Here is a 72,089-nt window from a genome sequence, read left to right as displayed (position 1 = left end):
CTGTCAGTCGAGGTGTCATCCTGTTCTAAAATTGCCGTGATCTCCATCAGACAACTAGAAATGATGGAACCAGATGTTATGTTATGTCCGCTTTTTCTCCCTTCCACCTCAATCTATACCCATTCTGTCTATGGGGTTCAATATTAGCAATGTTACCCTGTTCACATACATAGACATTATTCCAGAAAGTTAATTCGGTAGTCAAACAGTTATGATCACTTAACATAATGTCAATCACCTTAGGCATTGGGCATAACGAAGCAAGGGTTGAAGACATGCAAATAAAATCAATAATTATTTATCTTTATTACTAATTGGGTGAATTGTTGGAAGAGGGTGTTATGAAACTGATACTTCAGAGGTGAGAATAGCATCATTACTCGCCAATCATGATATTACTGCAAATTTTTAGACTGTGTGGAAGCGAGCAATCGAGACCCATATGTAGTTCAAAGTAGTCAGACACAATGGGAGTCTTTCATAGTGGATGATGTTGGGTAAGGCACCTTTCCTTCTTGGGTCACTGTAGCTCACGGGAGCATCAGAAAGAAGCCACACATGCGAAGATCACCGCTTCAAGGAAGAAGAGGTCTCAGGTGAAGCTACAGTGACCCAAGAAGAAAAGGTGCCTTACCCACCATCATCCCCTATGAAAGACTCCCATTGTGTTGGACACATGGACATAAAGTAAGAAACAGACCGGCCAATAAACAACTCAACAACGTGTCCACCAAAGAATATACACTGCCCTGAGGAAGACCTTGGCAGGTGTTTGGTGACCGCGGTGCACCATGCTGGGAAATTTGAGAGTTCTGCAATCAATGCCCAAATTATTCCAACCGCAGCAAAATATGCCCAGTACTTCCAACCGTTGTGCTCCATGGCGAAAGCTTTCAGACCACAGCACTCTAAAGCTGATGGCTTTCCGACTGCCACAGTTGGATTAAGCCTGCATGCATCATAATGTGGCACAGACTAGTTGGTGGCCTTGGCAGTTGGAATTAGACAGTGGCAACGGAGGGCAGACAGTCTGTCCGGTATCGGAATGAGACCCTAAATGTTTTTCTTGCTTGTTTGATTGTAGGTGCACAAGAGAACAGAGATCACCTGCAGAACTTCCAAACAGGAGGCCTGTGAAGTCACACATCCGTCCTCCAATCTCTACCACTTGTGCAGCTTAATGCAACTGCCAACTAAGAACTTTAAGATGGCCCCAAAGAAAGATGCTTCCTACAAAGTGGTCAGTGAGATGAAGCAGCTTGCCCACCAGTGGCATGTCACCCCAAACCTTTTTTGGACCACCATGTCTTGCCCCTGCTGTACCAGCCTCTGGGAAGAAGCTGAGAGAAGTACTCCCACATCAACAGCAGCACCCCAACCTAAGCTGAGGACCTTGTCTGTCAGTGAGGCGGCCACTACAACCCTAGGAGATCCATCGAGCAGTGACACTGAATTGTATTTGTCTGTTTCGCAAAGAAGTACCCAATCGCTTCAGGAAAGAGAGTAAAGTGGACAGCAGCCAGCAATAGTACATCTTCCTGATGTTGGAGCAGAACGGGAGGTTGAGCTTCCTTCCCAACAAGAACCTCCTGTTTTAGAATCATTGGCTGCCAGATCTCCAGCAAGGAAAAGGAAGGGTACTACTCCACCATCTTCTCAAAGCACCACTTCTGATGATGTTGATAGGGACATGGAGGTCACCCAGGCAGAGTCTAGGAGATGCCAGGAGATTCAAAGGAAAAGAAAAGTTCCTGTAAGCCTTAGAATTATGGAAGGGGATGTTGAGGAGGCTGATGATGACAAAGAAGTCATTGTGGACAGCGACACAGAGGAGTTTGATATTGCTATTCAACCTACTTCAAGGGATGTGGCACAGGTAGCACCTTCAGCTCCCATATCTGCAAAGCCCCAGCATAGACCTGCACTAGTAATCACTACCTCAGTAGAAATATGCACTGCAGAGAAACACACCCACCTACCTCAAGCTCTACTTCGGGCTTTGAAATTGGCGCAGTAAAAAAAAGCACTTCTCTCCTGTTTTGGGACTTTTTTACTGTTAGCAAAGACGGGGAGCACATTGAAGTATGCCCCATTTGCCACACAAATGTTCATCAAGGTAAGCATGGTACACATAATGGTACAGGAGTGCAAACAACCCATATGAAAAAACACCACACAATCAAGTGGGAGAATCACTTAAGAAAATTGCTGAACATGGTTGTGTTGGTGAAGGTGAGGAGGAGAGCGGGGGAACATCAGCTACAAGTGCAATCACGGTGGGAGGTGATGATGATGAGGAAGAAAATGGTGACATCCTCATGGAAAACAGCCCTGTGCCCAGCAGTAGACCCGCAGAATCACCTGCCTCAGCAAATTCACATTGCCACAAGACTCGTAGTCAGCTGGAGAAGACAGTGACTGCCCCACTACGACACCCACTGCGTCTACCACCACCTACTTCTCAAAGGTTGCCCAAATCAGTGGCTCCAGAAAAGAAGAAAAAATCCAGGCTATTACTGATATGTTCAGGCAGGAGGGGCCGCAACTACCCAACGGCACGTTAGCGCTGGACCTACTACCTTTTTTGTTTTGTGGAAGAAGTGGGATTCTTAGAATTTGAGGCAGCCACCTGCCTGAAATGGAAGGTTCCAAATTGAACCTATTTTTCCAGAGTTGCTGTTCCAGGTCTGCATCACAATGTGCTGCAATTTGTAGGACAAGCTTTGCAGCAAAGTGTTGTTCACACTATCCACCTGGCGACAGATATGTGGACCAGTTGTAAGGCAACTGATTACATGTGCATCGCTGTACACTGGATCTTTTTAGTGGGGATAAAGCAAAAGATATCTACAGGTCTTGGCCCTGATAAAGTTTCAAGAGCGCTATGCGGCATGTAACAGTGGCTATGTTCGTCCTGGAAAAATCACATACAGCTGTAAACATCTTGGACAAATTTAACAGCTAGCTGTATGGAGGGCTGTGACAGAGAGGTCTCAGAGTTGAATTTGTTGTCATGGACAATGGCAGTAACATAGTCGAGTGGATTCATTTATTTAGATGGTTATGCATCTTGTTTGGGGACCTGACAAGGCTCCCTTTCTTTCTCATTTCTAAAAATGCATGGATGGAGTGTGCATGAAGGTGGTACGCCTTAAAGCATTTGAGCATTAATAAACAGCTTACAGAACAATACTGAGTACAGCCTTCCATCTTTGGTTTGCATAATATTATATTTCCATCCACAGAAAAGACTGCACCAACACAAAGAATTTCGCAAAAAGTTCAAAACATGACCAAAAAAATTAGAGAAGAACTGGAGGTTGGTTCCGTAAACGAATTACATCATGGAGAACACCATCTTGGCACATTTATGGGATGTACACTATGAATTATATTTGTTAGATGTTAAGAGTGGGAAAACAAAGAATATGTTGTGATGTTATTTTATTTATTTTTGCAGGGGCTCTACGCTGAATCATGGTTTAAGGTACGCTAAGCATTTCAGTAGAAATTTGACACCACCGGGGGTTTCTCTTTTGGAGGGATCTTTATGGTATACATGGAGGTGATTTTAATGTCCACGGGACATACACAGGAGATGTACTGCAAAGGTGATGTTAGATTTCTAGAGATTTAGTGGTTTTAAAGTGGATTATTGTTAGGATGTGGTTCTTTTGGGGCTACAAATATTGATTTAGGAAGGCTGTCACCTCTAGAATGATGTAAGGATAAGTGGCACTGCGCTAATTAAAGTGTTAGGGTATTACCTACTGGCGGTCGCCAGTAGGTATATATGGTTAGGATTTTTTCTCTATGGGACTTTTGAAAATTCTATGTCTAATAACTTTGGCGTTTGTGGACGGAATCAACTGAAATTTTCAGGAAAATGGCACATTTTGTTTCTGAGCAGCCCCTGCAAATTAGGGGGGGTTTTGTCAAGGAGGGGCCGAGAAAAAAATGGGGTCCCAAAACACGTTTTTCCCATTCATTTTTCCATAGGGTGTTTGGCCTCACTTTTAGCTCGAACGGCTGAATGGATTTGCACGAAACTTGGCAAAATTGTAGGAACTGTTAGCCCGATGTGCCTTTGCTAGGTCTCAATATATGTGCTCCAGTGGATTTTGAGAAATTAACGTTTTAAAAAACAGATATATCTGTGACAGCGTCCCGGGTAGCGCTCCGGTTCGCGTACTTTTCGCGTAACGGAACTTTGCGAAGCGAAGCTGATTGGCTCTCCGGTGTCTGTCAACATTCTAAACAGTCCGGAGTGGCCGCCATCTTGTCTCTCGGTAGGATCGAGAGACAAGAGGAGGCCAAAACAAAGGGGCAAATGACCATAAGGGGGCATAGTAGATCCTCCCTGACCCCCTAGGTTTGATGTGGAGGCTTTAAAAGGGCCCCGCGGGGCAAAAAAAAAAAAGTTTTTTTTGCGTGGGGTGCGCCCGGTACGCCCACCGGAAAGCAGTCCAGGGAGCGTACTATAAGGAAACAAGAATGATAGACTTTTTAAATATTGTATGTTTATTGATTGTTCGTTTTGTTGTTTTTTTTTTTTGTTTTTTTTTATTTACGTAGCAACATGTAGGTACCAATGCAGAGTCTAAAAATAAATAAACGCTGTCTCCTTTGTAGATATCTTGCAAGTTGTTTCAGAAGTTATTGTGGTATATGGAATTCATACCATAGTCTGTCTGGAAAGCCGAAACAATATGGAGGCAGGAGATGATAAAGAGATGTTAAATACACATTGGAGATAATATAGTTGGAGAAAGGAAGTAACTATGAGCAAACTTACTATGTAACACAAACAAGTTGTACAGTATATTTTAAGTCTCACTTTATATTATATATATTTTGGTACTATTTCATAATTTACATATAAAAAGGAATAATGTCTCAAACAATTTTTAATTTTAAAATTTAAATTTATTGTTCAGATTTTTCAAAATCTAAAAGAATTTGTAACATCAATTCATCAGGTATGTCCTCCTTTTCATTCCATGATTCATATTCTTCTACACATTCAATTAATTCTTCGCCTAATGTGTCATCCAAAAAGTCATTTTCATCCTTTTCTTCATTTGGATTGTTTTCAATATTTATTTGAAAGGAAATATTATTTTCTTTCTGTTGTGCTTCCATTTTCTTGCTTTAAATTGCATAAAAAATAAAAATATCAGTAGAGATAGGTTACTGTTGGGTTAAAGTTCAGGCAGGTACTTGTGAGTTTTTAACAGTGAAGTTATCTTTGGGCACTGTATGGATTCAGGCAGGAAGTAGAACTATTAAAAAGTGCCTGTGATGAAGACTAAGTAAATCCATAATTATAACAGAGAAGCCTTTCTCAATCTCTAACTCTTACAGCGGGACAGTATATAACTATCTGAAAACGTTTTCACAAATTATCATAACATAGTTCTCATTTCAAATTTTTAAAATAACTTCTTACCTTTCAAAAACAAGTTTAAGTTGTCAATGAAAATGTTCTTGCAATGTACTTCAGGAAGCAGTAGTCAAAATGGCTGTGTTTTTCTCTCTTTCTTTATATATATTCAGGTAATAATCAATCAAATGTTAGGTTAAAAAAGTAGAAAATGAAAATAACATTTTAATTGGTTGTCAATTCCAACACTTCCGATGTGTTTTGTGAAGTAATTTACCTCAGGGAATTTAGAGAGGTCTACATGCTAAATGGCTAAATAGAATTCCAACCAAATTTGTGAAAATGCTAGGGATTGGTATGTAGTATGCGCTAATGTATATTTGGTGAAAGTGTCTCCAGTGTTTTTTCTGTAAATTACTTTCCCACCTTTTTTGAGCGAGTGCTTGTCAGTGCGTGTCCCGGTACGCGAACCTGCAGCGTTACGGGACTCCTCCATTTTGTGTTTCGGTAGAATTGAGATACAAGATGGAGGGTAAATAATGTTCAGAATGGGTAGAAGGGGGCACGGTAGACATATCCTGACCCCCTAGGTTTTTTGAGGGTGGCTGAGGAGGCTCATATATGTCGGAAAAAAAATTTGAATTTTTCGCGCGGTTAGCTGCCGGTACGCGAACCGGGTAGCGAACCGGGAAGCGAACATAAGTGAAAATTAGTGAAAAAAGGTACATTCGAAATTTTAAAAGAGTAATTAAAGTTAAGGTAGCTCTGAAAAGAGCTTTTGGGTTCTGTGTAAGTTCTAGGTACTTATAAGTAGGTACCAATACACAGTCTTAAATTTTGTATGAAAACTCTGTTCCCCTCATCTGAGAAGTGCACGCCATCTCCTCTGTAGATATCTTGCATGTAGTAACGCAAGTTATTGTTGTAGATGCAGCCTATTCCATGGTCTCTCATGTAAGCTGAAACAGACTTATTTACATGCTTCCTCGATTTCTCAATTTGTGGACAAAATTGATTGGACCACCTCCATTTTTGTCTTTGGCATATATTGGAATATACCAAGGCAGTTTGAGGAAAAAGTGCCATCAATTGCTCAAAGGTGTCCTTTAAGAGCATTTCCAGACCTACCCCAGTCAAAGTGCCCAAATCATTTCCTCCACAGTGCACTATTATGAGGTCAGGGTTTGGCATATGTAAAAAGGTTTTCACCAATGGTATCAATTGGTGACATTTCAATCCTCTTTGGCCAATCCATTTGATTTCCACATTTTGTAAATTGAGGTTGTGTAAATTTCTGTTATCAGCATACCTGTGAGCCCAGTGGATGTAGCTATGTCCTAGAATCCAGACAGAAAACATGGCGAGAGGAGGTTCTGTTGCAATGAGATGAAGTGTGGGAATGAAATGGCAGTTGAAACAGTGGAGTTTGTAAAGAAAAAAAACTGTGGAGTTTGAGTGCTAATGATTCATTAGCAGTGATTGGTAGATTTCCATTGCTGAAAACAGAAAGTTAGGGTGCATGGATGTGTTCTTTGAAAGATGTAATTTGAATGGTTAATAAAAAATGAAAGATTGCAGTGGATTAGCAGGTGTACTGAGAGTTCAGAGTTAATTTGAAACATTGTTGTGTGAACTTGTAAACATGAGAGGTCTGGCAGGAGGTAGTTGCTATGGAAAAGGGCAGAAAGGGCAGAGGGGGGAAGGGTGTTGATTTGAAAAAAAGTGAGGGAAGAGTTTTGATTGGCTGACATGAGAGATATGTGTGATGAATATCAGCATTTCAGTGCCTTTGTTAGTTCCAGCCTCTGGAGTGCATACCTTTTGTTCTGCTAAAGAAAAATTGGTGTGTTTCTGAGACTGTTTTGAAATTCAAAAAGCATTTGTTAAGTTGAGATATCGTTTCTTTATTTTAGATAGAGACTAGTATGCTTTTTTGAGAAAATAAGAAAGCCAGCTGTGCATTTAAAATGATGTTTTGAGTCAAGTGTTTGCATTATGTTTTCAAAGAAGATTTTGCATTCTTTTACCAATTTTAATTGCAGATAATGTAAAGTATTAGTACTGACAAGGTGTGGTTGTACATAGGAGCCGTGCTGTGTTTTCAAATTATGATCAGAAAATCGTTTTTAAGGAAAAGGAATGCTTTTAAATATTATGAGAATTTATTTACTTGCGATGTGACTCCTGCAATGCGTCGCTTTTGCGGAACAGATGCATGATGCATCTGTGTTGTTTTTGCCCCATGGTGCTCAACAGTGTACATGTTAAAAGTGATGCATAAGTGGTGCAAGGGCCTTGTAAATACACCCCTATGTGTGCTTGGCCATTTCAAGACACTTCCCCCTGGTTCAAGGGCCTTGTAAATACGTCCCCATGTGTGTTTGGTCATTTGTAGTCACTTTCCCCATGGTGCAAGGTCCTTGTAAATACGCCCCCATGTGTGCTTGGCAAATTTTGATTTTGATTGTTTGAGTTACATAGCCATGTTAAAAGTGATGGAAAAAAGGTGCAAGGACCTTAAAAAAACGTTTTCATGTGTATTAGGGCATTTTAAGTCAGTTCCCCATGAATGTAGGTATATAATTGTTTTACATAAAAGGTTTAAAAACGTTTTTTGAAATCAATTAGGTTTCTTGATATGTACTGCTAGTGTTTCATAGGTTGTTTGGGGCATATTTACAAGGCCTTTGAGTCCCTTTGATGTAATGTTTCCAATTTTAATTTAAGACATTTCCCCTGGAGCAAGGTCCTTGTAAATACGCTCCCATGTGTGCTTGGGTAATTTAAGTATTGATAGGGTGTGCTTCTACATAGGACGTAGACTACATCTGCACAATGAGATAACTAAGCTGAAGAAATACAAGTGATGTGATTGTTAAATGTGCAAAAATATTTGCACGTTTTTCAATTATATCACTTGTGTTTCCTAACATTACGAATCACATTGTGCAGATGATGTTTAGGCGTGTTCAGGGAGATAGAGGAGGTCTGGCCTTTGTTCAAGAGTGCAGTGGACATGATTCACTTCATTGGTAGGCCTGTACATGTATTATCACCTCTGTACTCTTCAACAAGCCTTAATTTCATCTGCAACCCTGAGTAGGCCTCACCTCAAACAAACTTCTAGATAGTCCACACCTCATCGTCATCCTGAATCAATCATTTAAAGTGTTAGGGGCAGATTTATGATGGCTGTGCGCCTATTTTGTGCTGCTGTTGCGTCACTTTTATAATGCAGCTTTCCCCTCACACCGCGCTGTTTGCGGTCTCAGCGCCCCATCAAAGTCTTTAAATCCTTCCTGGGAACCCAGCACTTCAGGACCTCGCCGGACCCGCTTTGCGGGTCCCGCAGCGCCCCCTGACATAGGCGATAGCAGACCAGACCATCAGGGGCACTTTGCTGGCAACCGGCAGGGCTGCGAGCATCAGCAGGGACTCCAAGGACCAGGAGTCCCTGCGTGCCCTTGGGACCAGCTGGGCTGCTCTCCCTGCCGGCCCCGCCCGCCCGCTCCTGATCTAAAACCGGCAGCACCTGGGACTGAGTGCTTTCCCCTTCACACCGCGCTGTTTGCGGTCTCAGCGCCCCATCAAAGTCTTTAAATCCTTCCTGGGAACCCAGCACTTCAGGACCTCCCCGGACCCGCTTCGCGGGTCCCGCAGCGCCCCCTGACATAGGCGATAGCAGACCAGACCATCAGGGGCACTTTGCTGGCAACCGGCAGGGCTGCGAGCATCAGCAGGGACTCCAAGGACCAGGAGTCCCTGCGCGCGCTTGGGACCAGCTGGGCTGCTCTCCCTGCCGGCCCCGCCCACCCGCTCCTGATCTAAAACCGGCAGCACCTGGGAATGAGTGCTTTCCCCTTCACACCGCGCTGTTTGGGGTCTCAGCACCCCATCAAAGTCTTTAAATCCTTCCTGGGAACCCAGCACTTCAGGACCTCGCCGGACCCGCTTCGCGGGTCCCGCAGCGCCCCCTGACATAGGCGATAGCAGACCAGACCATCAGGGGCACTTTGCTGGCAACCGGCAGGGCTTTGAGCATCAGCAGGGACTCCAAGGACCAGGAGTCCCTGCACGCCCTTGGGACCAGCTGGGCTGCTCTCCCTGCCGGCCCCGCCCGCCCGCTCCTGATCTAAAACCGGCAGCACCCGGGACTGAGTGCTTTCCCCTTCACACCGCGCTGTTTGCGGTCTCAGCGCCCCATCAAAGTCTTTAAATCCTTACTGGGAACCCAGCACTTCAGGACCTCGCCGGACCCGCTTCACGGGTCCCGCAGCGCCCCCTGACATAGGCGATAGCAGACCAGACCATCAGGGGCACTTTGCTGGCAACCGGCAGGGCTGCGAGCATCAGCAGGGACTCCAAGGACCAGGAGTCCCTGCGCGCCCTTGGGACCAGCTGGGCTGCTCTCCCTGCCGGCCCCGCCCACCCGCTCGACTTCCTTCCAGTGATTTATTTAAAGAAGGCGCAGACCCCGCTGCGCGGGAGCGAGCAGGAGGGCGTCGGGAGAAGCCCGGGACAAGGGCGGGACCATCTAAGGCCATCAGAGGCCAGAAGAGGCCGGGACAGGCCACCCCCCTTGGCCTTGCAACTAAACGAGGTAACCAACCTGTGTTAAGAAATTCCCGGTCCCTGTAGGTGACCGCTGCTATATACTCTATGTCTACTAAGGGGGGGCCGGAAAATTTCTACTCTGACAAGGGACATGGCTAAGGAGACGATGGTTCATTACCTAATTAAGACAACTCCACCTACTGCCCAACAATCTATTAGATCAGAATGTGAACGATTGTCTACTGATTGTTCCAATACTGTTTTCACTCCCTCACAGTCAGCTGCCGTATCACCAAACCTATCATTTCTGGAGGAACTCAATAGCCTATACAATTCCAAGTATGCTGCTGTGAAGTCTACATCGGAGCACATTAATGCATCCTTTTGTCCTACAGTCACCACAAGTCCCCAGTCCAGTACTTTATCTCCACCCTATGGAAATCTTCTGGGTACTTCCTTCTGCCCACCTGATACAGGTAGCATGAACCCCATAATGTCTCTCCAGGACCCCTCTGGTAAAAGAAAACGACCAGTGGACAAAGACACAGGCACCGAAGTAAAGCAGAAAAAACTGCATGCATCCTCAACTTCACCAACCTTGTTGGCCCAGCTACAAACTATGATTAACTCCGTGATACACCCTTTAATAGAAAGAATGAACAATCTTGGGGATAGGATCGGGGCATTAGAGGAAATGACCAAGACAAATTTGCTACTCCTAAAAAGTATGGCTAGCACCAATCATTTACACCCATCACGTGATACCGTACCCCCTTTAACAGCTCCCCAAAGTAATATTCATTACCATCAACTTGGTCAGGCAGTCCCAGCCATGCTAACTCTACTCATTGAGAAAGTCCCAGCCAAATTAATAACGACACATAGTTGTTCCCTTGAAACGGGGCCGAATAAAGTAACCATTCCTCCCAAAGGGCCACTTCCCTATACAGGGAACATTCCACGAAAATCTGATCACATTCATTTACCACCGGAGGCTGCCCCGTTTGTGTGTGTCCTTTCTGGTGTGCCTGAGCTCACAAACGGAAAAACTGAAAGTCAACAGGAGTTAAGAAATAAGGCACTGTTTTGGTTAACATAGAATAGACCCCTGCCCCCTGACATCGACTGCAGAATATATTGTGTTAGAAGGGTGGGATGGCTAGGTCCGCTTCGAAAGGAGAGACCTGGCGATCTGGTGCTGATATGGTTTAAAAAAAGCAATGTTGTCCCATACCTACAGTCTTGGAAACCACAGATAGGAGATGGATCTATACACACCTGGGGACTATCTGATTTTTATCCCAGAGAATCACTTCACTGCCACACAAGATTAATGAAGAGACTAACTTTTGGGTGGGTTGAAACGGCGCCGGGATGACGGGTATTCACATCTGGACTGACCTGATATACTATTGATTTGGTATCCGACCTCTTTTAAAGACTTTATGCTATAATGTTATTCACTGTGATATGAATTGAAATGTAACGGTGTATATATTTTGCAATGCGCTTTTATGATTTTATATCTAAAAAAATCGAATGAAGCTATTTTCATTTCATTAATGCAGCAGTGATTTACAAGATGTACCATGTTGCAAGATAGCAGCCGCGGGTCGTGGAGGGAGTTACGGTGGGGCAGGGAGGCGGGGAGGGGGAGGGGCAGGGTGGAGGGACCTAAACACTGGCATATGGATTATTGCAGGTAAGTACACAATTTAATGTGCGTCAAGTTTCATGTGGGCTTTTTGTTGCACGGTGGGCAGTCATTTGCATGAAAGCCCTGTAAAACTATCACAGTAAAATTAAGAAGATTTCACTGAATCATCTTTATGGCATTGCTGAATCAAATCCTTACTGTTATTGATTTACTGTTTGGTAATAGTGGTTAATACATTTTTTTTTATATTTTACCACAGATTCAACTGCAGAATATTTAAAAATTAGACAATGCAGTCGAAGGATAGAATCCGAAAGGCTACGAAACGTCAAAGACAGCAGATTACTAAATGCTTGCAGCAGTCCTCTACATTAAAATCTCGTCAACGCACGAAGAAAGCTCCGGGTAAGAGAACAAAATCATTCCTTAGAAACATTTGTAGAAACAAAAGTATAACTATAGAACAAGTTTTAGTCCTGAAAAAGAGAGCCAATTTAAATGGAAAGGAAAGGCCCGTCAAAAAAGTTTCTGCTAGAGCAGGAGATAACTCTGTGCATGGCAGTAGAAGGGAAAATACATTCAGGGACATTCGTAGGCGAATGTTCCGCAACAGGGTAATTGTCAATTTGCTAAAACAATTTAAGAAAGGCCAACAGAAAGTGGCATTTTATAAGAAAAAGAAAAATGTAGAGAAAACTATTGATCAGGCTTTCGAAATTAAGCGAAAGTGATTTATTTTGGCAATTAATAGAATTAGGAAACTAAACAAGGTAATTTATGTTTTCAAATCAAATAGTAGATGGAAGAGAGTAGTTAATCGAAGTAATTTTTGTGAAGTTTTCTCAGGAGAATGGATGCATAGTTCAAATAGTGAGGCATTTTTTAATGAGGAGAGTTATTTTCAGGACAATGATTTGGTGCATGCAGTTGACAGCAGTGGTCGAGCATATGAGGTAAAAGATGGTCGTCCGGTTGAAAAAGAAAAACTTGTGTCTGTAAATGCAGAAGAGGTGTTAAGTGATGAGGTTTTAGGGAGATGCCCTAAGGGACCAGTGTACACCTGGAAGTGTAGTTCTATTTGCAGTGAGCGACAGGATTCCATCAATTTGCTTTGTGATTTTGTACGGACATTTAATAAGAAAAGTTTAAAACAAAAAATAAAGTTGTTGCAAGAATTAGATCCTTGCAGAGTGAGACAAGTGACAGGTTTTCATGGTCATTCACTGGCTTGTCTTTCCAGGAGAGTATGCCAGAGTGTTTTTTTATCATTTCAGGATGCTAGCAGTGCATCATAATAAAGTGAGGAAATTAGTTAGAATGTTGTATTATGCTAAGAGTCCAGCAATTATGCTTAAACAATTAAGCAGTGCTCTTTTGCATGGTTCTGAAGTAGATGTGAAGAATATTTGTCAAGAAATTGAGTTCTGTTACTTTGCTGGTAAAGAGAACAATGTTGAAATTGACCCACTAGAAGAAGGTAATGTGGAAGAGAGTGTACAGATTTTCAGTACACATAAGTTTCACAAGGAAATTTCCACGTTTATGGTGAAATCAAGTGAGAGGCCTAATTTCACTTGTGTGTGTTGTCGACGGACTTATTATAAGAATCAGACTAAGTTAGTGGATTTATATGCAAAAAGTGATATGGAAAACAATAGTGAATGGAAGGATTTTGCCACATACTTGATGGTAGAAAATTGTTTTGATTTGGGGGCGGACCAACGTATGTGTACTTATTATTATAACAAATTAAACCAAAACCAGATGCCTGCTAGAGCAGTTTATAATAATCTGGAATTGGTTGACATTCCTTCTGAATTGAAGGATTTAAATACTTATGAATCTATTTTGATTCAAAGTGTCCATCCCTTACAGGCTATTGTACGAATAGAGCCAAAGACAGGGAAATTGCCTCCATCAGATTTACAGAGAGGATTAAAGGGAAGAGTTATTTATTTGCCTTTAGATTTGAAGAAAAACATTAATACAATTGGAGTAGAGAAAGTGGAAGAGGAACCTCTGGTTATCATAGTTAATGGGGTTCCGACAAAGAGTAAGAAAATCTGGCAAGATTTAGTGGATGTTAGGAAAGTCAAAAAGGCAACATTGTATTTGATAAAAAACAATGAGTACTACAAGAATGTATGTGTAGCAGAAGAGGAAGTAAGTGAAGAAGAAGACAGCAAATTGTGTGCTGGACAAATTGAGAAAGTAGAAGCCTCTAAAAATGAAGAAATATATGAACATTATAGTGTTCATCCTTTGCATTCCAAGGAAGTCATGGGGAATGCTATTGAGTTGTTTCAAATGAAACAAGCCAAAGGGAGTCCCATTAGTGTTTGGGAGGAAAGTTTGGAAGCTCGATGTTTCCCACAGTTATTTCCCACAGGTCGAGGAGGACGATATGATGAGCGACCTGTTCAAATTCCTGCTTCAGAATACCGGACTTTACGATTGTTATGCAGAAGATCCTAGGTTTCGTCAATGCATTCCCTATTGGTTTCATCTACTGTTTGAAAGTGATCTATCTGGATTGTCTTATGCAGTGAACCACATCTTGAAAAGTGGTGTACAACTGCAAAAGATCTCGGCAAGGGACTTTATGGATAAAGTCAATGTGCAAGACAGTATTTTGGATTCTCACCTGATTAATCTCATGGCTTGTCAGCGTGGTACTAATGAGTATTGGTACCGCCGTCATGGTGACTTAAAATGTATGCTGAGGAACTTAGGAACTCCCACATGGTTCCTCACTCTCAGATGTGCTGAGTATGGCTGGGAAGACTTACTTGAATTTCTACGAGAGGCAAATGGAAACATTGAAAATATCGAATTCAAGACACCCGGAGAACTGTGCTCTTTGGATCCAGTGAATGTATGCAGATACTTCAATCATAGATTTGAAGCTATGATGTCTTTCATCACGAACAAGAAAAATCCACCTCTTGGAGAGGTGTTGGATTTCTTCTGGAGAAAGGAGTATCAAGCAAGAGGTGCTCCTCATATACATATGCTGCTATGGATCAAAGATGCATTCAAATTTGGAACAGATCCGGATGACTTAGTGATGAGTTTCATAGAACAGTATGCTACATGTGCTGTTCCAAAGACAAACGAAGATAAAAGTCTAAGAGAACAAGTTTTACGGTTTCAAAGCCATCGTTGTGGAAAGTACTGTCGTCGTAAATTCAGAAACAAGGACAAGTACTACATCAAATGTCGTTTTGCATTTCCACGGTCGGTGATATCTAAAGGAAGAGTGAACAATTTGATGTCTTCGCTGCGACATAATGTGACGAGGAAATCACCCAAAAACACATACAATTTGAAAAGAAACGAAGAGTCAAAGTACATTAACGACTACAATGCAGTGATTTTGTCCATGTGGAATGCTAACATGGATATACAGTTTGTGGCTGACAACTGTATGGCTGTGGCTCGGTATGTGACGTCTTACATCACCAAAAAAGAAAAGACAGTACTGAAGGATATGTGGGAGGATATTTCCCATGAAAAGAGCCTCAGTAAGAAGTTGTACAGTTTCAGTCTGAAGATGTTGTTGCATCGAGAAATCGGAGCTTACGAATGTTCTGATCGGTTATCTTCAGCAAGTCTCTATGCCAAATCTAGGAGTATCATTTGGGTGAGTCTTGGTCTTGCTGCAACGCGTAATTGAGTTCTGAAACCTGTACGGGAAATTGAGTATTTGGCGGAGAAGGAGCCTAGCAGTACAGATATTTTGAAGACCAACATGTTGGATACATATTATCCAAATAGAAGCAGTCACCTGGAGAATGTTTGTCTGTATGATGTTCTACAAAATTACATTTTCAAGAGGAACATCAAAGAAGATATTGATAAAGGAGTGTATGCTGTAATTGGAAGTGAGGGATGTCTGGTCAAGCAAAGAAAATGTCATTTGGTAAATCATCGAAAATTGAATTGCGAATCTCCAGAAAGAAAAGAGTTTTTCTATTTAGCTCTTTTGCAACTTTTCAAGCCTTGGCGTGCAAAAGAGGAACTGTTGGAGATTTCCTCTGTTACGAAGACTCTTTCAATGCAGCCAAGGAGTCCATAGAATGCCCTGTTTTTCCAAAATATCTAGAAATGTTGAATGCAGAAATCGAGCAGGAAGCAACAATTGCAGCTGAGATTGCTAGAGACAGTTCTCAGGACAGCCAGAGTTCTGTTTCATTGAGTCAGGATCCACTAGGAGAACCAGTTATCTAAAATGAAGCTGCCACTGCTATGATTGAAGTGGAAAGAGCCATGGCACATGCTCAGAAGGATGCGGTTACCTTAGAAGATTTGGAAAGACAACTCAACGTTGAGCAGAGGAAAATATATGACGAAGTTACCAACCAAATTGATCATGGATTAAGTCATGAGAAGAAAGAGTGCTCATGTACGTCGTTGAAGCCTGTCCGACTGTACGTGAGTGGAGAAGCAGGAACTGGAAAAAGTTTCCTCATTAAAGCAATTTCATGTTATCTGCAGAAAAGGACTGAGTCATCGCTGTCTTGTGTTGTCACCGCTCCAACTGGACTGGCAGCACATAACATTAAAGGGATTACTTTGCATCGGCTACTGATGCTGCCAGGGGAGCATGATAACAAATTACAATACCACAAGTTATCTGGGGATGTTTGTTGTGAAGTATCTAGAGTCCTGAAGAAGATGAAACTTCTTATCATTGACGAAGTAAGCATGGTTTCCAATGTCATGCTTGCCTTTGTGCATTTGAGAATGCATGAAGTTCTTAAAACAGAGTATGATGTGTTATTCGGTGGCAAACACATCATTGTTTTCGGTGATCTTCTGCAGCTGACACCAGTGAAAGGACAACCAGTGTTTAAACTGCTTATGCATGAAGATACCAGGAAGTGCCTAGGGAGCATTGGCAACGTTAACATATGGTTAAACTTCAATTATGCTGAGCTGCGAGAAAATATGCGTCAGGCAAAGGACGAAGATTACAAGAATATTCTACAAGATGTTAGAATCGGGAAAGTTACTGAGCGTGGGAAAGAAGCTTTACATGCACGATTATTGTCAAATTTGTATCCAGAAGAAGACGTTCTGCCAGAGGATATTTTTCAGAAAATTACTGAGAAAAAACCTGGAATATGTTTGATGCCAACTCTTGCAGAATGTTCCATCTTCAACAACAAAATGTTGAATTTAGAAAACCAAGAGATTGTGAAACTGGAAGCTATTGACAGAATAGAGCATTTGGGAGCAACAATTATTTTGTCTTAGAATTTGAAATCTAAATTGGATTCATTAGAGAAGACTATATCTAAAACTGCGGGTTTTGAAAAGACTCTGAATGTGTGCTTAAATTGCCGTATCATTTTGAGAAGGAATTTACATGTTGAAAGTGGTTTGGTAAATGGATTAATGGGTAATGTTGTTGATTTTGAGAAATACAGAAGTAGAGATGGAATTGAATTTTTAAAAATTAAATCTGATGGTATTGACGAAGTACAGCTAATTGGTCGTTGCACAGCTAGGTTTTTGCTTGTAAAAGACTTATATGTTCGCCGTAAGCAGTTTCCTGTTTGCTTGGCATATGCGGTGACAGTTCATAAATCGCAAGGTTTAAGTGTAGACACTGCTTTAGTGAATATTGGCAGTTCTGTGTTCAAAGAGGGTATGGCTTATGTAGCATTGTCACGAGTCAGAACTTTATCGGGATTGTACTTGATTGACTGTGATGTCACAAACATTTGTGCGGATCTAGATAGTGTTAAGGAATACAATAGGTTAAGAAGAGAGTATGCGCCACATTTGCCTCAATATCCTTTGTTTGAGAAACTTGTGGTAGGCCGGAAATGAAGAAATATCAGTAATAGTAGGGAGGTTGTAGCAAAAAGACCAAAAGTCGATGAACCAAAAATTGTAAGCAGAAATAAAATGAATTCTGTTGAAGATGTTGTTGGTTTTCAATTTGAAAATAGTTCTGGTGTCAACTGCTATGCTAATGTAGTGGTTAATGTTCTCTTTTCACTAGAGACTTTAAAAGAACAGATTGTGATCAATTCGGAACAAAGTTTATGCTGTTTGTTGAATTCTGTGTTAGAGAAATGTAGCGCTGATAGAACAAGAGTAGAAAGTGTGTCTGAAATTCGTTATCTGTTAGACGAATGTTCAGGTCAAACAGAATTCTCTCAAAATATTCAGCAGGATTGTCAGGAGTTTTTAATGTATATGCCTGATGTATTGCAAGATGAAGGTGTAGATGTAGATTATCTGTTTGGCCTTTCTTATCAATGGCAGCATGATTGCGAGAACTGTAGGCTATCAAGTACTACTAGTGTAGACTCAGAAAGATTTATATATTTAACTTTGCCTGACAGTAAATCAGTATCCTTCAATAAGCTAGTAAAGGCAGCCGATCAAAACATGGAGTGTAGCCAATGTAAGTCTGCAATGCTGTCCACGTTAATTATACGAAGTTATGGCCAGTATGTCATTTTAATGTTCCAACGATGTAGGCCTGATGGAACTAAATTGACAACTTTAATTAATAATTTTGTGGCTTCGCAGTTGTCAATATCAGGAAGGACTTTTGTAACTACAGCATTTATATATCATGACGGCCCTTCAACTACTTCAGGACATTACACAGCTTATTTAAAATCTGGAAACGGCTGGTCATTCTGCAATGATTCTGTTTTAACTTTCAAACAAAGATTGCCTTTCCACCTTCAAAATTCTTACCTGGTGTTCTTACAACCAAAATTTTAGGAAAGGAATCTTGGGATTTGTTCTGAGGAATTTCAAGAGGTTCTATTGGCTCCTACTCTATATGGCCTTGTGGATAAGTGTAGTACAGAGCGAAAACTGTTTGTGTTTATAAGCTAATTCAAGCAGCAGATCAAAACAAGGAGTACAGGAAATGTAAGTCTGCAATGCTGTCCATATTATTTATGGAAACTTATGGGTGAAATGTCATTTTACAATTTCAACTACATAAAATGGATGAAAAAATGTTGTTAAGTCTAATTAATAATGTTTTGGCTACACAGTCATCGATTTCAGGAAGAACATTTGCAACTGTAGCTATTTTATATCAAGATGGTCCTTTGACAACATCAGGATATTACACAGCTTATTTGAAATAAAAAAAAGGCTAGTCTTTCAGCAAACATTACCAATTGAGTATGAAGCAATGTTGCCTTTTGACTTGTTTTCTGAAGTGAGAATTTAGGGTAGGTAACTGGACTATAATGATTCTAGGTGTTGCTGTAATTTAGTGTACTGTTTTAAATTGCTTTGTATGTCTAATTTTTCTTAAAACGATGGAGTTTATCTTTCAGATAGTGGCGGGCAGAAAATAGTAACAGCACAACAGAGTATAAGCTGTTCATAGGACATCCTTTGAGTCATAGAAAGTAAGTTACTTTTGAGGAGTTCTTATTTCTGATTGATTATATTTTAAGGGTTTTTTAAACACAATCATTTTGATTGTGTTTTTTTTACCCCGCTGTTATATGATGAATACCTTCAACTCACTGTTTTCAGTGAAATTTGATATATTCTGAGAACAGCAAAAATAAACCATTAAATATGTATAATTAATTTTGTACTTTGAATTGTGATTTATTTATTTATTTATTTATTTATTTTTAAAGTTTTATATAGCGCGAACAAGATATTTGCAGATATCAGAGCGCTTTACAGAAACAGTAGGTAGGATAAACAAGACTCTTAAATCAATATGAGATTCCGTAGACAGTGAGTTGCCAAAATAGGGTATCAATCATACAGGAGTATACAAAGTAAAAACAATCAAGAAACAATAGTATGGAAGCAGTACAATGTCTAAACGGATAAGATTATAGCACCCCAGAGGGTGAGTAAACACAATGTTGAAAGCAAAGTAGTAGTCAGTAGTGGGTGCGTTGCAGGTTATTGAGGCACTCAGTCCTAGTGTACAACCCAATAAACAAGTTGGAAATCAATAGTATAGCATCCGTGCAATGAATTAGATCCAGAAGCAGACAGAAAATGGACTGACATAGATAAGTATTCAGACAGCCGATAATGTGGGAGCCAAATACTGTCATTGTTCCAATATCAATAGTTTTCAGGTGTATTTAGCCATAAGGATGGCCTTCACCTCTTTCTTGAAGAGTATAGTGGACGGGATAAGCCTGGTTTCTGGCGGGAGTGCATTCCAGATCCTAGGTGCCATTCCAGAGAAGGAGCATTTGTATGTTTTTTCCTTCCGGAATCTCCGTGGTTTCAGGAGGAGAGTGTTTGTGCTTCTGTTGGATCTTGAGCCTCCTGATATGGTCAGCTTTTGAGAGAGGTAGTTGGGTGCCTTGTGGTGTACGGCCGAGTGTGTCATACAGGCAATTTTCAACTGAATTCTGGCTTCAATAGGCAGCCAGTTCAGGGCTTTTAAGTCAGGGGAAATATGTGAGTGTTTTCTTGAGCCAGTGATGAGTCTCGCGGCTGCGTTCAGGGAGGCTCTTAGGGGAGCCGTTGTTGTCAGGGGGAGCCCGCTGAGAGCCACAATTCTGTAGTCTATGCGAGGAATGACTAAGGCTTGTACCACAGTTCGGAAGTCATTGGGTGGTAGGAAGGGTTTGAGTTTTCTCAGCGTGTTGATTTGGAAGTTGGCTCCTTTAGTTGCTATGCTGATATGCTGCTGCATGTCGAGATTGCAGTCCAGTGTGATGCCAAGGGATTTCGCTGAGTCCACGATGGTGGGTTGGACATTGAGTGTGGTTAGATGATTGAGCCAGGTTTGGGTGATGGCCTTTTTCGCAGGAGGAGAGATCAGAAGGAACTCAGTTTTCAGAGCATTTAGTTTGAGGTGATTGTCGGCCAGCCAAGCTTGGGTGTTTCTTAGTGTGGCATTCAACAGTTTGATGTCTTCAGGGGATTGAAGCTTGAGGTAGAGCTGAGTGTCATCGGCGTACATATGGAAATGTAACTTAGAAGATTGAAGCAAGGTGGTGAGTGGTTCCATGACGAGGTTGAACAATGTGGGGGATAGGGAGGAACCTTGCGGGACGCCCAGTGTTACTGGCACAGGCGAGGACAGTGCGTTGTTGATTTTGAACCTCTGAGAACGGTTGTGCAGAAAGGACGTGAACCATTTGAGAACCGTCCCGGATATGCCCATTCTGGTATTTAGGAGCTCCAGTAGATTCTCGTGTTTGACCGTGTCAAATGCTGAAGAGAGGTCAAGAAGGATGAGGAGGCAAGACTCATTATGATCAAGGATTTGGAGGGCATCATCTATTATGTGTGTCATGGCCGTTTCCGTGCTATGCTTTGCTCTGAATCCGGATTGGTGAGAGTTGAGGAGGTCAAACTGCTCAATGTGTTTTGTCAGTTGGAGTTGTACGCATTTTAATTTATAATATGTATTCCTCTTGTCTCATGCTCCCTCTTTTTTTACTACCTTCTATTAATTTAAAATTTGTTGTTCTTTCTTACACAGATTAAAAGTATAAAAATTACACTTGACTAAATTAACGACAGACAATTATAAGGTAAGTGTTTAGTACTCTTCACATTACATCTCTATCAAATTTAACTTTTATTAGTTCCACTGCTTCATTTCTTTAACCTTCAGTTTCCTGCCTTTGCTACTTCCCTCATTTCTTTTTCTATTACATACTTACACTACTCTTTCCACTCCTTTTCTCAGTCCCTCTTTCAACAGTAACTGTGTGTTACTCCCTCTATTTGTCTTTCTTTTAACATTACTCTCTGTTTACTTACTCTTCTTTTTTTTAAAACATTTTTTTTTTAGATCGCTTCCGGTACGCGTACCGGCGCGCGAACCGGGAAGCGAATCAAAAGAAATAGAGGTTGCTAGAGTGCTAAACATTCAAACCATTTTTCATAAAGGGAAGGTAGTTCTGAAAAGAACTTTTTTTAATTATTTTTGTTGTTTAATATTTTTTTTGTTTTTTTGGGGGGGGAAACAAAAATGATTCATTAGAAAGGGCTCAACAGGAGCAACAAAAAAAAATATATATATTTTCTGGGACGTTTTGTACATTGATGATGTTCAAAAGCTCTATTGATTAGAGTTACACTCCTCTCTCCACAGGAAATGAATTTTCCGCAAGTTAAACAGGTTAATTTCATTTGGCCAAAGTTCTTTTGTAGATTTGGGACCGTTTCCCTTGCCTCTGATCCCGTCACTGCCACTTCATTGGTGGATGTACTGGCAGGTCGGGGGTTATCCAGCAAATCACGTATTTGGGCAGCACTGTAATTTATCGGGTGCCACCTCTCCATATGGCGATGCATGGTATAATTACCATAACTGTACTTTTTTTTCGGTTCCTCTGGACAGTTCATCATGGCAGATCAGGCAGGTAACGTACGGGCATTTACCTTTTTTTGATGTGGGGGAAATGAAAAAATTGCCAAATAAAATTTTCTTTTATTTGGGACCTCCTTGGCTGTTCTTTTAAAAACCTCCTTGTCCCTTGCTCCTCTTCCTCTTCTTCCTCTTCTTCCTCCTCTTGTTGGAGGATGACCTGAGGAGGTGGTCCTCTCTTCCTTGGAGTTGGTGGTGGTGCTGGGGGTCCACCAGCTGCAGCTACTACAGATGCCATGACTGAACAAGCAGAAACAGGTCTTTCTCTCATAAAAATGAAAGTCAGAGTGAGGAAAAAGGTGGGACTTTCATCATTTGGGAAAAAAAATGTTCTAAACCAATGAAAAGTGTTAATTTTAAGTCATATGACCAAGCCTTCCATCATTAGGAAACTAAAAGTAAAATGAACCATTGAAAAGTTTTATAAACTAGTCACATGACCTGTTATGCTTACGTTAGGCGCTCCGCGCCTCGGATCGTTTCCGGGGTGCTGCGTTTCGCGCCTTGGTTAGCGTTCCGGAGCGCTTCCGGGTGCGCTAACGCGGCGCGTCATAAGACGCATTACACAGTAATGTGATACGTCGCGCTTATGGGACGCGTCACGATGTTGCTTTCTAACGCGGCACTTGCGCTTACGGAACGTTTACCGGTTTGCGGACCGGGTCGCGGAACAAATTGAAGCACATTTTACAGCTTTTGATATTTGCTATTAAAAAACCATTGAAATTCACTGAAAAAACCATAGGTTATAGACCATATATAGTTAGGAATTAGCATTTACAAAACCTTGAAAATTCACTGAAAAAACCATAGGTTATAGACCATATATAGTTAGGAATTAGCATTTACAAAACCTTATTTTACTCACACAAAACCATTGAAATTCGCATATATAGTTAGTTGCACTAACTATATATCGCGCACCCGCAATCCACTGCTGATCATGTCACATATTACATCATTCATGACATGGTCAGTGACATCACTGATGACATCACTGATGACATCTCAAATGACATCACTGATGACATCACTGATGACAACATCCAGTGACTGTATGTTTCTGTAAAGTTAAAATATGTCTTACATATTGAAGAATGAGTGGATGTATAAGTGTCTGGATGAAGGATTTAGTAGGTGCATGACTGACTGTATGAGTGAGTGATTAAATGTGTCTCACTAAGTGCATGGGTTAGTGACTAAACTGTCTTAATTTGTGCATCATTATGTCTGTTGATCAGTAAACTGCTGCATGTGTTGATCAGTAGCTATATGAGTAACTATATGGGTTATTGATTGGTTGCCCAAGTATTTGTATGGGAAACTGAGTGTGTGTGTATGGGGGGCTGGGAAGTGTATGACTCTGTGCATAGATGTGTGAGCAGTTGATTCACTAGATGTATGGGTTCAAATGTGCATGTGGAAACAGCTGCATGGGCGGTTGACTGTGTGCATGAGTGTATTGGTGAGTGAATGGATATCTCAGTGCTACATGTCAAAGTAAGTACATATGTAAAACACAGTTCATGTGAGAGTTGACATATATAAATAACTGAGCATAAGAGCCAGTGAATGTGAGAGTGGCTGTATGAATCATTGTGAACTTGTATCAGAGATTGTATAAGAGAGTAAATATGTTTTAGAATATGTTTGAATTAGGAAGGTGTGTATAACTGTATAGTTGAGGAAATGGAGGAGTGATTGATTCTTTTCATGACTGACTAGATGTGTGAGTAACTCCATGGATGAGTGACAATCTGTGAGTGTCTGTTTACACTGATTGTATCTAAGGTTATATTAGAGTCTGAAGAGGTTCATCGTATTATCACATGAATGATATTATCAGTGATGTGATCAGTAATGTCAAATGAGATGTCATCAGTGATGTCATCAGTGATGTAATCAGTGATGTCATCAGTAATGTCATCAGTGATGTCACTGACCATGTCATCAATGATGTAATATGTGACATCATCAGCAGTGGATTGCGGGTGCGCGATATGTAGTTATTGCAACTAACTATATATGCAAATTTTTATGGTTTTGTGCGAGTAAATTAAGGTTTTTAAATGCTAATTCCTAACTATATATGGTCTATAACCTATGGTTTTTTCAGTGAATTTCAATGGTTTTTTAATAGCAAATATGAAAAGCTGTAAAATGTCAAGTACGTGGTAGGTAAAAACATTTTCGTATTTATGCACGCTGATGTGCTTAGAACGCTGCCCCCCCCTCCTCTTTTCTTTTAGGAGTATTCTCTCTTTGCAGATAGTGAAGGGTAGGTAACGTAAGCCTTTGCCCCCCGTTGTAACCCGTCGTGCCTGCTTCCCTCTACATTTGATTGATTGTTATCCAAGCATTTACTGTTTTAGAATTGGGTGCTCTCATGCTGACGCCAGCTTCAATCTGAAACATCCAGAAACACTGTAGACTACCAATTCAATCAGTTCTGGTGGAGCCCCAACGTGACCCGGTAGAGAAGAACTTGCCCTCCCCTCTTTGACTGATTGTTCTTGTTGCCTGTCCCTTCTCTTGTCATTTAACAGAACTTTTTGGACTGCTGAAAGGGGTTGTATTCCGACCGCTGGTTGGTGGAGACATTTTGACTATATTCTGGACCTGCGTTGTCGCGTAATGCGTCATATGACGCGCCGCGTTAGCGCACCCGGAAGTGCTCCGGTGCGCAAGGCGCAGCTTCCCGGAAACGATCCAGAGCGCGGCGCGCAGCGCGTAACGTAAGCATAACAGGTCATGTGACTTGTTCATAAAACTTTTCATTGGTTCATTTTACTTTTGTTATTCTAATGATGAAAGGCTTGGTTATATGACCTAAAAATAACGCTTTTCATTGGTTTCGAACATTTTTTTTTCCCAAATGATGAAAGCCCCACTTTTTTTTTCTCACTCTGACTTGTAAAGCAAAGGACCCAGATGCATTTACAGTTTATCACTAACAATGTTCCAGGCTAATGTATTTTCCCGGGAAATTTACAACTGTCCTGCAAGTGAAATATTCCTATTTCGAGAAAAAGGGCGTTAAAATTTTTTTAAGGTGTTTACTGTTTTTGTTGCGATGTATATATTTATAAGTTATTAAAGTGTTATAATCCTACTATTTTGTTGGAGTGCTATATATTTTTAATGTGACACATAATTGTGAAGACTTTGATGTACAAAAAGGCATCCCTGGAATCTTCCGATTCAGGCTCGGTCCCACACACCCTCACAGTGAGAATCCCCTCCCCAATCACAATACAGGATGGTTATCAGATAGTAGGAACGCGTGTGGTGTGACGGATCTCATCGGGTGGGGGCCTTGATCTACTGTAACTCCTTTGAAGAGGGGTGATTCTTTACAGTTGAGGCCATAAACTACATCCGCAGGGCTACGTGATAGCCTGGGACCGGCCTGGACAATCAGACACAAAGGAAGAGGAATGTCAGAGGGTGCGGTAGTGAATAGGGTGAAAGGGTGGTGTCGGGCGGGCACAGGGTGTGATTCTCAGGGAAGAGCAGCGCAGATGGGGGGAGGTTTATGGCCCATGCATAAGACAGAGTTCGGGGGTGACCAGTGCGTGGGGGAGATGCTTGCGAGGGTGGGGAGCCATGCTGAGGATCGGGACCGTGCAGAGAGTGGGTCTGATCAAGGCATCTAAAATGGCTGCCGTGCACGACAAAAGTGTGGCATTGGAAAAAAACCAAGATGGCGCAGACAATGTTTATCAATACGAATTAATTTATAACAATTATTTTTAACAATATATTTACTCACAGTGTCAAAATGGCGGTCGACACTTCCTGATTTCCTTCGAATCGAACGTTAACAGACGTCACGATCGGCGGCGTGCAGAGAGTGGGTCTGGTCAAGGCATCTAAAATGGCTGCCGTGCACGACAAAAGTGTGGCAGTGGAAAAAAAGCAAGATGGCGCAGACAATGTTTATCACTACGGATTAATTTATAACAATTATTTTTAACAATATATTTACTCGCAGTGTCAAAATGGCAGTCAACACTTCCTGATTTCCTTCGAATCGAACGTTAACAGACGTCACGCAGCAAAAAAAAAAAAAAACGCTCACGCGCTGCCGCTGGAAGACAAGTATCAACATATATGAGCCTCCTCAGCAACCCTCAGAAAACATAGGGGGTCAGGATACGTCTCCCGTACCCCCTTATACCCATTTCTCACATTGGTTTTCCTCCATCTTGTAATTTGATTAAATCGAAACACGAAATGGTGAATTCCCGTTTCGCGTCCCCGTTCACTACCCGGTACGCGAACCGGAAAGCGCTTCTACCGCAAAAAATCAATATTTTTTTATTTGCCCCACGGGACCCTTTAATAACCCCAACATCATTCCCAGGGGGTCAAGAAGGGTCTACCTTGCCCCCTTTCATTGAATTCCCCCTTCGTTTTTCTCCTCTTCTTGTCTCTTGATCCTATCGAGAGACAAGATGACGGCCGCTCCGGACTGTTTAGAATGTTGACAGACACCGGAGAGCCAATCAGCTTCGCTGCGCAAAGCTCCGTTACGCGAAAAGTACGAGAACTGGTGCGCTATCCAGGACGCTGTCACAGATATATCTGTTTTTTTAAACGTTATTTCTCAAAATCCACTGGAACACATATATTGAGACCCAGCAAAGGCACATCGGGCTAACAGTCCCTACAATTTTTCCAAGTTTCGTGCAAATCCATTCAGCCGTTCGAGCTAAAAGTGAGGCCAAACGCCCTATGGAAAAATGAATGGGAAAAACGCGTTTTGGGACTCCCCTTTTTTCTCGGCCCCCCCTTGACGAAACCCCCCCAAATTTTCAGGGGCTGATCAGAAACAAAATGTGCTATTTTCCTGAAATTTCAGCCGATTCTGTCCACAAACGCCAAAGTTATTAGACATAGAATTTTCAAAAGTTACATAGAGAAAAAATCCTAACTATATATACCTACTGGCGACCGCCAGTAGGTAATATATATATATATATATATATATATATATATATATATATATATATATATATATATATATATTTATTCACCGAAAAAAACATAGGTTTCAGGTCATATATAGTTAGGAATTAGCATTTAAAAAACCATTGAAATTGCTCCTACATAGCAATCCACTGCTGTTGATGTCACATATTACATCATTCATGACATGGTCAGTGACATCACTGATGACATCACTGATGACATCTCAAATGACATCACTGATGACATCACTGATGACCTCATCCAGTGACTGTGTGTTTCTGTAAAGTTTAAATATGTTTTACATATTGAAGAATGAGTGGATGTATAAGTGTCTGGATAAAATATTTAGTAGGTACATGACTGAATGTATGAGTGAGTGATTAAATGTGTCTTACTGAATGCATGGGTTAGTGACTAAACTGTCTGAATGTGTGCATCAGTATGTCTGTTGTTGTGTAAGCTACTGCATGTGTTGATCAGTAGCTATATGAGTCACTATATGTGTTATTGATTGGTTGCCCGAGTATTTGTATGGGAGACTAAGTGTGTGTGTGGGTAGATGGCATATATAAATGACTATACATAAGAGCCACTAGGTGGCTGTATGGATCATTGTGCACTTGTATCAGTAATTTTATAACAAAGTAACTATGTGTTAGTATATGTTTGAATAAGTAAGGTGTTGTGTGTATAACTGTATAGTTGAGGAAATGAAAGTGTGATTGATTCTTTGCATGACTGACTAGATGTGTGAGTAACTCCATGGATGAGTTGCTGAGTGTGATTGTCTGTTTAGGTGTTTGAGTGCAGATGATAGTGTTGTATTGATGAGTGACTGTATGTATGAGTGATTCTATGGGTAAATGATTGGATGTGTGTATACACCTAGCAATCAGTGTGTGCGTATGTAGTAATTGGTATTGGTGTGTCAATGGTTTCAAGAATGGTAGTCTGGGTGCAGAACGGGAATATCAACGGAAAAATATTGTGTGACATAAATATCCCCGCAGAAATATAGAAAAGAAGATATATCGATAACAAAAATATAGTTTGACCAGAATATCGACTGACAGGTAAGTAATACCGATAACAATAATATAGTTGTCTGAACTGGGGTGGCAGAGTGGGCTAAAGAACGGTGATGGATTAAACCCAGATCTTTTCACTGGGTGTGAGTGTTTGATTAATTCAGATGCTCCGTCCATTACCACTCCCTTTTGTACCGCTTTTTGCCGCCATAAGTGGGCAGGGTATGTTCAGACTCGAGTCCCTTGCTCACTTTGCCACTGGATTCAAGCAAGCCAGGCTGAAGACAGCTGGAATGCCAGAAACTGGTCCTCAGAAGCTTGTTTCCGGTCCAGGGAAGACATGGCTTGGCAGTTCGGGCTGGACTGTTCCCTTGAGGCACAGGGTCAGACTGATTTGCATATAGCCATGTCTGAACTGGGGTGGCAGAGTGGGCTAAAGAACGGCGATGGATTAAACCCAGATCTTTTGACTGGGTGTGAGTGTTTGATTGGTTCAGACGTTCCGTCCATTACCACCCCCTTTTGTACCGCTTTTGGCCACCATAAGTGTGGCAGGGTATGCTCAGACGTGAGTCCCTTGCTCACTTTGCCACTGGATTCAAGCAAGCCGGGCTGAAGACGGCTGGAATGCCAGAAACCGGTCCTAATGAAGCTAGTTTTCGGTCCAGGGACGACATGGCTTGGCAGTTCGGGCTGGACTGTTCCCATGAAGCACAGGGTCAGACTGATTTGCATATAGCCATGTCTGAACTGGGGTGGCAGAGTGGGCTAAAGAACGATGATGGATTAAACCCAGGTCTTTTGACTGGGTGTGAGTGTTCGATTTGTTCAGATGCTCCGTCCATTACCACCCCCTTTTGTACCGCTTTATGCCACCATAGGTGTGGCAGGGTATGCTCAGACGTAAGTCCCTTGCTCACTTTGCCACTGGATTCAAGCAAGCCGGGCTAAAGAAGGCTGGAATGCCAGAAACCGGTCCTCGGAAGCTTGTTTCCGTTCCAGGGAAGACATGGCTTGGCAGTTCGGGTTGGACTGTTCCCATGAGGCACAGGGTCAGACTGATTTGCGTATAGCCATGTCTGAACTAGGGTGGCAGAGTGGGCTATAGAACGGTGATGGATTAAACCCAGATCTTTTGACTGGGTGTGAGTGTTTGATCGGTTCAGATGCTCCCTCCATTACCACCCCCTTTTGTACCACTTTTGGCCGCCATAAGTGTGGCAGGGTATGCTCAGACGTCAGTCCCTTGCTCACTTTGCCACTGGATTCAAGCAAGCCGGGCTGAAGACGGCTGGAATGCCCGAAACCGGTCCTCAGAAGCTTGTTCCCGGTCCAGGGAAGACATGGCTTGGCAGTTCGGGCTGGACTGTTACCATGAGGCACAGGGTCAGACTGATTTGCATATAGCCATGTCTAAACTGGGGTGGCAGAGAGGGCTAAAGAACGGTGATGGATTAAACCCAGATCTTTTGACTGGGTGTGAGTGTTTGAGTGGTTCAGATGCTCCATCCAATACCACCCCCTTTTGTACTGCTTTTGGCCGCCATAAGTGTGGCAGGGTATGATCAGACGTGAGTCCCTTGCTCACTTTGCCACTGGCTTCAAGCAATGCGGGCTGAAGACGGCTGGAATGCCAGAAACCGGTCCTCAGAAGCTTGTTTCCGGTCCAGGGAAGACATGGCTTGGCAGTTCGGGCTGGACTGTTCCTATGAGGCACAGGGTCAGACTGATTTGCATATAGCCATGTCTGAACTGGGGTGGCAGAATGGGCTAAAGAACGGTGATGGATTAAACCCAGATCTTTTGACTGGGTGTGAGTGTTTGATTGGTTCAGATGCTCCCTCCATCACCACCCCCTTTTGTACCACTTTTAGCCGCCATAAGTGTGGCAGGGTATGCTCAGACGTGAGTCCCTTGCTCACTTTGCCACTGGATTCAAGCAAGCCGGGCTGAAGACGGCTGGAATGCCAGAAACCCGTCCTCGGAAGCTTGTTTCCGGTCCAGGGAAGACATGGCTTGGCAGTTCGGGCTGAACTGTTCCCATGAGGCACAGGGTCAGACTAATTTGCATAATGCATGTCTGAACTCGGGTGGCAGAGTGGGCTAAAGAACGGTGATGGATTAAACCAGATCTTTTGACTGGGTGTGAGTGTTTGATTAGTTCAGATGCTCCATCCATTACCACCCCCTTTTGTACCGCTTTTGGTCGCCATAAGTGTGGCAGGGTATGCTCAGACGGGAGTCCCTTGCTCACTTTGCCACTGGATTCAAGCAAGCTGGGCTGAAGACGGCTGGAATGCCAGAAACCGGTCCTCAGAAGCTTGTTTCCGGTCCAGGGAAGACATGGCTTGGCAGTTCGGGCTGGACTGTTCCCATGTGGCACAGGGTCAGACTGATTTGCATATAGCCATGTCTAAACTGGGGTGGCAGAGAAGGCTAAAGAACGGTGATGGATTAAACCCAGATCTTTTGACTGGGTGTGAGTGTTTGAGTGGTTCAGATGCTCCATCCAATACCACCCCCTTTTGTACCGCTTTTGGCCGCCATAAGTGTGGCAGGGTATGCTCAGACGTGAGTCCCTTGCTCACTTTGCCACTGGATTCAAGCAATGCGGGCTGAAGACGGCTGGAATGCCAGAAACCGGTCCTCAGAAGCTTGTTTCCGGTCCAGGGAAGACATGGCTTGGCAGTTCGGGCTGGACTGTTCCTATGAGGCACAGGGTCAGACTGATTTGCATATAGCCATGTCTGAACTGGGGTGGCAGAATGGGCTAAAGAACGGTGTTGGATTAAACCCAGATCTTTTGACTGGGTGTGAGTGTTTGATTGGTTCAGATGCTCCCTCCATTACCACCCCCTTTTGTACCACTTTTAGCCGCCATAAGTGTGGCAGGGTATGCTCAGACGTGAGTCCCTTGCTCACTTTGCCACTGGATTCAAGCAAGCCGGGCTGAAGACGGCTGGAATGCCAGAAACCCGTCCTCGGAAGCTTGTTTCCGGTCCAGGGAAGACATGGCTTGGCAGTTCGAGCTGAACTGTTCCCATGAGGCACAGGGTCAGACTAATTTGCATAATGCATGTCTGAACTCGGGTGGCAGAGTGGGCTAAAGAACGGTGATGGATTAAACCAGATCTTTTGACTGGGTGTGAGTGTTTGATTAGTTCAGATGCTCCATCCATTACCACCCCCTTTTGTACCGCCTTTGGCCGCCATAAGTGTGGAGGGTATGCTCAGACGTGAGTCCCTTGCTCACTTTGCCACTGGATTCAAGCAAGCCGAGCTGAAGATGGCTGGAATGCCAGAAACCGGTCCTCGGAAGCTTGTTTCCGGTCCAGGGAAGACATGGCTTGGCAGTACGGGTTGGACTGTTCCCATGAGGCACAGGGTCAGACTGATTTGCATATAGCCATGTCTGAACTGGGGTGGCAGAGTGGGCTAAAGAACGGTGATGGATTAAACCCAGATCTTTTGACTGGGTGTGAGTGTTTGATTTGTTCAGAGGCTCCCTCCATTACCACCCCCTTTTGTACCACTTTTGCCCGCCATAAGTGTGGCAGGGTATGCTCAGACGTGAGTCCCTTGCTCACTTTGCCACTGGATTCAAGCAAGCCGGGCTGAAGATGGCTGGAATGCCAGAAACAGGTCCTCGGAAGCTTGTTTCCAGTCCAGGGAAGACATGGCTTGGCAGTTTGGGCTGGACTGTTACCATGAGGCACAGGGTCAGACTGATTTGCATATAGCCATGTCTGAACTGGGGTGGCAGAGTGGGCTAAAGAACGGTGATGGATTAAACCAGATCTTTTGACTGGGTGTGAGTGTTTGATTGGTTCAGATGCTCCGTCCATTACCACCCCCTTTTGTACTGCCTCTGGCCGCCATAAGTGTGGCAGGGTATGCTCAGACGTAAGTCCCTTGCTCACTTTGCCACTGGATTCAAGCAAGCCGGGCTAAAGAAGGCTGGAATGCCAGAAACCGGTCCACGGAAGCTTGTTTCGGGTCCAGGGAAGACATGGCTTGGCAGTTCGGGTTGGACTGTTCCCATGAGGCACAGGGTCAGACTGATTTGCATATAGCCATGTCTGAACTAGGGTGGCAGAGTGGGCTATAGAACGGTGATGGATTAAACCCAGATCTTTTGACTGGGTGTGAGTGTTTGATTGGTTCAGATGCTCCCTCCATTACCACCCCCTTTTGTACCACTTTTGGCCGCCATAAGTGTGGCAGGGTATGCTCAGACGTCAGCCCCTTGCTCACTTTGCCACTGGATTCAAGCAAGCCAGGCTGAAGACGGCTGGAATGCCCGAAACCGGTCCTCGGAAGCTTGTTCCCTGTCCAGGGAAGACATGGCTTGGCAGTTCGGGCTGGACTGTTACCATGAGGCACAGGGTCAGACTGATTTGCATATAGCCTTGTCTGAACTGGGGTGGCAGAGTGGGCTAAAGAACGGTGATGGATTAAACCAGATCTTTTGACTGGGTGTGAGTGTTTGATTGGTTCATATGCTCCGTCCATTACCACCCCCTTTTGTACCGCCTTTGGCCGCCATAAGTGTGTGGCAGGGTATGCTCAGACGTGATTCCCTTGCTCAATTTGCCACTGGATTCAAGCAAGCCGGGCTGAAGACGGCTGGAATGCCAGAAACCGGTCCTCGGAAGCTTGTTTCCGGTCCAGGGAAGACATGGCTTGGCAGTTCGGGCTGGACTGTTCCCATGAGGCACAGGGTCAGACTGATTTGCATATAGCCATGTCTGAACTCGGGTGGCAGAGTGGGCTAAAGAACGGTGATGGATTAAACCAGATCTTTTGACTGGGTGTGAGTGTTTGATTGGTTCAGATGCTCCGTCCATTACCACCCCCTTTTGTATCGCTTTTGGCCGCCATAAGTGTGGCAGGGTATGCTCAGACGTGAGTCCCTTGCTCACTTTGCCACTGGATTCAAGCAAGCCGGGCTGAAGACGGCTGGAATGCCAGAAACCGGTCCTCGGAAGCTTGTTTCCTGTCCAGGGAAGACATGGCTTTGCAGTTCGGGCTGGACTGTTCCCTTGAGGCACAGGGTCAGACTGATTTGCATATAGCCATGTCTGAACTGGGGTGGCAGAATGGGCTAAAGAACGGTGATGGATTAAACCCAGATCTCTTGACTGGGTGTGAGTGTTTGATTGGTTCAGATGCTCCCTCCATTACAACCCCCTTTTGTACCACTTTTAGCCGCCATAAGTGTGGCAGGGTATGCTCAGACGTGAGTCCCTTGCTCACTTTGCCACTGGATTCAAGCAAGCCGGGCTGAAGACGGCTGGAATGCCAGAAACCCATCCTCGGAAGCTTGTTTCCGGTCCAGGGAAGACATGGCTTGGCAGTTCGGGCTGAACTGTTCCCATGAGGCACAGGGTCAGACTAATTTGCATAATGCATGTCTGAACTCGGGTGGCAGAGTGGGCTACAGAACGGTGATGGATTAAACCAGATCTTTTGACTGGGTGTGAGTGTTTGATTAGTTCAGATGCTCCATCCATTACCACCCCCTTTTGTACCGCCTTTGGCTGCCATAAGTGTGGCAGGGTATGCTCAGACGTGAGTCCCTTGCTCACTTTGCCACTGGATTCAAGCAAGCCGAGCTGAAGACGGCTGGAATGCCAGAAACCGGTCCTCGGAAGCTTGTTTCCGGTCCAGGGAAGACATGGCTTGGCAGTACGGGTTGGACTGTTCCCATGAGGCACAGGGTCAGACTGATTTGCATATAGCCATGTCTGAACTGGGGTGGCAGAGTGGGCTAAAGAACGGTGATGGATTAAACCCAGATCTTTTGACTGGGTGTGAGTGTTTGATTTGTTCAGAGGCTCCCTCCATTACCACCCCCTTTTGTACCACTTTTGGCCGCCATAAGTGTGGCAGGGTATGCTCAGACGTGAGTCCCTTGCTCACTTTGCCACTGGATTCAAGCAAGCCGGGCTGAAGACGGCTGGAATGCTAGAAACAGGTCCTCGGAAGCTTGTTTCCGGTCCAGGGAAGACATGGCTTGGCAGTTTGGGGTGGACTGTTACCATGAGGCACAGGGTCAGACTGATTTGCATATAGCCATGTCTGAACTGGGGTGGCAGAGTGGGCTAAAGAACGGTGATGGATTAAACCAGATCTTTTGACTGGGTGTGAGTGTTTGATTGGTTCAGATGCTCCGTCCATTACCACCCCCTTTTGTACCACCATTGGCCGCCATAAGTGTGGCAGGGTATTCTCAGACCTGAGTCCCTTGCTCACTTTGCCACTGGATTCAAGCAAGCAGGGCTGGAGATGGCTGGAATTCCAGAAACCGATCCTCGGAAGCTTGTTTCCGGTCCAGGGAAGACATGGCTTGGCAGTTCGGGTTGGACTGTTCCCATGAGGCACAGGGTCAGACTGATTTGCATATAGCCATGTCTGAACTGGGGTGGCAGAGTGGGCTAAATAACGGTGATGGATTAAACCTAGATCTTTTGACTGGGTGTGAGTGTTTGATTGGTTCAGATGCTCCCTCCATTACCACCCCCTTTTGTACCACTTGTGGCCGCCATAAGTGTGGCAGGGTATGCTCAGACGTGAGTCCCTTGCTCACTTTGCCACTGGATTCAAGCAAGCCGGGCTGAAGACGGCTGAAATGCCAGAAACCGGTCCTTGGAAGCTTGTTCCCGGTCCAGGGAAGACATGGCTTGGCAGTTCGGGCTGGACTGTTACCATGAGGCACAGGGTCAGACTGATTTGCATATAGCCATTTCTGAACTGGGGTGGCAGAGTGGGCTAAAGAACGGTGATGGATTAAACCAGATCTTTTGACTGGGTGTGAGTGTTTGATTGGTTCAGATGCTCCGTCCATTACCACCCCCTTTTGTACCGCCTTTGGCCGCCATAAGTGTGGCAGGGTATGCTCAGTCGTGATTCCCTTGCTCACTTTGCCACTGGATTCAAGCAAGCCGGGCTGAAGACGGCTGGAATGCCAGAAACCGGTCCTCAGAAGCTTGTTTCCGGTCCAGGGAAGACATGGCTTGGCAGTTCGGGCTGGACTGTTCCCATGAGGCACAGGGTCAGACTGAATTGCATATAGCCATGACTGAACTGGGGAGGCAGAGTGGGCTAAAGAACGGTGATGGAATAAACCCAGATCTTTTGACTGGGTGTGAGTGATTGATTGGTTCAGATGCTCCGTCCATTACCACCCCCTTTTGTACCACTTTTGGCCGCCATAAGTGTGGCAGGGTATGCTCAGACGTGAGTCCCTTGCTCACTTTGCCACTGGATTCAAGCAAGCTGGGCTGAAGAAGGCTGGAATGCCAGAAACCGGTCCTCGGAAGCTTTTTTCCAGTCCAGGGAAGACATGGCTTGGCAGTTCGGGCTGGACTGTTCCCATGAGGCACCGGGTCAGACTGATTTGCATATAGCCATGTCTGAACTGGGGTAGCAGAGAGGGCTAAAGAACGGTGATGAATTAAACCCAGATCTTTTGACTGGGTGTGAGTGTTTGATTGGTTCAGATGCTCCATCCATTACCACCCCCTTTTGTAGCGCTTTTGGCTGCCATAAGTGTGGCAGGGTATGATCAGACGTGAGTCCCTTGCTCACTTTGCCACTGGATTCAAGCAAGCCGGGCTGAAGACTGCTGGAATGCCAGAAACCGGTCCTCGGAAGCTTGTTTCCGGTACAGGGAAGACATGGCTTGGCAGTTCTGGCTGGACTGTTCCCATGAGGCACAGGGTCGGACTGATTTGCATATAGCCATGTCTGAACTGGGGTGGCAGAGTGGGTTAAAGAACGGTGATGGATTAAACCCAGATCTTTTGACTGGGTGTGAGTGTTTGATTGGTTCAGATGCTCTGTCCATTACCACCCCCTTTTGTACCGCTTTTGGCCGCCATAAGTGTGGCAGGGCATGCTCAGACGTGAGTCCCTTGCTCACTTTGCCACTGGATTCAAGCAAGCCGAGCTGAAGACGGCTGGAATGCCAGAAACCGGTCCTCGGAAGCTTGTTTCCGGTCCAGGGAAGACATGGCTTGGCAGTACGGGTTGGACTGTTCCCATGAGGCACAGGGTCAGACTGATTTGCATATAGCCATGTCTGAACTGGGGTGGCAGAGTGGGCTAAAGAACGGTGATGGATTAAACCCAGATCTTTTGACTGGGTGTGAGTGTTTGATTTGTTCAGAGGCTCCCTCCATTACCACCCCCTTTTGTACCACTTTTGGCCGCCATAAGTGTGGCAGGGTATGCTCAGACGTGAGTCCCTTGCTCACTTTGCCACTGGATTCAAGAAAGCCGGGCTGAAGACGGCTGGAATGCTAGAAACAGGTCCTCGGAAGCTTGTTTCCGGTCCAGGGAAGACATGGCTTGGCAGTTCGGGCTGGACTGTTCCCATGAGGCACAGGGTCAGACTGATTTGCATATAGCCATGTCTGAACTGGGGTGGCAGAGTGGGCTAAAGAACGGTGATGGATTAAACCAGATCTTTTGACTGGGTGTGAGTGTTTGATTGGTTCAGATGCTCCGTCCATTACCACCCCCTTTTGTACCACCATTGGCCGCCATAAGTGTGGTAGGGTATGCTCAGACCTGAGTCCCTTGCTCACTTTGCCACTGGATTCAAGCAAGCAGGGCTGAAGATGGCTGGAATTCCAGAAACCGGTCCTCGGAAGCTTGTTTCCGGTCCAGGGAAGACATGGCTTGGCAGTTCGGGTTGGACTGTTCCCATGAGGCACAGGGTCAGACTGATTTGCATATAGCCATGTCTGAACTGGGGTGGCAGAGTGGGCTAAATAACGGTGATGGATTAAACCTAGATCTTTTGACTGGGTGTGAGTGTTTGATTGGTTCAGATGCTCCCTCCATTACCACCCCCTTTTGTACCACTTGTGGCCGCCATAAGTGTGGCAGGGTATGCTCAGACGTGAGTCCCTTGCTCACTTTGCCACTGGATTCAAGCAAGCCGGGCTGAAGACGGCTGAAATGCCAGAAACCGGTCCTTGGAAGCTTGTTCCCGGTCCAGGTAAGACATGGCTTGGCAGTTCAGGCTGGACTGTTACCATGAGGCACAGGGTCAGACTGATTTGCATATAGCCATTTCTGAACTGGGGTGGCAGAGTGGGCTAAAGAACGGTGATGGATTAAACCAGATCTTTTGACTGGGTGTGAGTGTTTGATTGGTTCAGATGCTCCGTCCATTACCACCCCCTTTTGTACCGCCTTTGGCCGCCATAAGTGTGGCAGGGTATGCTCAGACGTGATTCCCTTGCTCACTTTGCCACTGGATTCAAGCAAGCCGGGCTGAAGACGGCTGGAATGCCAGAAACCGGTCCTCAGAAGCTTGTTTCCGGTCCAGGGAAGACATGGCTTGGCAGTTCGGGCTGGACTGTTCCCATGAGGCACAGGGTCAGACTGATTTGCATATAGCCATGACTGAACTGGGGAGGCAGAGTGGGCTAAAGAACGGTGATGGAATAAACCCAGATCTTTTGACTGGGTGTGAGTGTTTGATTGGTTCAGATGCTCCGTCCATTACCACCCCCTTTTGTACCACTTTTGGCCACCATAAGTGTGGCAGGGTATGCTCAGACGTGAGTCCCTTGCTCACTTTGCCACTGGATTCAAGCAAGCTGGGCTGAAGAAGGCTGGAATGCCAGAAACCGGTCCTCGGAAGCTTTTTTCCGGTCCAGGGAAGACATGGCTTGGCAGTTCGGGCTGGACTGTTCCCATGAGGCACAGGGTCAGACTGATTTGCTTATAGCCATGTCTGAACTGGGGTGGCAGAGTGGGCTAAAGAACGGTGATGGATTAAACCCAGGTCTTTTGACTTGGTGTGAGTGTTTGATTGGTTCAGATGCTCCGTCCATTACCACCCCCTTTTGTACCGCTTTTGGCCGCCATAAGTGTGGCAGGGTATGCTCAGACGTGACTCCCTTGCTCACTTTGCCACTGGATTCAAGCAAGCCGGGCTAAAGATGGCTGGAATGCCATAAACCGGTCCTCGTAAGCTTGTTTCCAGTACAGGGAAGACATGGCTTGGCAGTTCTGGCTGGACTGTTCCTATGAGGCACAGGGTCGGACTGATTTGCATATAGCCATGTCTGAACTGGGGTGGCAGAATGGGCTAAAGAACGGTGATGGATTAAACCCAGATCCTTTGACTGGGTATGAGTGTTTGATTGGTTCAGATGCTCCATCCATTACCACCCCCTTTTGTAGCGCTTTTGGCCGCCATAAGTGTGGCAGGGTATGATCAGACGTGAGTCCCTTGCTCACTTTGCCACTGGATTCAAGCAAGTCGGGCTGAAGACTGCTGGAATGCCAGAAACCGGTCCTCGGAAGCTTGTTTCCGGTACAGGGAAGACATGGCTTGGCAGTTCTGGCTGGACTTAAGCATGGGCGAATTTTGCGAATCTCGCGTTCGCGAATTTTGCGGATTTGCGAACTCGCAATCCGCAAAATCCGCGAATTCTCGCGAATTTGCGGATTTTTTTTTTTGTGTGTTTGCGCGGGTTTCTGCCAGTTCGCGAGGGTTTTGTACAATGTCGCAAATTGCGAACTTACCTGTCGGGTCGCAAGTTTCGCGAACTTGTTGTTTCTACGTGTCCAGCCTGTTTGGGACACTCTTCTTCATCACTGCCACTCTCTGTCACCACTGCCACTCTCTGACTACTCATGCCACCCTCTGGCCCACCCATGCCACCCTCTGTTTCATCACAGCACCCTCTGGTTGTCCAGTCAGTGTACATTATTGTGGCAACGCAAGCACACCTTCCCTGCCTCAAGTGACCTGAATTAATTTGGGGCTGATTAATGTGTCACAGAATATTTTTTTAGCTGGCACCTGCTTCCTTAGTGCTTCCTGATTAGTGAACTTTTGCACTTGCTAAGTGCTTTCATTGTTGCAAAATTAGTTACAACACCTGCCCTGCCCCAACTGACAATAATGAATTAGGGGCTGATTAATGGATTTGAACTGCTAGCCTGGCTCCTGCTTGTCTCCCTTAGCTGTAATTCAGGACCTTTGTGGCATATGTGTAACTATTCTGAGGTTCAGAGCTGGGTCACATAATAGTTGCAACTGGCAACTGAACTCTGGAGGGGCCCCTCAGCAAGCACTACAGGAAATGGCTACTAATGATGAGCCTGAACTTTTGAACCTGGTAAGTAGTTACTTTCAGTTTGCTAAAATCGTATTTCTGCAATTTTGCACTTATTCGCGGGGCGCGAACTCACGCGAACTCACGCGAACAGTGCGAGCAGTGCGAGCAAAATCCGCTGCTCGCGGATTTGCGGATTTTGCGGGAGATTCGCGAATCTCGCGGATTGCGAATTTCCCGAAAATCCGCAAAATCCGCGAGCGAAACGGATTTTCCGCCCATGCTTAGCTGGACTGTTCCCATGAGGCACAGGGTCGGACTGATTTGCATATAGCCATGTCTGAACTGGTGTGGCAGAGTGGGTTAAAGAACGGTGATGGATTAAACCCAGATCTTTTGACTGGGTGTGAGTGTTTGATTGGTTCAGATGCTCCGTCCATTACCACCCCCTTTTGTACCGCTTTTGGCCGCCGTAAGTGTGGCAGGGCATGCTCAGACGTGAGTCCCTTGCTCACTTTGCCACTGGATTCAAGCAAGCCGGGTTGAAGACGGCTGGAATGCCAGAAACCGGTCCTCGGAAGCTTGCTTCCGGTCCAGGGAAGACATGGCATGGCTTGGCAGTGCGGGCTGGACTGTTCCCATGAGGCAAAGGTTCAGACTGATTTGCATATAGCCATGTCTGAACTGGGGTGGCAGAGTGGGCTAAAGAACGGTGATGGATTAAATCCAGATTTTTTGACTGGGTGTGAGTGTTTGATAGGTTCAGATGCTCTGTCCATTACCACCCCCATTTGTACCGCTTTTGGCCGCCATAAGTGTGGCAGGGTGTGCTCAGATGTGACTCCCTTGCTCACTTTACCACTGGATTCAAGCAACTCGGGCTGAAGACGGCTGGAATGCCAGAAACTGGTCCTCAGAAGCTTGTTTCCGGTCCAGGGAAGACATGGCTTGGCAGTTCGGGCTGGACTGTTCCCTTGAGGCACAGGGTCAGACTGATTTGCATATAGCCATGTCTGAACTGGGGTGGCAGAGTGGGCTAAAGAACGGTGATGGATTAAACCCAGGTTTTTTTACTGGGTGTGAGTGTTTGATTGGTTCAGATGCTCCGTCCATTACCACCCCCTTTTGTACCGCTTTAAGCCGCCATAAGTGTGGCAGGGTATGCTCAGACGTGTGTCCCTTGCTCACTTTGCCACTGGATTCAAGCAAGCCGGGCTGAAGACGGCTGGAATGCCAGAAACCGGTCCTCGGAAGCTTGTTCCTGGTCCAGGGAAGACATGGCTTGGCAGTTCGGGCTGGACTGTTCCCATGAGGCACAGGGTCAGACTGATTTGCATATAGCCATGTCTGAACTGGGGTGGCAGAGTTGGCTAAAGTACGGTGATGGATTAAACCCAGTTCTTTTGACTGGGTATGAGTGTTTGATTGGTTCAGATGCTCCGTCCATTAACACCCCTTTTGTACCACTTTTGGCCGCCATAAGTGTGGCAGGGTATGCTCAGACTTGAGTCCCTTGCTCCCTTTGCCACTAGATTCAAGCAAGCCGGGCTGAAGACGGCTGGAATGCCAGAAACTGGTCCTCGGAAGCTTGTTTCTGGTCCAGGGAAGACATGGCTTGGCAGTTCGGGCTGGACTGTTCCCATGAGGCACAGGGTCAGACTGATTTGCATATAGTCATGACTGAACTGGGGAGGCAGAGTGGGCTAAAGAACGGTGATGGAATAAACCCAGATCTTTTGGCTGGGTGTGAGTGTTTGATTGGTTCAGATGCTCCGTCCATTACCACCCCCTTTTGTACCGCCTTTGGCCGCCATAAGTGTGGCAGGGTATGCTCAGACGTGAGTCCCTTGCTCAATTTGCCACTGGATTCAAGCAAGCCGAGCTGAAGATGGCTGGAATGCCAGAAACCGGTCCTCGGAAGCTTGTTTCCGGTCCAGGGAAGACATGGCTTGGCAGTACGGGTTGGACTGTTCTCATGAGGCACAGGGTCAGACTGATTTGCATATAGCCATGTCTGAACTGGGGTGGCAGAGTGGGCTAAAGAACGGTGATGGATTAAACCCAGTTCTTTTGACTGGGTGTGAGTGTTTGATTTGTTCAGAGGCACCCTCCATTACCACCCCCTTTTGTACCGCCTTTGGCCGCCATAAGTGTGGCAGGGTATGCTCAGACGTAAGTCCCTTGCTCACTTTGCCACTGGATTCAAGCAAGCCGGGCTAAAGAAGGCTGGAATGCCAGAAACCAGGCCTCGGAAGCTTGTTTCCAGTCCAGGGAAGACATGGCTTGGCAGTTCGGGTTGGACTGTTCCCATGAGGCACAGGGTCAGACTGATTTGCATATAGCCATGTCTGAACTAGGGTGGCAGAGTGGGCTATAGAACGGTGATGGATTAAACCCAGATCTTTTGACTGGGTGTGAGTGTTTGATTGGTTCAGATGCTCCCTCCATTACCACCCCCTTTTGTACCACTTTTGGCCGCCATAAGTGTGGCAGGGTATGCTCAGACGTAAGTCCCTTGCTCACTTTGCCACTGGATTCAAGCAAGCCGGGCTAAAGAAGGCTGGAATGCCAGAAACCGGTCCTCGGAAGATTGTTCCCGGTCCAGGGAAGACATGGCTTGGCAGTTCGAGCTGGACTGTTACCATGAGTTACAGGGTCAGACTGATTTTCATATAGCCATGTCTGAACTGGGGTGGCAGAGTGGGCTAAAGAACGGTGATGGATTAAACCAGATCTTTTGACTGGGTGTGAGTGTTTGATTGGTTCAGATGCTCCGTCCATTACCACCCACTTTTGTACCGCCTTTGGCCGCCATAAGTGTGTGGCAGGGTATGCTCAGACGTGATTCCCTTGCTCAATTTGCCACTGGATTCAAGCAATGCGGGCTGAAGACGGCTGGAATGCCAGAAACCGGTCCTCGGAAGCTTGTATCCTTACCAGGGAAGACATGGCTTGGCAGTTCGGGTTGGACTGTTCCCATGAGGCACAGGGTCAGACTGATTTGCATATAGCCATGTCTGAACTGGGGTGGCAGAGTGGGCTAAAGAACGGTGATGGATTAAACCCAGTTCTTTTGACTGGGTGTGAGTGTTTGATTTGTTCAGAGGCACCCTCCATTACCACCCCCTTTTGTACCGCCTTTGGCCGCCATAAGTGTGGCAGGGTATGCTCAGACGTAAGTCCCTTGCTCACTTTGCCACTGGATTCAAGCAAGCCGGGCTAAAGAAGGCTGGAATGCCAGAAACCGGTCCTCGGAAGCTTGTTTCCAGTCCAGGGAAGACATGGCTTGGCAGTTCGGGTTGGACTGTTCCCATGAGGCACAGGGTCAGACTGATTTGCATATAGCCATGTCTGAACTAGGGTGGCAGAGTGGGCTATAGAACGGTGATGGATTAAACCCAGATCTTTTGACTGGGTGTGAGTGTTTGATTGGTTCAGATGCTCCCTCCATTACCACCCCCTTTTGTACCACTTTTGGCCGCCATAAGTGTGGCAGGGTATGCTCAGACGTAAGTCCCTTGCTCACTTTGCCACTGGATTCAAGCAAGCCGGGCTAAAGAAGGCTGGAATGCCAGATACCGGTCCTCGGAAGATTGTTCCCGGTCCAGGGAAGACATGGCTTGGCAGTTCGAGCTGGACTGTTACCATGAGTTACAGGGTCAGACTGATTTTCATATAGCCATGTCTGAACTGGGGTGGCAGAGTGGGCTAAAGAACGGTGATGGATTAAACCAGATCTTTTGACTGGGTGTGAGTGTTTGATTGGTTCAGATGCTCCGTCCATTACCACCCCCTTTTGTACCGCCTTTGGCCGCCATAAGTGTGTGGCAGGGTATGCTCAGACGTGATTCCCTTGCTCAATTTGCCACTGGATTCAAGCAATGCGGGCTGAAGACGGCTGGAATGCCAGAAACCGGTCCTCGGAAGCTTGTATCCTTACCAGGGAAGACATGGCTTGGCAGTTCGGGTTGGACTGTTCCCATGAGGCACAGGGTCAGACTGATTTGCATATAGCCATGTCTGAACTAGGGTGGCAGAGTGGGCTAAACAACGGTGATGGATTAAACCTAGATCTTTTGACTGGGTGTGAGTGTTTGATTGGTTCAGATGCTCCGTCCATTACCACCCCCTTTTGTACCGCTTTTGGCCGCCATAAGTGTGGCAGGGTATGCTCAGACGTGAGTCCCTTGCTCACTTTGCCACTGGATTCAAGCACTACGGGCTGAAGACGGCTGGAATGCCAGAAACCGGTCCTCAGAAGCTTGTTTCCTGTCCAGGGAAGACATGGCTTGGCAGTTCGGGCTGGACTGTTCCTATGAGGCACAGGGTCAGACTGATTTGCATATAGCCATGACTGAACTGGGGAGGCAGAGTGGGCTAAAGAACGGTGATGGAATAAACCCAGATCTTTTGACTGGGTGTGAGTGTTTGATTTGTTCAGATGCTCCCTCCATTACCACCCGCTTTTGTAACACTTTTGGCCGCCATAAGTGTGGCAGGGTATGCTCAGACGTGAGTCCCTTGCTCACTTTGCCACTGGATTCAAGCAAGCCGGGCTGAAGACGGCTGGAATGCTAGAAACAGGTCCTCGGAAGCTTGTTTCCGGTCCAGGGAAGACATGGCTTGGCAGTTTTGGCTGGACTGTTACCATGAGGCACAGGGTCGGACTGATTTGCATATAGCCATGTCTGAACTGGGGTGGCAGAGTGGGCTAAAGAACGGTGATGGATTAAACCAGATCTTTTGACTGGGTGTGAGTGTTTGATTGGTTCAGATGCTCCGTCCATTACCACCCCCTTTGGTACCACCATCGGCCGCCATAAGTGTGGCAGGGTATGCTCAGACGTGAGTCCCTTGCTCACTTTGCCACTGGATTCAAGCAAGCAAGGCTGAAGATGGCTGGAATTCCAGAAACCGGTCCTCGGAAGCTTGTTTCCGGTCCAGGGAAGACATGGCTTGGCAGTTCGGGTTGGACTGTTCCCATGAGGCACAGGGTCAGACTGATTTGCATATAGCCATGTCTCAACTGGGGTGGTAGAGTGGGCTAAATAACGGTGATGGATTAAACCTAGATCTTTTGACTGGGTGTGAGTGTTTGATTGGTTCAGATGCTCCCTCCATTACCACCCCCTTTTGTACCACTTGTGGCCGCCATAAGTGTGGCAGGGTATGCTCAGACGTGAGTCCCTTGCTCACTTTGCCACTGGATTCAAGCAAGCCGGGCTGAAGACGGCTGAAATGCCAGAAACCGGTCCTTGGAAGCTTGTTCCCGGTCCAGGGAAGACATGGCTTGGCAGTTCGGGCTGGACCGTTCCCACGAGGCACAGGGTCAGACTGATTTGCATATAGCCATGACTGAACTGGGGAGGCAGAGTGGGCTAAAGAACGGTGATGGAATAAACCCAGATCTTTTGACTGGGTGTGAGTGTTTGATTGGTTCAGATGCTCCGTCCATTACCACCCCCTTTTGTACCACTTTTGGCCGCCAAAAGTGTGGCAGGGTATGCTCAGACGTGAGTCCCTTGCTCACTTTGCCACTGGATTCAAGCAAGCCGGGCTGAAGACGGCTGGAATGCCAGAAACCAGTCCTCGGAAGCTTGTTTCCGGTCCAGGGAAGACATGGCTTGACAGTTCGGGCTGGACTGTTCCCATGAGGCACAGGGTCAGACTGATTTGCTTATAGCCATGTCTGAACTGGGGTGGCAGAGTGGGCTAAAGAACGGTGATGGATTAAACCCAGGTCTTTTGACTTGGTCTGAGTGTTTGATTGGTTCAGATGCTCCGTCCATTGCCACCCCCTTTTGTACCGCTTTTGGCCGCCATAAGTGTGGCAGGGTATGCTCAGACGTGACTCCCTTGCTCACTTTGCCACTGGATTCAAGCAAGCCGGGCTGAAGACGGCTGGAATGCTAGAAACAGGTCCTCGGAAGCTTGTTTCCGGTCCAGGGAAGACATGGCTTGGCAGTTTGGGCTGGACTGTTACCATGAGGCACAGGGTCGGACTGATTTGCATATAGCCATGTCTGAACTGGGGTGGCAGAGTGGGCTAAAGAACGGTGATGGATTAAACCAGATCTTTTGACTGGGTGTGAGTGTTTGATTGGTTCAGATGCTCCGTCCATTACCACCCCCTTTGGTACCACCATCGGCCGCCATAAGTGTGGCAGGGTATGCTCAGACGTGAGTCCCTTGCTCACTTTGCCACTGGATTCAAGCAAGCAGGGCTGAAGATGGCTGGAATTCCAGAAACCGGTCCTCGGAAGCTTGTTTCCGGTCCAGGGAAGACATGGCTTGGCAGTTCGGGTTGGACTGTTCCCATGAGGCACAGGGTCAGACTGATTTGCATATAGCCATGTCTCAACTGGGGTGGCAGAGTGGGCTAAATAACGGTGATGGATTAAACCTAGATCTTTTGACTCGGTGTGAGTGTTTGATTGGTTCAGATGCTCCCTCCATTACCACCCCCTTTTGTACCACTTGTGGCCGCCATAAGTGTGGCAGGGTATGCTCAGACGTGAGTCCCTTGCTCACTTTGCCACTGGATTCAAGCAAGCCGGGCTGAAGACGGCTGAAATGCCAGAAACCGGTCCTTGGAAGATTGTTCCCGGTCCAGGGAAGACATGGCTTGGCAGTTTTGGCTGGACTGTTACCATGAGGCACAGGGTCGGACTGATTTGCATATAGCCATGTCTGAACTGGGGTGGCAGAGTGGGCTAAAGAACGGTGATGGATTAAACCAGATCTTTTGACTGGGTGTGAGTGTTTGATTGGTTCAGATGCTCCGTCCATTACCACCCCCTTTGGTACCACCATCGGCCGCCATAAGTGTGGCAGGGTATGCTCAGACGTGAGTCCCTTGCTCACTTTGCCACTGGATTCAAGCAAGCAAGGCTGAAGATGGCTGGAATTCCAGAAACCGGTCCTCGGAAGCTTGTTTCCGGTCCAGGGAAGACATGGCTTGGCAGTTCGGGTTGGACTGTTCCCATGAGGCACAGGGTCAGACTAATTTGCATATAGCCATGTCTCAACTGGGGTGGCAGAGTGGGCTAAATAACGGTGATGGATTAAACCTAGATCTTTTGACTGGGTGTGAGTGTTTGATTGGTTCAGATGCTCCCTCCATTACCACCCCCTTTTGTACCACTTGTGGCCGCCATATGTGTGGCAGGGTATGCTCAGACGTGAGTCCCTTGCTCACTTTGCCACTGGATTCAAGCAAGCCGGGCTGAAGACGGCTGAAATGCCAGAAACCGGTCCTTGGAAGCTTGTTCCCGGTCCAGGGAAGACATGGCTTGGCAGTTCGGGCTGGACCGTTCCCACGAGGCACAGGGTCAGACTGATTTGCATATAGCCATGACTGAACTGGGGAGGCAGAGTGGGCTAAAGAACGGTGATGGAATAAACCCAGATCTTTTGACTGGGTGTGAGTGTTTGATTGGTTCAGATGCTCCGTCCATTACCACCCCCTTTTGTACCACTTTTGGCCGCCAAAAGTGTGGCAGGGTATGCTCAGACGTGAGTCCCTTGCTCACTTTGCCACTGGATTCAAGCAAGCCGGGCTGAAGACGGCTGGAATGCCAGAAACCAGTCCTCGGAAGCTTGTTTCCGGTCCAGGGAAGACATGGCTTGACAGTTCGGGCTGGACTGTTCCCATGAGGCACAGGGTCAGACTGATTTGCTTATAGCCATGTCTGAACTGGGGTGGCAGAGTGGGCTAAAAAACGGTGATGGATTAAACCCAGGTCTTTTGACTTGGTCTGAGTGTTTGATTGGTTCAGATGCTCCGTCCATTGCCACCCCCTTTTGTACCGCTTTTGGCCGCCATAAGTGTGGCAGGGTATGCTCAGACGTGACTCCCTTGCTCACTTTGCCACTGGATTCAAGCAAGCCGGGCTGAAGACGGCTGGAATGCTAGAAACAGGTCCTCGGAAGCTTGTTTCCGGTCCAGGGAAGACATGGCTTGGCAGTTTGGGCTGGACTGTTACCATGAGGCACAGGGTCGGACTGATTTGCATATAGCCATGTCTGAACTGGGGTGGCAGAGTGGGCTAAAGAACGGTGATGGATTAAACCAGATCTTTTGACTGGGTGTGAGTGTTTGATTGGTTCAGATGCTCTGTCCATTACCACCCCCTTTGGTACCACCATCGGCCGCCATAAGTGTGGCAGGGTATGCTCAGACGTGAGTCCCTTGCTCACTTTGCCACTGGATTCAAGCAAGCAGGGCTGAAGATGGCTGGAATTCCAGAAACCGGTCCTCGGAAGCTTGTTTCCGGTCCAGGGAAGACATGGCTTGGCAGTTCGGGTTGGACTGTTCCCATGAGGCACAGGGTCAGACTGATTTGCATATAGCCATGTCTCAACTGGGGTGGCAGAGTGGGCTAAATAACGGTGATGGATTAAACCTAGATCTTTTGACTCGGTGTGAGTGTTTGATTGGTTCAGATGCTCCCTCCATTACCACCCCCTTTTGTACCACTTGTGGCCGCCATAAGTGTGGCAGGGTATGCTCAGACGTGAGTCCCTTGCTCACTTTGCCACTGGATTCAAGCAAGCCGGGCTGAAGACGGCTGAAATGCCAGAAACCGGTCCTTGGAAGCTTGTTCCCGGTCCAGGGAAGACATGGCTTGGCAGTTCGGGCTGGACGGTTCCCACAAGGCACAGGGTCAGACTGATTTGCATATAGCCATGACTGAACTGGGGAGGCAGAGTGGGCTAAAGAACGGTGATGGAATAAACCCAGATCTTTTGACTGGGTGTGAGTGTTTGATTGGTTCAGATGCTCCGTCCATTACCACCCCCTTTTGTACCACTTTTGGCCGCCATAAGTGTGGCAGGGTATGCTCAGACGTGAGTCCCTTGCTCACTTTGCCACTGGATTCAAGCAAGCCGGGCTGAAGACGGCTGGAATGCCAGAAAACAGTCCTCGGAAGCTTGTTTCCGGTCCAGGGAAGACATGGCTTGGCAGTTCGGGCTGGACTGTTCCCATGAGGCACAGGGTCAGACTGATTTGCTTATAGCCATGTCTGAACTGGGGTGGCAGAGTGGGCTAAAGAACGGTGATGGATTAAACCCAGGTCTTTTGACTTGGTCTGAGTGTTTGATTGGTTCAGATGCTCCGTCCATTGCCACCCCCTTTTGTACCGCTTTTGGCAGCCATAAGTGTGGCAGGGTATGCTCAGACGTGACTCCCTTGCTCACTTTGCCACTGGATTCAAGCAAGCCGGGCTGAAGATGGCTGGAATGCCATAAACCGGTCCTCATAAGCTTGTTTCCAGTACAGGGAAGACATGGCTTGGCAGTTCTGGCTGGACTGTTCCCATGAGGCACGGGGTCGGACTGATTTGCATATAGCCATGTCTGAACTGGGGTGGCAGAATGGGCTAAAGAACGGTGATGGATTAAACCCAGATCCTTTGACTGGGTATGAGTGTTTGATTGGTTCAGATGCTCCATCCATTACCACCCCCTTTTGTAGCGCTTTTTGCCGCCATAAGTGTGGCAGGGTATGCTCAGACGTGAGTCCCTTGCTCACTTTGCCACTGGATTCAAGCAAGCCGGGCTGAAGACTGCTGGAATGCCAGAAACCGGTCCTCGGAAGCTTGTTTCCGGTACAGGGAAGACATGGCTTGGCAGTTCTGGCTGGACTGTTCCCATGAGGCACAGGGTCGGACTGATTTGCATATAGCCATGTCTGAACTGGGGTGGCAGAGTGGGTTAAAGAACGGTGATGGATTAAACCCAGATCTTTTGACTGGGTGTGAGTGTTTGATTGGTTCAGATGCTCCGTCCATTACCACCTCCTTTTGTACCGCTTTTGGCCGCCATAAGTGTGGCAGGGCATGCTCAGACGTGAGTCCCTTGCTCACTTTGCCACTGGATTCAAGCAAGCCGGGTTGAAGACGGCTGGAATGCCAGAAACCGGTCCTCGGAAGCTTGCTTCCGGTCCAGGGAAGACATGGCATGGCTTGGCAGTGCGGGCTGGACTGTTCCCATGAGGCAAAGGTTCAGACTGATTTGCATATAGCCATGTCTGAACTGGGGTGGCAGAGTGGGCTAAAGAACGGTGATGGATTAAATCCAGATTTTTTGACTGGGTGTGAGTGTTTGATAGGTTCAGATGCTTTGTCCATTACCACCCCCATTTGTACCGCTTTTGGCCGCCATAAGTGTGGCAGGGTGTGCTCAGATGTGACTCCCTTGCTCACTTTACCACTGGATTCAAGCAACTCGGGCTGAAGCTGGCTGGAATGCCAGAAACCGGTCCTCGGAAGCTTGTTTCCGGTCCAGGGAAGACATGGCTTGGCAGTTCGGGCTGGACTGTTCCCATGAGGCACAGGGTCAGACAGATTTGCATACAGCCATGTCTGAACTGGGGTGGCAGAGTGGGCTAAAGAACGGTGATGGATAAAACCCAGATCTTTTGACTGGGTGTGAGTGTTTGATTGGTTCAGATGCTCTGTCCATTACCACCACCTTTTGTACTGCTTTTTGCCGCCATAAGTGGGCAGGGTATGCTCAGACTCGAGTCCCTTGCTCACTTTGCCACTGGATTCAAGCAAGCCGGGCTGAAGACGGCTGGAATGCCAGAAACTGGTCCTCAGAAGCTTGTTTCCGGTCCAGGGAAGACATGGCTTGGCAGTTCGGGCTGGACTGTTCCCTTGAGGCACAGGGTCAGACTGATTTGCATATAGCCATGTCTGAACTGGGGTGGCAGAGTGGGCTAAAGAACGGTGATGGATTAAACCCAGGTCTTTTTACTGGGTGTGAGTGTTTGATTGGTTCAGATGCTCCGTCCATTACCAACCCCTTTTGTACCGCTTTAAGCCGCCATAAGTGTGGCAGGGTATGCTCAGGCGTGTGTCCCTTGCTCACTTTGCCACTGGATTCAAGCAAGCCGGGCTGAAGACGGCTGGAATGAAAATAACCGGTCCTCTGAAGCTTGTTCCTGGTCCAGGGAAGACATGGCTTGGCAGTTCGGGCTGGACTGTTCCCATGAGGCACAGGGTCAGACTGATTTGCATATATCCATGTCTGAACTGGGGTGGCAGAGTTGGCTAAAGTACGGTGATAGATTAAACCCAGTTCTTTTGACTGGGTATGAGTGTTTGATTGGTTCAGATGCTCAGTCCATTAACACCCATTTTGTACCACTTTTGGCCGCCATAAGTGTGGCAGGGTATGCTCAGACTTGAGTCCCTTGCTCCCTTTGCCACTGGATTCAAGCAAGTCGGGCTGAAGACGGCTGGAATGCCAGAAACCGGTCCTTGAAAGCTTGTTTCCGGTCCAGGGCAGACATGGCTTTGCAGTTCGGGCTTGACTGTTCCAATGAGGCACAGGGTCAGACTGATTTGCATATAGCTATGTCTGAACTGGGGTGGCAGAATGGGCTAAAGAACGGTGATGGATTAAACCCAGATCTTTTGACTGGGTGTGACTGTTTGATTGGTTCAGATGCTTCCTCCATTACCATCCCCTTTTGTAGCGCTTTTGGCCGCCATAAGTGTGGCAGGGTATGCTCAGACGTGAGTCCCTTGCTCACTTTGCCACTGGATTCAAGCAAGCCGGGCTGAAGACGGCTGGAATGCCAGAAACCAGTCCTCGGAAGCTTGTTTCCGGTCCAGGGAAGACATGGCTTGGCAGTTCGGGCTGGACTGTTCCCATGACGCACAGGGTCAGACTGATTTGCTTATAGCCATGTCTGAACTGGGGTGGCAGAGTGGGCTAAAGAACGGTGATGGATTAAACCCAGGTCTTTTGACTTGGTCTGAGTGTTTGGTTGGTTCAGATGCTCCGTCCATTACCACCCCCTTTTGTACCGCTTTTGGCCGCCATCATTGTGGCAGGGTATGCTCAGACGTAAGTCCCTTACTCACTTTGCCACTGGATTCAAGCAAGCCGGCTGAAGACGGCTGGAATGCCAGAAACCGGTCCTCGGAAGCTTGTTTCCGGTCCAGGGAAGACATAGCTTGGCAGTTCGGGCTGGACTGTTACCATGAGGCACAGGGTCAGACTGATTTGCATATAGCCATGTCTGAACTGGGGTGGCAGAGTGGGCTAAAGAACGGTGATGGATTAAACCAGATCTTTTGACTGGGTGTGAGTGTTTGATTGGTTCAGATGCTCTGCCCATTACCACCCCCATTTGTACCGCCTTTGGCCGCCATAAGTGTGCCAGGGTATGCTCAGACGTGAGTCCCTTGCTCACTTTGCCACTGGATTCGAGCAAGCCTGGCTGAAGACGGCTGGAATGCCAGAAACCGGTCCTCGGAAGCTTGTTTCCGGTCTAGGGAAGACATGGCTTGACAGTTCGGGTTGGACTTTTCCCATGAGGCACAGGGTCAGACTGATTTGCATATAGCCATGTCTGAACTGGGGTGGCAGAGTGGGCTAAAGAACGGTGATGGATTAAACCCAGATCTTTTGACTGGGTGTGAGTGTTTGATTGGTTCAGATGCTCCCTCCATTACCACCCCCTTTTGTACCACTTTTGGCCGCCATAAGTGTGGCAGGGTATGCTCAGACGTGAGTCCCTTGCTCACTTTGCCACTGGATTCAAGCAAGCCGGGCTGAAGACGGCTGGAATGCTCGAAACCGGTCCTCAAAGCTTGTTCCCGGTCCAGGGAAGACATGGCTTGGCAGTTCGGGCTGGACTGTTACCATGAGGCACAGGGTCAGACTGATTTGCATATAGCCATGTCTGAACTGGGGTGGCAGAGTGGGCTAAAGAACGGTGATGGATTAAACCAGATCTTTTGACTGGGTGTGAGTGTTTTATTGGTTCAGATGCTCCGTCCATTACCGCCCCCTTTTGTACCGCCTTTGGCCGCCATAAGTGTGGCAGGGTATGCTCAGACGTGATTGCCTTGCTCACTTTTCCACTGGATTCAAGCAAGCCGGGCTAAAGACGGCTGGAATGCCAGAAACCGGTCCTCGGAAGCTTGTTTCCGGTCCAGGGAAGACATGGCTTGGCAGTTCGGGTTGGACTGTTCCGATGAGGCACAGGGTCAGACTGAGTTGCATATAGCCATGTCTGAACTGGGGTGGCAGAGTGGGCTACAGAACGGTGATGGATTAAACCTAGATCTTTTGACTGGGTGGGAGTGTTTGATTGGTTCAGATGCTCCGTCCATTACCACCCCCTTTTGTACCGCTTTTGGCCACCATAAGTGTGGCAGGGTATGCTCAGACGTAAGTCCCTTGCTCACTTTGCCACTTGATTCAAGCAGTGCGGGCTGAAGACGGCTGGAATGCCAGAAACCGGTCCTCGGAAGCTTGTTTCTGGTCCAGGGAAGACATGGCTTGGCAGTTCGGGCTGGACTGTTCCCATGAGGCACAGGGTCAGACTGATTTGCATATAGCCATGTCTGAACTGGGGTGGCAGAGTGGGCTAAAGAACGGTGATGGATTAAACCCAGATATTTTGACTGGGTATGACTGTTTGATTTGTTCAGATGCTCCATCCATTACCACCCCCTTTTGTAGTGCTTTTGGCCGCCATAAGTGTGGCAGGGTATGCTCAGACGTGAGTCCCTTGCTCACTTTGACACTGGATTCAAGCAAGCCGGGCTGAAGACGGCTGGAATGCCAGAAACCGGTCCTCGGAAGCTTGTTTCCGGTACAGAGAAGACATGGCTTGGCAGTTCTGGCTGGACTGTTCCCATGAGGCACAGGGTCGGACTGATTTGCATATAGCCCTGTCTGAACTGGGGGGGGGGAAGAGTGGGTTAAAGAACGGTGATGGATTAAACCCAGATCTTTTGACTGGGTGTGAGTATTTGATTGGTGCAGATGCTCTGTCCATTACCACCCCCATTTGTACCGCTTTTGGCTGCCATAATGTTGCGTGTTTATCTAGGTTCCTGATCGATACTGTGACCTTATGCCCCTATTCGGCTATAAATCCATTTATTCCTTATATTGGCATAACCGTTCAAGTGCGATATTCAGAAAGTCATCTCTGGCCTCACATGAACAGAGCCACATTCCAGCATAGTTCTCTGCCACTTCCTTTGCAACCAATTAGTGCAATGACAGAGCAGAAGTCACTATCTGATATTCCTAGATTAACACTCCGAGTTCTTCAACAAGATAAAAACTCAGCAAACCTGGAAATCCCGCTTGCTGTGTTTTGATTAGTAATGGAACTCTAATGAGCAACTGATAGCTATCACTTCCTAGTGACATCTTTAATTGACGTCTTATGTCCAGCAAACTTGCGTCAAACCAGGCACCTGTCAGGTATAAATACTACCAACGTTGCCTTAAGCAATTGCTGGTGTCCCATTGCTGTTCTATGCTGTATGCAGTACGCTGATGCTGCTGCTGTCCCCTTGGTGGTGAAGCTACTGATACCATTATCGCTGCTAAAGCGCGAACTATGGTGTGGTGAGCTTAGGAGCTGAACAGCCGTCCCTCTGCGAAGAGCCCAGCAGATTCCAGCTGCCGCGGACGCTGTCCCCCCTCCTCCTCCCGACGCGCTGAAGAGAGACGCTGCCTTTCTTCTGCTGAGAAATCCAGCTCCAGCGTTTCTGGTCTGCCCTCGCAGGTGACTGGGATATCGAGTTTCCCCCTGAAGGAACTACCAGACTTCCATCATTCTATTCAGAGGTATGGTGTTGACTAAACCCTTAGAAGAGAATTCTTGAAGCAAACCTTGGCAAAACCAACTTAACTTAAAGCTACCTACTTACTCCCCTTCCACGTGTTAGGCTTAGGTCAGGCACACTGGGGTAGGCGTAGTTAGAAGCACCAGTTGAGTATGTTAGCCTAATGTATATATGACTGTATATATGTTTTATTACTTTTAAACCATTGTATGGCTAAGAAACCATATCAATGCTTTTACAGTATTATCTTGCAATACTTATCTTACTGTACGTACTTTTATAATAACAAGTCTTGCAATTGTGGCAATACATTTCTCTTGTACGAGAAGAAAGACTGTTCAATAAATGTTAACCCTTTATTTACAAACGCCCGTCTCTCTATTCTCTACATATCGTGAAAGTAAACTGCACTAACCTGACTGAGTGAAATACATGTCTATTCCTTCAAACGACCCTACAGATTGACTCTTGATCTGAGGAGCAAAGTTGTCATGTTGCACGGTTGTTGGAAAGCTGAATCCCTTCTTGTCTGTGCCAGGGAAGCTGATCACTTCCCATGCAGAGAAGAAAGTTTCCAGTGACCTCTGAGCTAGTTGGTAACACACCCAATTAAGTTTAGCATAGTCAGTGGAGGCCTGGAATATCCGAGTTCCACGTCGATACTACTGTTTATGTTATTCCAATGCGCAGGGCCTAGTGGGAAACTAGGAACTACACTACATGGCGCCCAACGTTTGGTAAGGCGATAAACTAACGCAAGACGTTAGATTAACTCAGTCGTGCATATTTCACACAGACCCCTTTCTCCCGTAAATACTCCAATAGACGTCTGGAGTGGGTGAAAGGTTAAAATCCGCCCGACCTTAGTAGGAAGAGATTCCTATGTAAAGCTCTGGTTTATTCAACGTTGAAGGATACAGTGTTCCAAAATATTGTGCACCTAATCTTTGTCTCCTTGGAGACCAACTCTGCAAACCTTGCATTTTTAACAATGCCAGGAGAAAACAGAACCACTGGGGGTAGAGTAAATGCGACTCAGCAGGATCCCGACGATACGGTACCGGGTGCAATTATCATCCCGGTCCACTTAAGAAAATCTATAACGTTAAAACTTATAGAAAACGGACTGACACCTCAAGGTGGTACAGTAATTTTCGTGATAGAGGCTCACGAATATCGGCAGACAGAGGTATTCTATTCATGGATAAACTTTACAGTGGCAAACGCTAGAACAAAAGAGTTTCACTATTACAAAATAGAGGAACCTCCGGAAGAGTACGCTCCTTTCAAGGAGATTGAAATTCCACTTAAATTTCAAGAGCACCTGCTCTGGTTTAATGGCTCCCTAAAACATAATGATCACATTACCAGGCTCGGTCCACTAGGTAGACCAGGAGCGACGTGGCCGGTTCTAGCCAGCTACACACCACATCCTGACATTGCAAAAATGTCTAGAGAAGAGCTGTTAGTACAGCTAAAAACACTAATAAAAATACATAGGCAATTAGTCCAATATGTAATGCGGACTGCAACAGTCCAACCAGCTGTTAATGTACCACAGCTGACCCCTCATCAGGGGAACACTAATAAAATCACACCACAGAACATACAGTCATGTCTTGGTAAAACACCCGTAAAACGGGAACAAATTTCTTTCTGGTTAGCACAGAAAATCACTCAAATAGAGGCAGTATTTCCTGATACTACCCCTATAGGGAAACACAGAATCTTGACAATCTGCCTTCCTATGGGAATCGCACCACACGTGGAGGACTGCGACACTTGGGGTACAGTCTTTGCTTCCATTTACACAAAAACACACGGTGTTCCGTCTATGGCGGTAATACCAGAAGTGCTAAAACAGATTCAAAATGAATACGGTCCAGAGCCCGCTTTAACTCTAGGCATGAAATTACTAAAAGACTTCTAGCAGGTCTCGGCTATATTATTAGCCAACATAAAAGGAGAAGCAGCATCTGTGGCGATCCGCCAGAAGTTGAAGGAAACAGATATAAAAGATCAGCCAGTTGAGCTTGCAAAAATCATAGAAAAAAGCTATGAACAATTAGGTAGAGACAGCTTGGGTGGGAAACAGGTAAAGCCCCAACGACTCGAAAATCCTGAAAAATTATTTATTAAAAATAATTTAAACACTCCTAAAAAGAGCTGGGATGGAAATAAACAATCCACTCCCAAGGAAAAAGTTTTCCAGTCCAGAGGAAGGTCTCCTCGACGGAGGGAAAGAACTCCGACTCGAGAACACCAGTCTCCCCAGAGGGAGCCCTCTGAGAAAAGATATAACCTTAGAAATTGGGATAATCTGAAAAAACCTGATAGATATCAAAGTATTGATACACATCCCTCTCGATCTTTTCCACAGAAATTGGAAAGAAGAGGACGGTCAGACCCAGGAGAGCACACCAAGTCCAAAGACAAGGAACCTGCTCAGAGTAAAAAATCTCAATTTCAGAAAAAGAAGGTAGCCAGTATTAGAGTAATCAACCATGCCGAGAATACTGAGGACACAGTTGAAAAACAGGGAGTGGGCATTGACAATGTTGGACAGTGCAGCAGAAATCAGTATAGCGCGCAAGATCTTGATGAGTCATCTGGAGACAGTGGACACGAATGAATTCATTCAGGTTGAAACTGCCGACACCAGACTTAGCGAGCCCCATAAAATATACGAAATAACATTGCGTATAGAGGGTGATAAGACTAGGAAAATAAGAGGTCTATTTTGGGATAAGCTCTCATAAGGCTATGATATTCTGTTAGCTGAAAAAGATTGGCCCCCAGAGTTTGTCAGGGAGTGCCCTCGTGGCGAAGAAGTGATTATGCCTGCCTTCTCGAATCACATTCCGATTCACAAGAAATATACATATGCAAGGAAATGGGCAGTGGCCCAGGCACCTGCATTATATAAAAATCATGTAGGATGGGATGAGGACTCTCATCCTCACAAAATCCAATTAAAAAATGAACCAACTGCCCAACGGCAGTATCCCATTAAGCTAGAAGCTAATAAAAAGGTCAGGGAGATCTTAGATCAACTTGAATACCAGGGGGTGATTGAAACATGCACCTCTCAAATGAACAATCCTTTGTTTCCTGTCTCCAAACAAGACAATTCATATCGTCTAGTTTTGGACTACAGACACCTTAATGCATGTTGTAAAACTTTTGCAGTACAAAACTCGCATAGTGCAGCCCTAATGAATACCATAGTTAGGAAAAAATACAAAACGACATTAGACATATCTAATGGTTTCTTTTGTCAAAACATTGCACCAGAAAGCAGATATTTGACCGCTTTCTCAGCATTTGGGTCACAGAAAAAATTCTGTCGACTCCCACAGGGGTTCAAGAACAGCCCAGGACTATTCTCAGCTAGGGTAACAGAGTTACTACAAATCTATGATGATGAGGCATTATCTTACGTAGATGATATCTATCTCACAGACGACGACTTGGATACTCACTTGAAAAGAGTGAACACCATTATACTTGGGTTCGCAGCAGAGGGTTACAAATTCAACTTTAAAAAGTCTCGAATTGCCCATCTGACAGTACTATTTTTAGGGTACGAGTTATCAAGTGAAGGGAAAAGCCTAGCGGACAACTTCTTAGAGAAGTGCGCTGTACTCCAAGCTCCAAAAACGCTGAAGAATTTACAATCCATTCTAGGTTTTCTGAATTTCGGAAGAACTTACATCCTAAATTACGCAGAGAGGGTTAAACCTCTCTACGAACTAAATAAACCTGATTTTAAACAAATCAATTGGACTCAAAAACACACAGAAATTTTGAGATCACTGCAAACAGACATGTTAGTAAAAACAAAATTAGATACACGTGACAACACACGTGATCTTGTAATCCGAGTCATCCCAGGAAGATGCGGATTCACGTACCTGACCTCTAATGAGGGTGAAAAGGTACCAATTTCAATTAAATCTCACTTGTACACACAAGCAGAAAAAACATTCAGTCACACAGAAAGAACTGTGAAAGCAGTGCAAATCGCATTAGCAAATGAACGAGAACTAGCACACGGCAAACGGATTAATATCCTTACAGCGGAATCCGCCTTCCAAGCGCTATTCAGCCCAGTAAACCTGCCTACAGTGTCACTGGATCCGAAATGGATACAGTGTGTAGATTCTCTAGGAGCGGAAGACGTGAAATACTATTTCACCCCACAATTTGAAGAACTGAATGATTTAGAGTATGAAGAAGAATATCCTCTGCCAATCGAAATTCTGCCTCTCCCACAATACGCATGTATAATCTATACAGATGGATTTGTACAGCATTTCAACGTAGAGAGAAAATCCTACGATGCAGCATGTGTGATCATTAAAGGTCGTTGGCTGTGCGGTAAATTCAGACCGAAAGTAACAAAAACTGAATCTGTAAGAAACTGTTCGGTTCAGAGAACTGAAATCAGATGTTTAAAGATGGCGCTCGAAAATGCAGAACGTGAATTCCCGACACATATTGTGTGCGATTCTCATTTTTGCGTCAACTCTTACAACAATAAACTGCAGAGTTGGATTGAAAACGACTACAAAGATGACACAGGTGCCACAATTAAGCATAAATTGCTCTGGAAACAGGTAGCTCTTTTACACAAAGAACTACAAAAGACTCACGTGATTCACGCACAGAGTCTTCAACGTGATGGCGTTCACGTTGCAGGGAATTCATTGGCTAATACAGCCACAGCGGAAGCAACTAAACCGGCTTCCGTAGCCACAAAAAAGTGTACAGAAAAATACATAGACGGGGAAACCATGCTGGCAGTAAAAACGACCGTAAAAGGCGACTGTGCAGCACTACCCGTGAACTATCCACTCAATTATGCATACGTAATCGATGCAAACTCCGTTCCTTTTGCTCGAATCCCTGGAGTGGGGGACAGACTAATTCCAAACACGAACAGGAGAATATTTTTAATAGCAGACGCACATATGGGTTTGGGTCCTAGGCACAGAGAGATCAAGGAATCACTGATTGAATTACAATCAATATACTGGTGGCCGGGAATGAGTGTAGAACACCAAATATATGCAAACAACTGTGTAAACTGCAATAGGGATTGCAGTAGTGAACCATGCTACCGGCTACCAATCAGAAAGAGCGTAACGCTGCCTACACCCCATCCTGCATCCTATTAAACAGTTAAGGCTAAACTCTCTTAAAAAAGGAGGCCTCCAGTGCTCGGCTGACGCTAGAACGGTTATAAAAGATTTGCGAGTCTTTATCGGCACATACGCAATTACCACGTTCCATTCTGACCAGGGTCCTGCTTTCAGCTCTCGAGCCTATAAGGAGGCCATGGCCAGCATGGGAATTGGGTTGCGGTATTCTTGTCCGTCGCATCCCGAAGGGTACAGTGTGGTAGAAAGAAAAAACAGTGACATAAAGCATTCTATAACAGCGAAGGTATTAGGTTCAGGCGCTGGGTGGGTCAAACATTTATTAAGTGTCCAGACTAGTCTTAATAACTTGCCAAGAAATTCTCTAAAAGGTTTCAGCCCATACGAACTATTGTTCGGAATTAGAATGAACATTCAGGACCTCGATAGTCAAATGTCAGTGGTACAAGAAAAAACAACAAACTTTGACATCAAAGATCGTTTGGCTGTTTTACAGGAACTGAATGAAACAAGAAAATCCTTAAGCAACATAAAGTTATAGCAACAGCCAGGTACCACTGACGAGGCACCACCAGCAACAGCCCCAGCAAGGCCTGTCTGGATTCCAAAGATTGGGGATCTAGTCAGAGAAAATATCGCGGTGAAGAAGGAATTTGGGCCTTCTTACAGAAAAGCAGTACCTGTCTTGGCAGTCACCGGAACAAGATCAGTTGTACTACCGCCCCTTGCTGGTAAAAAGGAGAACAGAGTCGTGTTCATCGACCTGGTAAAATCACAAGCATGTGGCCTATAATCAACAGTAGGCCCAGTGGACTCCCAAGAAACAACAGAATACCCAAACTTGCAACAATCCAAGAGGTTCAAACTGAAAGACTAATCACATTCGATCAGCCTGCAGTGCACAATGAAGGACTATGCAATAATGCCATGGAACTCGTGCCTCTTGAAACACAGATTGAAACAGTTCGCCAAGAAACAACACCAGTCTACACTAATGTGGCATCAGAAAGTGCTATGGAGAGACAGATTGAAAGAACAATCCCATCAATTGACAGAACTGCCTCTGGTTATTCCATCAACTTCGACAACTTCTCTGAAGATCAAAACGACCCCGAAGTGACGCCAGAAACAAAAAAGACTTTTAAAGAAAAAGCAACGGAACTCTTTCATCAACTGAAGGAAATCTACCTTATTTCCCCTTGGCTAGAGTTCTGGTTCGGTCTAGGTGTATTTTTCCTCCTGCTTTGGCTCATCATGGTACTTTGTTTGGGAAAATTCATTGAGGGAAAATATATTACAATGGACACAGCAAGTCAGAACATCAACCTAGTCCTGAAACCACACAGATCATCCCATGTGAAGAAAAGAGAACTGTCAACAGTAAATGTCACAGCAATTCCAATACCTGGTGGGGTAGTACGGGAGAAAACAGACTATGAAATATATGGTCCGGTCGAAATCCTGAAGTATCCTCATCAACTGAAGGTTTCCTTAAGTGACTTTGTAAAACCGAGTACATTCTCTGATGATTTGGACTTTACCAGTATTAATGACATGATTTCTGATTTAGTAATGCCAGCTAGATTCACAGATCATGATTGTGAGAAGTTGGCCCGATATGCAACGTTCGCTATTCTAGCGACCGCTATGTATCGTTCCAACGACCCTTATGGTGTTTGGTTGTAAGTCAACCTATAGACCAGCTATCCTAGTAGCGTGGATACGAGCAGTCTAAGGCTAAAGACTCGAGAGGGCGCGTTAAGCCAGCTGTTTACCACACATGTACCCCTTGAACACCCAGTGAAAGGACACCACACAAGTGTTATGAAAATAAACAGTATATTTATTAAGAATCACAACAGCCCTGTACTCTTTATGAGGACAGGGTACTAAGCACAAACCAAATCTCTTTAGCAAATACTTCAAGTGCACAATTAAAACAAGTGTCCGAGGACACGGAAAGATTAAGGTCTCGGGTGGACCCGATAAGGCAAGTCGGAAGCGAGGGACTCGGGACCCTAGAGTAAAGAGGCTATGCAGGCACCGAAATGCCGAGTTACCTAGCCACGAGGGCTGCGGCTGCACAAGTCTTACAGGCGTCGGGGTCTTCGCTGACGAGCCAGGAGCCGGAAGAAAAGGAGTTGCTGGCCGGCGACCAGTGATGAATAGTTCGTAGAGATCCAAGCCTGGATCAGAGATTGATGATACCTGAAAGCAGAGGGGACCAAGTTCGTACTACTAGCCAGTAGTCAGAGGGTACCAGGAAGGCACCGGTTGGCCGTCACCTTGACCAGGTGAGTGGGCGACGCTAGGCTCTGCAGTCTCACGGACCAGGAGGCGTTGTCGGCGACCACGGTGGAGGTGCGAGCTGTCCCACGAAGGATGATGCTGTCGGCGTCGCTGGGCCCAGGATGGGGCAACAAGCCTTGGCAAATCTCAGGGCCACGTGGTGGGCCTAAGATGGCGTCTTGAGTGGACCAGGAGGGTCCGGGGTGCTTCTCGAAAAGATGGAAGCAAGGGCCAGTCTGGAGCAACCAGACCAGCAGTGTTGATTTCCGGATGTCATCACAGAAGGGCACAAGCCAGCGGCTAGTGACCAGACAACGTGCTGAGCAGCGAGCAGAAGGGCCCCACGCAGATCGTGGAGATGCTGGGAGACTGCACTTCGGTGCTGGAGCGGCTCAGGGTCGGGGCTTCTCGGACCCCAGAGCACTCACCAGAGAGTTACCTCGATGGTCGTGCTGGTTAAGAAAGCGTGCAGGTTTTGATGATGGCCGGTCCCTCGAGGTCTCGTCGCACCCACAGATCACAGCTGAGCTGATGACGGGGGTAGAGGTCAGAGGTGCCAGGGAAGCCGGTTTTCGTCGAGCTGGGCCGTCGGATTCCTTGAGGAAGGACTTACAGCAAACCGCAGAGTTCTTAGATGGTGCCCGCTGATGCAGGGTGACTACTCCTTAGTAACAAGGGAGAAATCTTGAGAAGAGTCTTGAATGTCCTTTCGTAGAAAGTAGTTCTTGATTCAAAGATGATCTAATTTGGAAGGGTCCCCGCTCCGGCCTTTATTCTAAAGAAAGGGGTGGGTACATGACTAGGTCCTGCCCTAAGGGTGGGACCAGGAAGGGGGGTAGCTACACCCCTCTCCCCTGCCGGACTTTCCCCAGGCCAGGGCTGTCGCCCCTGGAACTGGTTCTAACCGGCAGATGCGTAGTGAGCACCAGGGTGCCACTCCGCAGTCACCTTCTCGCAAAAGCCCTACCTACCCAGAATACACAAACCCTGTCTGGGACGGTGCGAACACCGCCCTCGACAGGAAACCCTTTGTCCAAGCTCTCCTCGCTGGAAGGACTCCCAGCAGCAGGAGGTCAGACTCGTGTCTGTGGTGGCAGCATCCATTTTATGGAGCTGAGGCTTTAGTTAACTTTAACCGGGGTTCACAGTTACGTACATGTCGTGTCCCTCTAGAAGGGCGGAATGCTAACCTCGTCGCCAGAGTTGGTGAGAGGGCAGCATCCCGATTCGTATGACACCTTACTCGACATGTCTTGATAACGCGACACCGAAGTTACCGATATGGTACGCGTTATCATGGAACAGCCATTGGGTCTTGATTCCGCAAGCTGCAACCGGGCTCGGCTCGGGCCAGAGCCTAGTTCACACGAGCCCATGCACTCTGCCTTCAGGATTGTCAAGGCCTGCCATAGGAGTGACTGATAGGAACTCGAGTGTCCATTGTATGGTTAGATATAGTGCTACTATATCTAAAGCAAAGTGTGTTTACACGACTTCGCCCCAGCTGTCACGCAGCCAGTTGTGTCAAATTTAGGAGGCCAGCCAGGGGTGGCATAATACATGCTGCAGCCCCTGGCGGCCCTGGGTACACCTATGCCCTGAGTTACAGGGTCTGATAAGGTGGCACAGTACCAATTGGTAAATGCACCTAGGGTACATGTCGTAATTTAGAAAGAGAACAGCCAGGCTGTGGGTCTGATTAGCAGGCCCACAGCCAGAGAAAGTCGTAAACCAGTGAAACAAAAGCGAAAAATCTGGGTGATCATGGGATTGCAGACCCTACTCTCCTACATGACCCCCCCCAAACGTCGGAACAATAAGCTAACCTTGACCAGGTGAGTCTTCTTGTTCTAAGTGGAAATATCTGGAGAGCCCATCGGCATTGCCATGATCAGTACCAGGTCTATGTTCCACTGTAAAGTCCATCCCCTGTAGGGAAATGGACCACCTAAGCAGTTTGGGGTTTTCACCCTTCATCTGATTTAGCCACAAGAGGGGCTTATGGTCGGTCTGAATCTTGAAGTGAGTGCCAAACAAGTATGGCCTCAGCTTCTTCAGGGCCCAAACCACAGCAAAGGCCTCCCTCTCAATAGCTGACCAATTCTTCTCTCTAGGGGTCAGCCTTCTGCTTATGAAAGCAATGGGCTGGTCTTGACCATCAAAATTCAGTTGAGAAAGAACAGCTCCCACACCCAACTCAGAAGCATCTGTTTGGACAATGAATGGTTTGGAGTAGTCCGGACTCTTGAGGATAGGCGCCGTGCACATGGCCTGCTTTAGGTCATCGAATGCTTTTTGACAGCTCGCTGTCCACTGAACCTTTTTTGGCATTTTCTTACTTGTCAGTTCATTTAATGGTGTCACAATTGAACCATAGTTCCTGACAAACTTCCTATAGTAACCAGTCAGGCCCAAGAAAGCTCGAACCTGAGTCTGGGTGGTTGGAGGAGCCCAGTCCCTGATTGACTGTATCTTGCTCTCCAGTGGCTGAACCTGGCCTCCACCTACAAGGTGGCCCAGGTATACAACCTGTGTCTGCCCTATCTGGCACTTGGTGGCCTTGATAGTGAGGCCTGCCGCTTGCAGAGCCTCTAACGCTTTCCGCAGGTGAGAGTTATGAAACGTGGGTTTTTTTTTAGAAAATAGGACTAGATGGGCGCGCTGCCTGGGTTGATACGTTACAAAGTGTGTGAGAAGCAAGATAGTTGTTTATGTAGTGCGTGAAGAGCAGACGGATAAACACCCTTAACCGTCTAGGTAAGTCAAAAGACAAAACAGTGATACATAGCTAGGCTCTCGCAACTACATTTATGTTCATAAAACAAGGTACAATGACCAAAAGTTCAAAAAGGAAACGCAGATGCAGGTTTCTTTGATGTGATTCTTCTTGTCTCTGCAAGATGTTTAATTTTCTCCAGACTTGAGAATGATACAAACGCCGACACGTGTTTCGTCGTGTGCGGTTGAGTCACACGACTCTTCAGGGCTGGTAATACAAAATAGTGTATGCACTTTACTGACTAAACATGTTCAGCTAAATACTGCATATGGTGACACTTGTGCAACCAACATGCAGTTTGTGACGTGCGTGGATGTCGCACACGGTTGGTGAAAAGATGGTGAAAACACTTGCATGGTCGAGCGAGTGATTGATCTATTGTGCTAACGTGTACGTAGTGAGTGAAAAGGAAATTAAAGAAGACCCATGTGTGGTCATGTGTCACTCGTACACAGTGGTCCTATGTTATCGAGGGCATCTATAGTGATGGTGGGTGAAAAAAGTGAGATGTCAAAACCATTCTGTTTAATAAATTGCGTAAAGAGGTATTTGTGTGGCCTCATGACGTGGTGATGATAAGGGTGCCTATATGTGGTAAAGATCCAGAAAGCATAAATCATGCAATACCTATTGTACAATGGATAATAGCCATTACCTTCCACTCTAATTCCAAAGAATGGATGGAGTAAGTCTGGACCTCTGATTGCTCAATATCAAACTAGAGTGCAAAGAGGATAAAAAGGGAAAAGAAAAAAAAAAAAAAAAAAAAAAAAAAGAAAAAGGGGACTTTTAGGAAGGCTTCTAAAGGAGGGAATTGTATGCATAACTCTGTCGAGTTAGGGCAACGGTGGAAAAAACAACAAGCTATCCCTTACCAATGGGTTTTCTATGAGCTTGTACAACAGCCGGTGCTGTGTAGTACCATATTCTGTTGCAGTTTAAGGACAATGACTGTCTTTTTCCACTGGTAATTTTCATAAAACGGAATAGCACTAAGCATGAACAAAAAAAGGGGGGAAATGAGTGAATCACAAGTTAACATTACAAAGTGCTATTGGATTACTAAAAGCAGGTTTGCTAGTTCTTATGGGTTGGATTTACCGTATGCCCCAATGCTCTACAGGAATAAAGACTACTAACAGGAATGTGCAGGGTTACCTGTTCGTCGCTATGGTGTAAATGAGAAAGCCGGGAGGGGATTCTTGAGTGGCGCCAATAGAAGAAACGGGTACGTTTCTTTCGCGGTGGTGTTCTATCAATAAAAAACAGATTCTACAATGAGAAACGTTTTCTTGTACAAACGTGTGGAGCGTAGCGCACCCAACGCTTAGAGTATAAGACGCCGGTGCGCGGTGTTAAAATATGCGGTAAGGAAACGAAACTTACCCGCTCTAGGCAATCCCTCCTCTTGCAGTTCCCGGCGGTCGTCTCTCGTGTACGGACACGTGACCCCGGGAGAGGAGGGATTATGAGGAAAAAGAGTGAAATAGAAGACGTAATTCAAAGCTAAGATAATCGCCGCGCCATTTTGGAAAGGGAAAACTTTTGGCGAAAAAGGGGGACGTGTTAAGTCTAATTGTTAAAAAATAATCGTCCTTATATATTAATGGTCGCCAAAAGAAGGGAACCAGTGAAAAGGAAAGAATGCATGCTACTAGAATGCAAGTAATGAATAAATTCCTACTAGCTGCTTGTTTTGATTTAGATGGTTATTACTGCATAGTCAGCAGCGTTGATGAGTCACGAGGCGATCAAAAAACACTATTATCAGTCTTGTTTCAGTGAGAGTAATCCTTAAAACACAAATAGAAGTTAAAAACAAACTGTGACGTTAAAACATGCAGGGCAAGGCCTGGGTGCGGCCGGATTGTTTTAGATGTATTGTGCATATGTGTTAGGAGTGCAAAGAATTGTTGATTGTGCGCCGAGGTGAACAGAAAAAGTGAGACACCTCCTGTCCATGTATACTTATACATAATTACAATCTTTAACTCGAAAAATTTCCCTTTTTATCCTCTTTGCACTCTAGTTTGATATTGAGCAATCAGAGGTCCAGACTTACTCCATCCATTCTTTGGAATTAGAGTGGAAGGTAATGGCTATTATCCATTGTACAATAGGTATTGCATGATTTATGCTTTCTGGATCTTTACCACATATAGGCACCCTTATCATCACCACGTCATGAGGCCACACAAATACCTCTTTACGCAATTTATTAAACAGAATGGTTTTGACATCTCACTTTTTTCACCCACCATCACTATAGATGCCCTCGATAACATAGGACCACTGTGTACGAGTGACACATGACCACACATGGGTCTTCTTTAATTTCCTTTTCACTCACTACGTACACGTTAGCACAATAGATCAATCACTCGCTCGACCATGCAAGTGTTTTCACCATCTTTTCACCAACCGTGTGCGACATCCACGCACGTCACAAACTGCATGTTGGTTGCACAAGTGTCACCATATGCAGTATTTAGCTGAACATGTTTAGTCAGTAAAGTGCATACACTATTTTGTATTACCAGCCCTGAAGAGTCGTGTGACTCAACCGCACACGACGAAACACGTGTCGGCGTTTGTATCATTCTCAAGTCTGGAGAAAATTAAACATCTTGCAGAGACAAGAAGAATCACATCAAAGAAACCTGCATCTGCGTTTCCTTTTTGAACTTTTGGTCATTGTACCTTGTTTTATGAACATAAATGTAGTTGCGAGAGCCTAGCTATGTATCGCTTTCCGCAGGTGGACCAGGTGATCCTCCCAGGTGGAGCTAAAGACAGCAATATCGTCAAGATACGCCGCACAGAAGTCATCCAGCCCGGTAAGGACTTGATTCACCAACCGTTGGAAGGTGGCAGGTGCATTTTTCAGACCAAAGGGCATTACCACGAACTGATAATGCCCACCAGGGGTTGAAAATGCGGTTTTAGGCTTGGCGTCCTCAGCTAACCTGATTTGCCAATACCCAGCTGTCAGGTCAAACGTACTTAAGTAGTTGGCCGAAGCCAATCTATCGATAAGCTCGTCTGCCCTTGGTATTGGGTGGGCGTCAGTCTTAGTGACTGCATTGAGACCCCTGTAGTCTACGCAAAACCTCATCTCTCTCTTACCACCCTGGGTGTGAGGTTTCGGCACTAGAACTACGGGACTAGCCCACGGGCTATCCGAGGGTTCAATGACTCCCAGCTCCAACATTTTCTGCACTTCAATCTTGATGCAGTCTCTAACGTGATCAGGCTGCCGGTAGATTTTACTCTTAACTGGCAAGCTGTCACCAGTGTCAACCTCATGGGTGCACCAATCGGTCTGACTGGGTGTTAGAGAAAACATATGTCTGAACGACTGAAGAACCTGTTTACAGTCGTTCTGTTGATGTTCGGAGAGGCTGCCACAAAAGACAACACCATCTACCGATCCATCGTCAGGATTCTGAGTGAGCAGGTCGGGGAGAGGGTCACTCTCCTCTTCCTGTCCCTCATCTAGGGCCATGAGCAAACTCATGTCCTTCCTGTCGACATATGCTTTTAGCCTGTTGACATGAAGCACCCTGTGGGGGCTCCGGGGAGTTCCCAGGTCGACCAGGTAGGTGACCTCTCCCTTTTTCTCCAGGATGGTGTGGGGCCCGGACCATTTGTCCTTGAGTGCTGCTGGGGCCACTGGCTCCAACACCCACACCTTCTGTCCGGGCTGGTAAACAGTCAAGACAGCCTTTTGGTCATGCCAAGCTTTTTGGAGTTCTTGACTGGCCTTAAGGTTTTCAGATGCCTTCTCCATGTATTCAGCCATCCGCGAGCGGAGGCCAAGCACATAGTCCACTATGTTGGCTGCAGGCTTTTTGAGAGGTCTCTCCCATCCTTCCTTCACCAAACACAGGGGTCCTCTTACAGGATGTCCGTACAAAAGTTCAAAAGGGCTGTAGCCAACCCCCTTCTGTGGGACTTCTCTGTAGGCGAACAAGAGGCAGGGGATCAGGACGTCCCATCTACGCCGAAGCTTTTCTGGTAGTCCATGAATCATCCCTTTTAGGGTCCTGTTGAATCTCTCAACAAGCCCATTGCATTGTGGGTGATAGGGTGTAGTGAACTTGTAGTTGACACCACATTCCTTCCACATAGCAGTTAAGTAGCTCGACATAAAGTTTGCACCTCTGTCGGAGACGACCTCCTTAGGGAAGCCCACTCTGGAGAATACTCCAACTAGGGCTCTTGCCACAACAGGTGATGTAGTGGTCCTAAGGGGAATAGCTTCAGGATACCTGGTGGCATGATCCACTACCACCAGTATAAACTTGTGCCCTGATGCTGTAGGTGGTTCCATGGGACCGACGATGTCGATCCCCACCCGTTCAAAGGGCACCCCCACCACAGGCATTGGTATAAGGGGGGCCTTTGTCGTGCCACCTGACTTACCACTGGCTTGGCAAGTGACACAGGAGCGGCAAAACTCCTTGGTATCTTCGTTCATGTGAGGCCAGTGAAAGTGTGAGACAAGCCTGTCCCACGTTTTCGTCTGGCCTAAGTGACCTGCTAAGGGAATCTCGTGGGCCAAGGTAAGTAGGAAACCACGCTGAGACAAGGGTACAACCAGCCTCCTGGTCATGCCAGGCTTGGGGTCTCTTGACTCAGTGTACAGGAGTCCATCTTCCCAGTATACCTTGTGGGTACCTGTGGCGTTCCCAGCAGCCTCAGCAGCAGCCTGCTGTCTGAGGGGTTCAAGAGAAGGGCAGTCTAACTGGTCCTTCCCCAGGTCTTCCCTTGAGGGTCCCCCTGAACCCAAGAATTCAACTTGATCAAGTTCGAACTCCCTAGGCTCAGTTTCCCTCAATTCCTGTAGGTCAGCCTCCTCTGAGACTTGATCCTCGACCTGGGGCAAGGGGGAAGGCGCAGCCTTAACCCTACTGCTCTTTTTCTTGGGAGGTGTCTGGTCCGTTGTTCCAGGATCCAGCACCTGTTCAGTGGGGCATTTCCTGACCTGTGACCTGGTCACAGCGAACACATGTGCTGGCAAACCTAACATTTCCATGTGAGTCCGGTGCTCCACCTCTGACCATTGTGATGACTCCAAATCATTGCCCAACAAACAATCCACTGGGAGGTCTGGACTAACTACAACCTTCTTTTGGCCAGTTACCCCTCCCCAGGAGAAAGCTACAATTGCCATACTGTGATTGGTAGTGACATTGCTTGCATTGGTCACCAGGAATTCTGTACCTGGCATGATCTGTCCAGGGTCCACAAAGTTAGGCGTCACCATGGTGACGCTGGCACAAGTGTCCCTATAGGCCTGAGCCATCTTTCCATTTATGAAAGGCGTCTGTCTGTATTTGCCCAAAGTATTGGGGCTTACGTCAGGGGACACGTCCACGTCCCCTGTACTGACAAGGACAGCCTGAGTGAGTGTGCCAACTAAGTTGTCACGCCCCTCAGAACCCAGGGTTAACCCTACTAAACCCTTGGGAGGCGCACTACCACTGCTGACTGTACTAGGGGGCACAGGTGCCTTAGGGGCTGCAGTGGCAGGAGTCTGCCCTCCTCCTTTCTTGGTGCACTCACTAAACCAGTGAGATTTACTTTTACAGTACTGGCACCATCTTTTGGATTGGCCTTCTTTCTTCTTTTGGGGAGCCTGACCCCCACCCTCTTTGGGTTGTTGGGGACCTGTCGAAGACTTCTGGTCATTTTGTTCCCCTTTAGAATCTTTACCCTTCTGGTCTGCTTTCTTCTGACCACCTTGATTCTGGCCCTGGTTCTGTTTAACTCTCGTACGAACCCATCTGTCTGCCTTCTTTCCCAATTCTTGGGGAGAGGTCAGATCCGAGTCGACAAGATGCTGATGCAACAACTGGTTCTGACAATTGTTTAAAATTTGTTCTCTCATCATCAAATTATACAATCCTTTGTAATCAGTAACCTTACTGCCCAGCAACCAGCCCTCAAAAGCCTTAGTGGCACAATCGACAAAGTCAGACCAATCTTGAGACTGCGTTTTCTGGGTATCCCTGAACAGCACCCTGTACTGTTCAGTGGTTAGGCCGAACCCTTCAACGAGTGTATTTTTCAAGACTTGGTAATCGTTAGCGTCCTCCACCCTTGTGGTGAGGAGCTTGTCTCTTCCTTTTCCTTCAAAGGAGAGCCACAAGATAGCTGCCCACTGACTCTGGGGAACACCCTGCACAGTGCAGGCCCTCTCCAAAGCAGTTATCCATTTGTGGATGTCGTCCCCTTGTTTAAAGGGGGGCACTATCTTACCAAGGTGTTTCGTATCGAAACTCTTTTCCCTATTGCTAGGTACATTGCTGCCACCAGTGGGGACTACCCCACTTAACTGTTGCTCTCTCGCAAAGGCAAGCCTCTCTTTGGCCAGGGCAAGTTCTTCCCTTTCGATCCTCAGATTAGCTGCCCTTTCCTTAGCTTCGTACACTCTCCGCTGAGGGGACGTCATCCCTCTTTGCGAAGAGTTGCGAGAGCCATTGGTTTGAAGGGATCTGCCAGAGTCTCTTGACAGAGATCGGGCTCGTCCATTCCCAATGTTAAGCGGACCTGACAGTAGCGCTGGGGGCGCCCCAGTACCACTATCATGTTTGCTTAAGTTGGACCTGCTTAGTCTAACGACTTCTACCTGTCCCTTATCTGCCTCATCCCCAGAGGGATCCTCATCCTCATCATCCTCCACATCTTCGTTCTCCGTTGCGAGGTGGATGAGGTCAGGATCGTCTCTGGTTCCCTCGAGGGGAGGCATGTCTCCTTCTGGATTAGAATGGCTAAGAAGCTTCTCAGCCTTTCTGGCATCATAAGTCTCTAGGAGACCAATCAGAAAGGAGGTGGTGGGGTTAGCCCCTTGCTTAATCTTCCTAGAGGTACATACTTGTCGTAACTCATGGAAGTTAAGCGCAGTATATCTTGAGGAGATGACCTGTGGAGGGTCGACTGACACAAGGGGAGACTCAGAGTTTCCTCCTTTGTCCGACATACTGCTTCTAGTGTGGTGTAAGTGATGCACCTACCTACACTACGTGTTTACCTACTGTTCCCTTGCTAAGAGTTGCAGCCAAGGTGTGCTAAGCCTTGAGGAGCTACAACAGCTGGTTCAGTAGAACTCAGAGTATTCTAAGCTTTAGTTATATGTACTAACAGTACTTGTGTGATCTTTCAACAAGATATTCTTAGGATACGTGTGGTAAAACAACAGCAAGCTCAAATCCCACCCGCTGCTCACCAATGTGAGAAGTTGGCCCGATATGCAACGTTCGCTATTCTAGCGACCGCTATGTATCGTTCCAACGACCCTTATGGTGTTTGGTTGTAAGTCAACCTATAGACCAGCTATCCTAGTAGCGTGGATACGAGCAGTCTAAGGCTAAAGACTCGAGAGGGCGCGTTAAGCCAGCTGTTTACCACACATGTACCCCTTGAACACCCAGTGAAAGGACACCACACAAGTGTTATGAAAATAAACAGTATATTTATTAAGAATCACAACAGCCCTGTACTCTTTATGAGGACAGGGTACTAAGCACAAACCAAATCTCTTTAGCAAATACTTCAAGTGCACAATTAAAACAAGTGTCCGAGGACACGGAAAGATTAAGGTCTCGGGTGGACCCGATAAGGCAAGTCGGAAGCGAGGGACTCGGGACCCTAGAGTAAAGAGGCTATGCAGGCACCGAAATGCCGAGTTACCTAGCCACGAGGGCTGCGGCTGCACAAGTCTTACAGGCGTCGGGGTCTTCGCTGACGAGCCAGGAGCCGGAAGAAAAGGAGTTGCTGGCCGGCGACCAGTGATGAATAGTTCGTAGAGATCCAAGCCTGGATCAGAGATTGATGATACCTGAAAGCAGAGGGGACCAAGTTCGTACTACTAGCCAGTAGTCAGAGGGTACCAGGAAGGCACCGGTTGGCCGTCACCTCGACCAGGTGAGTGGGCGACGCTAGGCTCTGCAGTCTCACGGACCAGGAGGCGTTGTCGGCGACAACGGTGGAGGTGCGAGCTGTCCCACGAAGGATGATGCTGTCGGCGTCGCTGGGCCCAGGATGGGGCAACAAGCCTTGGCAAATCTCAGGGCCACGTGGTGGGCCTAAGATGGCGTCTTGAGTGGACCAGGAGGGTCCGGGGTGCTTCTCGAAAAGATGGAAGCAAGGGCCAGTCTGGAGCAACCAGAACAGCAGTGTTGATTTCCGGATGTCGTCACAGAAGGGCACAA

This window comes from Lissotriton vulgaris, chromosome 3_1, assembly GCF_964263255.1.
Source record: "Lissotriton vulgaris chromosome 3_1, aLisVul1.2, whole genome shotgun sequence".
NCBI lineage: Eukaryota > Metazoa > Chordata > Amphibia > Caudata > Salamandridae > Lissotriton > Lissotriton vulgaris.
This window is presented reverse-complemented; position numbering follows the sequence as displayed.